The sequence below is a fragment of the Peromyscus californicus genome, unplaced genomic scaffold (genome assembly GCF_007827085.1).
Source record: "Peromyscus californicus insignis strain IS unplaced genomic scaffold, ASM782708v3 Scaffold_19__1_contigs__length_69161282, whole genome shotgun sequence".
Classification (NCBI taxonomy): Eukaryota; Metazoa; Chordata; class Mammalia; order Rodentia; family Cricetidae; genus Peromyscus; species Peromyscus californicus.
In genome coordinates this window covers 522,894-594,982 of record NW_026294491.1, presented here as the reverse complement: position 1 = coordinate 594,982, position 72,089 = coordinate 522,894, and the positions used below count along the sequence as shown (strand labels likewise).

Below are 72,089 nucleotides of genomic sequence, written 5' to 3'. Positions count from 1 at the left end.
TTTTTGGATCAATGTTCATGAGGGAAATTGGTCTGTAATTTGTTGCATCTTTGTGTGGTTTGGGTATCAGGGTAACTGTAAGCTCATAAATAGAATTTGGCAATATTCCTTTAGTTTCTATTGTGTGGAACAATTTGAGGAGTATTGGTGGTATTAGCTCTTCTGTGAAATTCTGGTAGAATTCTGCACAGGTTTTTGAAGTATGACTTAATGATTTTTTGGATTTTCTCAGTGTCTATTGTTATGTCCCCATTTTCATCTCTGATTTTGTTAATTTGGATATTCTCTCTCTGCCTTTGGTTTGGATAAGAGTTTGTCTGTCTTGTTGCTTTTCTCAAAGAACAAACTCTTTGATTCATCGATTCTTTGTATTGTTCTCTTTGTTTCTTTTTCATTGATTCCAGTCCTCAGTTTGATTATTTCTTGCTGTCTGCTCCTCTTGCTTGTGTTTGCTTCTTGTAGAGATTTAAGGTGTGCTGTTAAGTTGCTGGTATGAGAACTCTTCAATTTCTTTATGAAGGCACTTGATGCTATGAAGTTGCCCCTTAGCACAGCTCTCATTGTGTCCCATAGGTTTGGCATGTTGTGCATTCATTTTTATTGAATTCTGGGAAGGCTCTAATTTCCTTCCTTCTTTCTGCCTTGATCCAGTAGTCATTCAGTAGAGAGTTGACCAGTTTGTAGACTTTCTGTTGTTGTTGAAATCCATCTTTAATCTGTGGTGGTCTGATAGGATACAGGGGTTTATTTCAATTTTCTTGTATCTGTTGAGACTTGCTTTGTGTCAGAATATGTGATCAGTTTTGGAGGAAGTTCCATGAGGTGTTGAGAAAAAGTTCTATTCTTTTGTGTTTGGCTGAAATGCTCTGTAGATATTTATTAGGTCCATTTGTTTCATAATATCTGTTAACTCCCTTATTTCTCCATTTACTTTTTTTCTGGACGTCCTTTCCACTGGTGAGACAGGACATTTAAGATTCCCTTATGTGTGGGGTTCATTGTGTGATTTAAGCTTTAGTCATGTTGTTTTTACATGTGTGGGTGCCCTTGCATTTGGCAATATTGTTCAGAATTGAGACATCATTTTGGTGGGTTTTTCTTTGATGAGTATGAAATGCCTTTCCACATTTTTTGATTAATTTTGTTTGGAAGTCTGTAGCATTGATTATTAGAAGGTCTTATTAAAAAAAATCAAACCTGAAGCCAGGTATTGGAGTGAATGCTGGAAGATCAGAGAAGCAGAACAAGCCACAGCTTCCTCATCTTGCCATTTCCTCAGCTAATCCTGTTTCCTCAGACTGGAAGCTTCTGTGTCCTCATCTAAATGGATCTCAGCTGAACTGTGCTGCTCAAAAGCCTAAAAGCTTAACAAAGGCTCTAGTTCCTGGTTTTCATGCCTCATATACCTTTCTGCTCCTGCCATCACTTCCTGAGATTAAAGGCATGTGTCACCATGCCTGGCTGTTTCCAGTGTGGCTTTGAACTCACAGAGAATCATGTGGATCTCTGCCTTTGGAATGCTAGGATTAAAGGCTTGTGCTACCACTGCCTAACCTCTATGTTTAATATTGTAGCTGTTCTGTTCTCTGACCCCAGATAAGTTTATTAGGGTGCACAATATTTTAGGGAACACAATATCACCACAGAAGTCCATTTTCTAAGATATTACAATAGCTGTTTCAGCTTGCTTCTTGGGACCATTTGCTTGGAAAATCTTTTCCCAACCCTTTACTCTGAAGTAATGTCTACCTTCGATGTTGAGGTGTGTTTCTTGGATGAAATCTGTTTTTGAATCCATTCTGGTAGCCTGTGTTTTTTTTAATTGGGGTATTGAGTCAATTGATATTGAGAGATAGTCATGACTAATGAATGTTATATTGCTGTTGTTGGTAGTGTGTGTATGTGTGTGTGTGTGTGTGTGTGTGTGTTGTTCCTTTCTTTTGGTTTTGCTGGTGCGAGATTATTTATTCCCTGCATATTCATGGATGTAGCTAGCCTCCTTGTTATGGAGTTTTTCTTCTAGTACCTTCTGTAGGGCTGGATTTGTGGATAGATATTGTTTAAATATGACTTTCTCAAGGACTATCTTGCTTTTTTTCCATATATGGTGATTAAAAGTTTTACTGGGTATACTAGTCTGGGTTGGCATCTGTGGCCTCTTAGAGTCTGCAAGACATCTGTCCAGCCCTTCTAGCTTTTAGTCTACATTGAGAAGTTGTGTGTAATTCTAAGAGGTCTGCCTTTATATGTTACTTGGCATTTCCACCTTGTAGCCTCTAACATTCTTTCTTTGTTCTGTATGTTTAGTATTTTGATTATTATGTGCTGGGGTGGGGCTTTATTTTCTGATCCAATCTATTTGGTGTTCTGTAAGCTTCTTGTACCTTTATAGGCATGTCCTTTTTAAGGTTAAGACAATTTTCTTTTATAATTTTATTAAAAGTATTTTCTGGATCTGTGAGCTGGGATTCTTCTCTTTCTTTGATTTCTATTATTCTTAGATTGGGTATTTTCATAGTTTCTCAGATTTCCTAGATGTTTTGTGAAAGATTTTTTTTAGATTTAACATTTTCTTTGGCCAGTGTATCAATTTCTTCTATTGTATCTTCTATGCCTGAGATTCTCTCTTCCATCTCTTGAAGTATGCTGGTGATAATTACATCTCTTGTTCCCATTTTCTTACTTAGATTTTCCATTTCCAGAACTCTATCAGTTTGTGTTTTCTTTGTATCTTCTCTTTGCATTTTCAGGTCTTGAACAGGTTTATTCAATTCCTTCATCTGTTTGTCTGTTTGGCTTTCTTTAAGGATTTTCAATTTACTCTAATTGTTTGTGTTTTTCCTTTATTTTTTTAAAAGGAATCTATTCATTTCTTCCTTAGGGAGCTCTATCATCTTCATAAAGTTGGTTTTAAGGATTTTTTTCTTGTGGTTCAGCTGTGTTGACCTATTCAGAGATTGCTGGAATAGGATAACTGGGCTCTGGTGGTGACATATTGGCCTGGCTCTTGTTGATTGTGTTCTCATGCTGGCTTCTAGGCATCTGAGTTTGGGGCAATTGGACATTTAGGTGCTGTGTTATTCAGGGTTCTCTAGAGTCACAGAACTTATAAAATTTATCACTCTCTTTATATATACATATATGATATATACATATATATACATACACACACACACATATATATATTATTTATGGGAATTTATTGAAGTGACTTATAGGCTTCAGTCCAACAATGGCTAGGTGTGAATGGAACATCTAAGAATCTAGTAGTTTCTGAGTCCCATAAGACTGGCTGTCTCAGCTGGTCTTCTGTAAATGCTGAAGTACTGAAGAAGTAGGCTGCATTGCCAGTGAAGGAATGGGTGTAAAGACAAGGTGAGGGCAAGCAGGAGAAGAATGAATCATCCCTTCCTTCTTCCACTGTTCTTACATGAGCTTCCAGCAGAAGGTGTGGCTCAGATTAAAGGTGTGCCTTCCCACCTCAAGATCTGGATTAAAGGCATGTGTCATCTTGCCTCAAGATCTGGATCAAAAGCCTGTGCCTTCCAGCCTCAAGATCCAGATCGAAGGCATGTCGTCTTCCCTCTTCAAGATCTGGATCACAAGTGTGCCCTCCATTTCTGGATTTTAGTTCATTCCAGGTACAGTCAAGTTGACAACCAAGAATAGCTATCACAATCTAGATGTTAATTTTTATACATATATAGTGGCAAATATTTTTCTCCTGTTCTACAAGCTGTATCTTTATTCAAGTAATTGATTCCTTTGCTGTAATTTCATTAGGTCCCATTTGCCAATTATTGATCATATTTTTTGAGGAACTGGAGTCCTACCGAGAAAGTCCTCACCTATGCCTATAATCGTTAGTGTTGACAACTTGACAGCATCTAGAAATCAGTGGAGGGATGGACCTCTTTGGGGGTATGCCTTTGGGGTCTTAGGATAATTAGGTTAATTGACATGGAAAGACTCTTCCACTGTGGGCCATCCCTTTCCAGGGATCTTTGACTGTATAGAAAGCATAAAATGAGATGAACATAGGCATTCATCTTTCTCTGCTTCCTGACTATGGACACAGTGAGACTGTCTTGTTTCATGCTCCTGCTATGTTGACTACCCTCCAAGGATTGACCATACCCTTGAACTGTGAGCCAGTATAAACCATTTATCCTCTAAGTTATTTTTGATATTTTTAAATATCAAAATACAATTTTAAATACCCCATATTATTAAGTTATTTTAAGTTATGTTATTACAGAAACAGGAAACAAAAGTAAGACAACTTGTATCTTAAAGTGTGTCCCCTATTCTTTTCTCTAATTCTTTCAAAGTTTCACATCTTACATTGAGGTCTTTGTTGAAATTTTTTTGAAGGGTAAGAAATATTATGTAGTTTTATTTTGCATATGGATACCTTGTTTTCCAAACACTATTTTTGTCCAATGTGAAGTTTTGACATGCTTGTAAAAAAATCAGTGGGTTTACATCAGGATCTTTTATTTTATACCACTGAATTATCTGTTTCTGTGTCAGTATTTGCTATTTTTTTTCCTATGGCTCTGTAGTATAACTTGAAATCAAGTATGGTAATATGTTCAGCACTGTTATTTTTTCATAGAATTGCTTTGTCCGTGGGTCTTTTGTGGTTTCATATTCTTTTTAAGACTTTTTTTCTATTTATGTGAATAAAGGTTTTGGAACTTTGATTTGGATTACATGGGATATTTGCTTTTGGTAAGATAGCCATTTTTACAGTATTAATTCTTCCAATCCATTTACATGGTTAATCTTTCCAGTTCCTAGTGTTTTTCTCAAATTCTTTCTTCAGTATTTTAGAGTTTAATTATAGGGCTCTTTCACATTTTTGGTTAGGTTTACTCAAAGATACTTTTTTGAGGCAATTATTAATGATGTTGTTTCAGTTTCTTTTTCTCAGCATGTTTGCTATTAGTATACAGGAAAGGTGTTTTTTTATTGTTAATGTTGTATCCTTCTACTTTGCTGAAAATGTTTGTCAGCTCCAACAGCATTCTAATGGAGCATTTATGCTATCATTTATTTGAACCTTATCATCTGAAGATAAGCATATGTTCTTATTGGTACCTCTTTAATTTGCAAAGGAGACATTTTAATCAAGTGACCAGGCAGTCTACCAAATGGGAGAAAGATCTTTGCTAGCTGTACATTGACAAAAACTGAATAATAATAAGCCAGTCATTCAATCCAGTCAATAAAAACGAGCAGACAGTTCTCAGTAAATGGCATACAAATAGTCACTAAACATACAGTGAAGTATTCGGTTTCACTTGCCATTAAGGGAATGCAAATTAGAGCTACACCGAGATTCCATCTCACCCAAGTCAGGATGGCAATCATTAAAAAAAAACAGCACAATATGCTGGTGAGGACAAATAAGAACCATTATAAACTGCTGCTAGGAAAGTAAACTTGTTAAGAATTGGTTTTTATCATAGAAAAGAAATTCACACTTAACTATAATGGATTGGTGACCCTGTCTTCATGAATTATGCCAAGTGCATTAGATTTGTAAATGACACAAACTGCAATTTTAGGACTGTCTATCCTTTTTACATCTTGTCCTACTCTCAGAGATCAAGAAGGAATATGACTAACTCTACTACAATGACTGAACTTTTTCTCATGGGCCTTTTCAGAAAACCTGATATAGGCATAGTATGTAGTGCACTTTTCTTGGCTTTAGATTTGGTGGCTTCAATTGGCAATATCTTCATTATTGCTGTTATTTCTATGGACTACAGTCTCTGTTTACTTATGTATTTCTTCTTGAAACCTCTCCTACTTGAATCTCTGCTACATTTCTGTGATGGTGCCAAAGTCCGTTCATGCACAGCTCATTCATGCACAGTGCCTGCATTTCCCTGTGGGAGTGAACACTGCAGGGTTTTGCATTCATAATCTGTAGTTGTACTGCACTGGCCATACTCACAGTTATTTCCTATGATTGTTAGGTAGCTGTGTGCTATGAAGTCATCATAAATGTCAGCATGTTCATACATGGGGTATTAGTTGTCTGGGCCAGTCATACACACAGCTGTGACATTCTCCATTTTGCTATGGGCCCAATATCATTCACCAGTTCTGTGTTTTCCTCCAGGTTTCAAAACTTTCTGGTTCCAGTGATTATATAGCATATATGGCACATATTCTTTACTGTGCTAAGTATAACATCAGTGGAAAGCAGCACCAGATTCACCTTTAGCAATGGAATACTTAGATTAACATTCCTCCAATCTCAGAAATGAACCATAAACCAATTCATGTTTCTGTGAATAATGTTATTAGACACTTTAAAAAACAGTCACCAACCATTCAGGCTGTACAAAAATAGGACAAAATAACTGTAAAACTCTCAGAGATACTAATAACCCTACCCTTAAAATGGTTAACTGACAAACCTGACTGGGTTGGACAATGACCTATGACATCAGAGAACCTACAGGCCTTAGAACAGCTGATTTAGGAGCAACTAAATGCTCAACATATTGAAGAATCAACCAGCTCTCAGAATTCTCTATATTTGTTATTAAAAAGAAATCTGGAAAAAGAAGAATGCTGACAGATCTGAGAGCCATAAATAAAATGATATAGCCAATGGGCTCTCTACAACTTGGAATGCCTCTACCTTCTCTATTACCTAAAGAATGGCTTATTATAGTTATTGACTTAAAAAGCTGTTTCCTCACTATAACTCTACAAGCAAAGAATAGGGAAAAATTTTGCCTTCAGGGAACCTACTTGTAATAATTCTTAGCCTGTTAAGAGATACCAATGGAAAGTTCTCCCACAAGGAATGTTAAATAGTCCCACCCTGTGCCAATATTTTGTTTAAAAACAATTGGAAACAATTAATGTACAGTTTCCACAATCTATAATTTACCATTATATAGGTGATATCTTATTAGCTGATTCAAAGGTAGATACTTTAGAAAAGATGTTTGAGGAAGTAAAAAGTTTTGCCTCACTGGGGATTACAAATTGCTCCTGAAAAAAATACAGAGGAGATTAATTACTTAGGATATAAAATAGGCCTACAAAAAATTAGACCCCAAAAGGTAAACATCTGGAGGGATCAATTGTGGACTATTAATGACTTTCAAAGATTGCTAGGAGACATTTCCAACTTACAGCTCACAACTGGGGCAAGTCCTGATGAACTGAATAATTTGCTCAATACCTTAGACAGGGACAAGGACTTAAATAGTACAAGAAAATCATCAACTGAAGCTGAGACAGAATTGGCTTTGGTGAAAAAGAAATTACAGAATGCACATGTGGATTGTGTGAATCCAGAGCTTAACTGCATTCTGGTTATATTATCTTCTAAGCAATCCCCTTAAGGGATTTTGATGCAGATGAAAGATATTATATTGGAATGGACATTGATACCACATAGACAGAATAAGAAATTAAAGACATATATGGAAAATATTTCTGACTTGATTTTAAAAGAAAAATTAAGACTTCATCAATTGACAGGAATGGACCCAGCAGAAATTATAATACCTTTTACTAACGAGGAAATTTCCTCTTTATGAAAAGATAATAAATATTGGCAAAGAGCTTACAATAATTTTTGGGGAGAGATTAATAACACTTATCCCAAAAGCAAGAGAATTAAATTAACAAAAAGAACCAGTTGGGTCCTTCCTCACATTGTATGGAGATCACCAATATCTGGAGTCCCTACATTCTTAACCATGCAAATAAATCAGGAAAGGCAGGATATAAATTAAAAAACTTAAACAAAATGTTTCAAAGCACTTACATTTTTGTACAAAAGTCAGAATTGTATACCATTCTTATGGTACTAATGGATGTCACAGAACCTCTCACTATAGTTACTGACTCAATATGCAAAAAGAGCTGTTTTGCACATTGAAACCATTGAATCTATTCCTGATAAAACAGAATTAACTTTGCTATTTATACAATTACAGGAAATAGTCAGGAATAGGGATCATTGTAGTTGGAAGTTTTTTTGTTTCCTAGCCAGTCAGTGGTCAGGACAAATCTCTCCCATTCACAACCCCAAGTAAACACACAGAGGTTTGTATTAATTATAACTGCATATATATATATATATATATATATATATATATATATATATATATATATATATATATATGGTGATATTTTATTTGTTGCTCTTATTGGTTGATAAATAAAATGCTGGTTGGCTAGTAGCCAGACAGAAAGTATAGGTGGGGCATATATATAATCATATTGGTCTGCCAGGTCCTCTAGCACAAGGTAATGATGAATTGATTGGTTATAAATAGAAAACATGTTGGAGGCTTCAGAATTTCATAAAAAACACCATGTCAATAGCAAAGGTTTAAAAAAGGATTCTCCATCACTTGGCAACAAGCCAAGGAAATTGTTAAAAATATGTCATACTTGTTCCTTCTATAACCAAACTTAAAGAAGGAAATGCCTATGAAGATACAAGAAGCCTATAGAACACCAAACAGACTAGACCTGCCCAAAAAAGTCCCCTCGCCACATAATAATCAAACAACTAAACGTACAGAATAAAGAAAGAATATGAAGAGCAGCAAAGGAAAAAGGCCAAGTGACTTATAAAGGCAGACCCATCAGAATAACACATGATTTCTTAATGGAGACTTTGAAAGCCAGAAGGACCTGGACAGATGTAATGCAGACACTAAGAGACCATGGATGCCAGCCTAGACTTCAAGCTCTACTATAGAGCTACAGTAATAAAAACAGCTTGGTACTGGCATAAAAACCAACATGTGGACCAATGGAATCAAACTGAAGACCCTGACATTAATCCGAACACCTATGGACATATAATTTTTGACAAAGAAGCCAAAAGTGCACAATGGAAAAAAGAAAGCATCTTCAACAAATGGTGCTGGCATAACTGGATATCAACGTGTAGAAGGCTGCAAATAGATCCATATCTGTCACCGTGCACAAAACTGAAGTCCAAGTGGATCAAAGACCTCAACATAAATCCAGCTACTCTGAACCTGATAGAAGAGAAAGTAGGAAGTAATCTTGAATGCATTGGCATAAGAGATCACTTCCTAAATAGAACACCAGTAGCACAGACACTGAGAGAAACAATCAATCAATGGGACCTCTTGAAACTGAGAAGCTTTTGTAGAGCAAAGAATACAGTCAACAAGGCAAAGCAACAGCCTACAGAATGGGAAAAGGTCTTCACCAACCCCACATCTGACAGAGGACTGATATCCAGAATATATAAGGAACTCAAGAAATTAGACATCAAAATGCCCAACAGTCCAATTAAGAAATGGGCTATAGAACTAAACAGAGAATTCTCAACAGAGGAAACTCAAATGGCCGAAAGACATTTAAGGAATTGCTCAACATCCCTAATCATCAGGGAAATGCAAATCAAAACAACTCTGAGATACCACCTTACGCCTGTCAGAATGGCTAAGATCAAAAACACTGAAGACACCTTATGCTGGAGAGGATGTGGAGCAAGGGGAACTCTCCTCCACTGCTGGTGGGAATGCAAGCTTGTACAACCACTTTGGAAATCAATATGGCGCTTTCTTAGAAAATTGGGAATCAATCTCCCCCAAGATCCAGCTATATCACTCTTGGGCATATACCTAATCATACCACAAGGGCACTTGCTCAGCTATGTTCATATCAGCATTGTTTGTAATAGCCAGAACCTGGAAACAACCTAGATGCCCTTCAACTGAAGAATGGATAAATAAAATGTGGTACATATACACAATGGAATACTACTCAGCAGAGAAAAACAATGACATCATGAGGTTTGCAGGCAAATGGATGGAACTAGAAAAAAATCATCCTGAGTGAGGTAACCCAGACTCAGAAAGACAAACATGGTATGCACTCACTCATAGGAGGATACCAGATGTAAAACAAAGATGACTAGACTGCTACTCACAACTCCAGGGAGGCTACCTAGAAAACAGGACCCCAAGAAAGACACAGGGATTGCCCAATGACAGAGAAATGGATGAGATCTACATGAACAACCTGGACGTGAGTGGGGGTAATGAAGGGTGAGGGTTGAGGGAAAGAGAGCTTAGGGGAGTGGGAGATCCCAACTGGATCAAGAACAGAGAGGGAGAACAAGGAATAAGATACCATGATAAATGAAGACCACATGAGAATAGGAAGAAGCAAAATGCTAGAGAGGCCCACAGAAATCCATAAAGATACTCCCACAATAGACTGCTGGCAATGGTCGAGAGACAGCCCGAACTGACCTACTCTGGTGATAGGATGGCCAAACACCCTAATTGTCGTGCTAGAAACCCCATCCAATGACTGAGGGAACCGGATGCAGAGATCCATGGCCAGGCCACAGGTGGAACTCCAGGAGTCCAATGGCGAGAAAGAGGAGGGTTTATATGAGCAAGAATTGTTGAGACCAAGGTTGGATAAAGCACAGGGACAAATAACCAAACGAATGGAAACACATGAACTGTGAACCAATAGTTGAGGAGCCCCCAACTACATCAGGCCCTCTGAATAAGTGAGACAGTTGATTACCTTGATCTGTCTGGGAGGCATCCAGGCAGTGGGATTGGGTCCTGTACTCAGTGCATGCATGAGTTGGCTGTTTGAAACCTGGGGCTTATGCAGGAATGCTTGGCTCAGCCTGGGAGGAGGGGACTGGACCTGCCTGGACTGAATCTACCAGGTTTATCTCAATCCTCAGGGGAGTCTTTGCCCTGGAGGAGATAGGAATGGGGGCTGGGCTGGGGGAAAGGGGAGGCAGGAGGGGGGAGAACAAGGAATCTGTGGCTGATATGTAAAATTAAATTAAATTTATAAAATACAAAAAAAAAATTTAAAAAATCCTTGTTTCTTTTGGGCTGTATAATCAGCCAGGTAAGAGAATGCATTAGCAGTAAACTTGAAAGTTTCCTGTATTTTCTGTTCTTTAGGGGGTAGTTTGTCTGTTTACAACATTAAACATCACCAGGGGTTCAGAGTTAGTTCCCTGTCTTGAGATGGACTCTTTTCTGTGTGTGAGGATTGTGAAGGTTCTTTGGTTTTTGCACAGAATTACCACATCTCATCTCAAGTCACCATCGTGGTTACTTTAATACCCTAAAGTCAACCTGAAATCCCCAAATATTGAAAGTGCTGAACAAAATCACTGGTGTTCACTATTCCAAATGCTATTTTTCCTTAAAAATTAGGTAAATAGGTTTTTTGATATATAATTTTAGAACTGTTTTGTTTTTTGGTCCAAAGACTCATAAGTAATCTTGGTCATATGGGTTGAATTTTTAACAAGAATGTCTGCTGTGTTTATAAACAGACAAAATAATCGACTGTCAAAGAAACTGCCCCGAGTTGTTTGAAGGCAACTGTTCATAGACTTACACTAATGATTACATCATTTCTCAGACTCTTCCAACTATAAAGTTTAGAATCCCTTGGGGCCCTTTCAGGTTTTCTCCAGGTCATTAATTTTCTTTCTTTAGATGAACAAATTGTTTACTTCACCCAATGATTTCTTACACCTTGAGTGGTTCACTTTTTGTAGGAATCACCCCAGTGTCAGCCTCTGTCCAAGTCCAGTGCAGCTTGGGGATTCTCTCAGTGTCTCCCAGCAACATGGGCCTTCCACACGCTGATTCTGATTCTTCTCTTCTGTACACAGAGTGAACCCATCGTTAAATGAAAGGAACCAGAGGAAGTTACTTCTCATAGCTATGTCTGCTCTGACCAGTGTACCTCAGGGAGGTAATTCAGGTACTTTCCTAACATTGAGGAGAAAAGCAATTTTAAAAAGTTACTTGTCTTTTAGTAAGTGATGATTGTACAATTAGATATGAAATCTTTGCAATCAACTTATTCATAATTTTTCAAAAATTTTGACATTTATTGAAAAATACTGTTATTTTGATTATGTGAGTAAAATGAAAAGTATTCATTTATTTAGGAGAAAATAAGACTTTATTTGGTAGGAAGGAATGCCAGAAATTAATTTCATAGAGAGGAATCAGTTTTAAAATGAAGAGAGCTGAACATTTTTGGTAACTTTGGAGTAGGTTGATTTCAGGATCATAAAATGCAAGAGAGTTACTTACCAAGGTCCCATTAGTGGAGCTAGAAGAGAGGCAAGTGAACCTCCTCAATATTTAAATAATGAGTTTAAATAGATACTAGAGAAGACAAGATTTCAAAGAGACTAAAGCCATAGGTATTGGCAGTTCCTCCTGATGAAATAACAGAGGGACTGCTGGGTCCACAGAGACAGAGGTTTTCTTATTCAAATACTTTGAGATCTGGAAAAGGTTTTCTTTAGTCGGGATAACCAGGAGAATACAAATGCCATGAAGTGCAAATTATAATGCAAAAAGTTCCTTTGGTCAGCATGGCAGTATGACTATAATTCCAGCACTCAAGAACCTAAGGCAGGAGACTGTTTTGAGTCACTGTGGTCTTCATTTGGAGACTTTGTCTCAAAAAACATCTTAGAATCTATTTCTAAAGTTCTTAATGGCTCAGATTATTGGACGACACTAAGCCCATCATCTGCTACAGCATTGAAAAATGTTATGCACTTATCTGGTCAGACTCTTGAGATTAATATGGTCATGTTTCTTACCTCATCTGGCTCGATGATGTTCCTTACATCTTCTGGCTTGATCATGAATAAGAAACAAATCAATACAAAGATGTTTCTGCCCCTTATACATTCTTAAGATGAGGTGGAGTTATTATGTTTTGATAAAGCTGTCTATACTTTCTGTAAACTCTGTGGTTGAAACAAATTCATCCCTGCCTGTTTTCTTCATGTTAAAGCTCTTCAAGAGTGTCCTTACTTCTCAGAGGCTGTCTGCCTTGTAGGGTATTTTAAAAGCTGCTCCATGTTAGAGACAACTTAAGGGATGAAAAGAAAGTTGGATCAAAATGTAAATGCTCACAGCTGGAGAAACTGGTAGGATGGTACCTGCTCTGAATCTTCAATAAAAAGACATAATTAATGAAAAATATAATAAATGAAAAGATGTTTGAATAGGAATATACAACAGAAACATAGATTTAATATTTATTGGGCTGATGGGCAAATATTATATAAGATCTTCACAAGATCTTTGTGTGGTTATAGAAAACAACTTTCATAGACTATGTTTGTGTTGGCAAGAAAATTACTGCCTAGAAAGAATGATGGGCATGAAGGTTAGTGTTCCACAAACTATCCTATCTTTTCTTTTAAGTGTTATTGAATCAAACCTTAGTCACTGAATTTCTCCTCTTGGGAGTGACAGACATACAAGAATTGAACCCTATTCTCTTTGCCATATTCCTTACCATGTACTTTGTCAATGTGGCTGGAAATGGAGCCATCCTGATGATTGTCATCTTGGATTCAAGACTCCACTCTCCTATGTATTTCTTCCTGGGAAACCTAGCATGTCTAGATGTCTGCTACTCTACTGTGACAGTGCCGAAGATGCTGGAGAACTTCCTCTCCACAAGCAAAGCAATTTCCTTTCTGGGATGCATAACACAGCTTCATTTATTCCACTTCCGGGGTAGCACAGAGGCCTTGCTGCTGACAGTAATGGCATTTGATCACTTCATGGCTATCTGCAAACCACTCCACTACCCTTTCATCATGAATCGTCAAGTGTGTATCCAGATGACTGTCACCATTTGGGCCATTCCTTTTCTTCATGTCCTGCTTCACTCCATAATGACATCTCGTTTGAGCTTTTGTGGTTCCAACCATATTCATCATTTCTTCTGTGATGTTAAGCCATTATTGAAGTTGGCCTGTGGTAACACTGAACTCAACAGGTGGCTGCTTAATTCTCTCACAGGTACCATTGCTATTGGCCTCTTCTTTTTGACACTTCTCTCCTATTTCTACATTATCACTCATCTGTTTCTCAAGACTCGTTCTTGCAGCATGCTCCACAAGGCACTGTCCACTTGTGCCCCTCACTTCATGGTTGCTATTATTTTCTATGCCCCGTTCTCTACATCTATATCAGTCCAGCTTCAGGGAGCTCTCTGGAAGAGGACAGGATCATTGCTGTCATGTATACTGTGGTTACTCCTGCACTCAATCCACTTATATATACTCTAAGGAACAAGGAAGAGAGAGGTGCTTTTAATAGAAAAATCAGAATACAGCTTTGACTTGAAGAAATATAGTAAATTCTTCTGAAATACAATCAATTAATGTAAACACTGAAGTGTGAAATTAGTTGATTCTGCAGTTGTTTATGACATATATGTATATATATATATATGTATATCTATAACAGAAATGACCAGGTAAAAGAATATATATATGAGAAAATATGGCTCAATTGTATTTAAAATCACAAACTATATAAAAACAGAAATTGGAACAAACCAGTTACTTAATGCTGAATTTGTTTGGGAGATAACAATTGATGAAAATGACTTGGTATCCTTTCATATATATTGTATATAAAATCAAGTGTGCAAATATATCTGTATTGCCTATGTCTTGAATAGATGGATATGAATAGGTTCACCATGCTATGCCTGTGCTTTATTACTGAACTATCTCCCTAGCCCTCTTTTCTGTGCTTTTCTCTCTCTTTTTTCCTTTTCTTTCTTTCTTTCTTTTCTTTTTTTTTTTTTGAGACAGGGTTTCACAAAAATTTCCAGGCTGGCCTGGAACTGACTGTGGCCTAGGAAGACTTTGAATATGCTGTTTTCCTGGTCAGCCTCTCAAGTTGATAGAGATACAGTCCTTGTCATTGGACCTATCTATGATCAAGAAAATTATAATTTTTGGAACTGGATGGGGCAAAGAAGAACAAAGTATAATGATATATGCATATGAAGAAATCACAATAAAACCATTACTTGTACACTCTAAAATATGATAACATTATAATGATTTTACATTTTGAAGATTTTAATGTAAAGACATTGCTGTTCAACTAGAAATATAAAGTTCAATTTGACATAGGAGTTAAGGGTTAATTTAAAAAGTATGTCCTAATTTCATATTTTTGAAATGGGAAGGCAATTAAGAATTGAGATAAGTGGCAGAGTTTCCTGAGAGGTGAATGTGGATTCAGATTTGAAATTTGAATTTTTTTAACTTAATTTATTTGAATTTCTGCAACTGTCCACCTGCCCTCAGTCCATTTTGGGTCATTTCTAAATATAAACCTGTCAATTTTAAATTTCTTCTTCAATTTTCATTATGCGTTGTGAGTTTTTGTCCTTAAAATTAATTTTTTTTTAATTTTAATTCTTAATTTTTTAATGTTTCATGACTTTAGAGAGTCTGTAGCTGGGCCACAAACCACATATAATGTGAAATTTGGGGATTTGTATTTCCTGGTGTTCTCCCACCAGCAATATCCACAGCCTCAGCCTCGCCTTGTCCATATCAGGCCAAAACATTTTTTAAAAAAAAGAAAAAGAAATTAAAAATTTCAAGTTACATCAAGAATTTTGGCATTCTATGGTGGAGATGTGTAAAGTGAAAAGTATTATTTCATACATGATGGCTGAGATTGTCTTATTTCTTCACAGAGAGAAATTCTAGAGTCTTATAGAGTTGTATGAAAAATATAGTGAATATCTATGAAAATGTGAAAAAAATGAGATTTTAAATGGAGAAAAATATTTTATTATTTTTTTTGTTTCTTGGGCTTCTATTGATGCAGGGTGCCAACAACCTGGAGATTTATAATGTTGCAGAATTCTAGGTTTCATTTCAATTTAATTTTTGCCTTAAGCGAGGGTAGAAGCTGTATGTGGCTGGACACATATGTATAAAGTTTTCAGCATCATTTTTAATAATAAAATATCATGGTATTTTCTATGTTGAAAAAGAAGAATTGAAATAGGTGACAGAGAGAACTGTAAATGGTAGATGTTAAGTAATTCTGGGCATATTCACAAATCTGAGGCAAAGCATCAAGTGTTAGCCCTCAGGAAGAGGTGGACATGGTACAAAGGCTTGGGAGCACAGAAGTGAACAGTAGGCAAATAGAGAGAGCAGAGAGCAAATAGATCCAGAAATGTTGAACTCAAGGTCTGTAAAAGAAACAACAGACCCCAACATAGGATGCTAATCAAAATGATGGGAAAGGGCACGTTTCTCTTCAAAAGTGGGATTTTAAGCAAAAGACAAAAGAAAAGCCTCTGTAGGTTCCACAGGTACACTCCGACACTTTAAAAACACAGTTAAAGATCTATTCGGCAAGAATATGCAATAGAGCAGGACGTTGGCCCTTCCTAGCTTGCTCACTGGTGTTATAGTGGTGTTCACTTTGAGAAGTCTCACAGTAAAAGCCTTTGCCCAGGGAGAGCAAAAGCCTCTATATTTTTACATCTCCAAGCTCCAAAGACCTCCAGAGGATTTTGGAGTCTCTACTCACTAAGTGATAGCTCTGAAAGTCAGTGTGAGCCCAGGAAACTGTCTGCAATGTGGCTTAGATTCACGGATAAATTCTATGTGGTTGGAAGTGCAGGCTATGCTGCAGAGGGAAGCTGAGGGTAGTCACATTTGGCAACAGTAGATCAACTTCTGGGAGGAGGAGAAAGAGCCGCTGTGAGGTACTATTTGTGTGGTGTGCAGGGTGATGACAGAGACAAGCACTGAGTGATTGTGAATTCCCTGCTGATGCCTATAAAACTTCTAAAGACTAACCTTCACAATCCATCCCTTGTAAACTTGACACAAGACACATCATTTATACCATAACATTCCACCCTAGCCCCTGAAATCTCACATTCATCATGCAAAAGCACCATTTTGGAGCCTTTGAGTTTCAAAAATGAGGTCACTGGCATGAATACATGATTTTCAGGCAATGGCACTGTTTTGAGAGGCTGTGGAAACTTTGGGAGGTAGAATGTAGCTTGAGAAAGTAAGTTTCTAGAGATGTGCCTTTGATAGTCACTCCAGTTCCCAGTCTCCCCCCTTTTTGCCTTCTGTGACCATGAGGAAAAAATTTCTTCCACCACTCTCCTACTGTCACAATATTTTGCCGAAATGACAGAATCAAGAAACTATGTCCTGAATCCTCTGAAACTGTGAACCAAATTAAATTCTTCTTCTTCTTCCTCCTCCTCCTCTTCCTCTTCCTCCTCCTCCTCTTCCTCTTCCTCCTCCTCCTCCTCCTCCTCCTCCTCCTCCTCCTCCTCCTCCTCCTCCTCCTCCTCCTTTAACCAGCTCAGGATACTAACTAACTTTCATTGACTCCAGGCTGAATAATTCCCCTAGGTTATCACAGACCCTGTTTAGCATCAGAGGAATAGATCTGTCTGGGGCATGGAAAGAAGAATCCTAAATCCACATGCCAGTGGAGAGGAGAGAACTAGAAAGTGGATTGGTTTAATATTTCCAGAATATTTGATGAACTGACAGATATAAGTAAATAAATGTGTAATATTCCTTTATACTATGTGACTATATGTTGCTGTGATTGGTTTAATAAAGAAGCTGACTAGCCAATAGCTGGACAGAGGTTAGGTGGGGCTGGCAGACAAAAACAGAGTGTGAAGAAGAAGAGGAGGAGTCTCGGGAGTCTCAAGGAGATGGAGAGGAATCAGGAGATGAACTTGCCATACTGAGAAAAAGTACCAAGCCACATGGCAGAGCATAGATAAGAAACATGGGTTAGTTTAGGTTGTAACACTTAGCTAGTAACAAGCTTGAGCTATTGGCTAAACATTTATAATTAATTATAAAAGTCTCTGTGTGCATATTTGGGAATTGGCTGGTGGGACAGAAAAGTCCATCTACTGTAAAGCAAAGGATAACCAGGCTACAATCAACAACCTCAGAGAAGCTAGGAAACAAGTAGGACCTTAAAAGAAACATACATGGATCCTCCCTAGGAAGGGGAAATAGATAAGATCTCTTAAGTAAACTGGGAGTGTGTGGGGTGAGGGGGAGAGGAAGAGGGGAGGGAAGACAGGAACAAGAGGGAACAGGATGGTCGGCTTGGGGGACGGACAGAGAGGGAGAGCAAGGAAAGAGATATCTTGAAAGAGGGAGCCACTATGGGGTTAAGGAGAAACATGATGCTAGGGAAAGTCTCAGGAATCCACAAGGATGACCCCAGCTAAGACTCCAAGCAATAGCAGAGAGGGTGTCTGAACTGGCCTTTCTCTGTAATCAGATCGATGACTACCTTAATTGTCATCATAGAACCTTCATCCAGTAACTGATGGAAGCAGATGCAGAGATCCACAGCCAAGCACTGGGCTGAACTCCTAGAGTCCAGTCAAAGAGAGGGAGGAGGGATTAAGTGAGCAAGGGGGTCAAGATCATGATGGGGAAACCCACAGAGACAGCTGACCCGAGCTAGTGGGAGTTCAAGGACTATGAACTGACAGCTAGGGAACCTGCATAGGACCGAACTAGGCCCTCTGAATGTGGGTGCCAGTTGTGTGGTTTGGGCAGTTTGGGGACTCCTAGCAGTGGGACTAGAATTTATCCCTTGTGTACAAACTGGCTTTTTGGAGCCCTTTCCCTATGGAGGGATACCTTGATCAGCCTCAATGCTGTAGGGAAGGGCTTGGTCCTGCCTCAATTTGATATGTCAGACTTTGTTGACTCCCATGGGAGGCCTTACCCTCTCTGAAGAGTGGATGGGGGTAGAGTCAGGGGAGCGGGAGGAAGGGAGGGAGGGGGAAATGTGGTTGGTATGTAAAATAAAAAAAACTTAAAAAGAAGAAAAAAGAAAAGTCCATCTACAATAAATAATAACTAAGCCTAAGTTATCTAAAGTGAATTATGCTGCCCTTCTCATGATTCATTCCTCATTTTATCTACACATAGAAAAGATGGAACTTCATTGACTTGTAGCACATCTAATTTAGACTGTCTAATTTATTACAGTTGTAAAAGCTTCTCTATCATGGCCAAACCTTGTCCATTCATAAAAGAATCATTCACAGATTCTGTTAAAATAACTTATCTTTCATGACCTGGACCAGAAGACCCATCTTAGGGATTGTTTCCTGAGGGTGAGGACCAGGGATGAGGAAAATAAAGAAGATAAGAAAGTTGAGGTTAAGAGATTTTTCATGAGCTGATGGATCAGGCCAAGTAAGTTTATGAAGAATTATAACATTTTATACTTGCAAGGTAAAAATGGGACAGAGTCAGAAGAAAGTCATCACATAATAAGATGAAGTCAGCCAGAGCTAATTAAGCAATGTTGCACAATGAAAACAGGGGCTATCTCAAGTACATCACAGACCAAAAGTACAGCATCCTTGGGACTAGTAGCCACAGCTCTTCCTGGGGGAAAATATCAGGTTTCCAGTAACTGAACCCTAACTCCTTCAAGGCCCTGACCCAAGTCCCAGACTGCACCTTGTCAAGTCCATCCCTAGGCAAGAACCAGTATTCCCTTTGTCCTTTCATCAGGGCCTCTGAGAAAACTTTGGATTGGCTTGGCTTTTGACATGTTAAACTCTGCATATAATTCAGTAGCTTATACACAGCTCGTTTCTTCCCCCTTTCCAACCTAGTATCTAAGTAGCTGACTCATTGCTTCCATGGTTCACTGTTTCCTCAGGATGCCTCCCATGCCATGCTAAATGTGCATCAAATAAGATTTACACATTCTCGTCCTGTTAATCTGATCAGATCAATTTGATTCTTGAACTCAGTCATTTTTGTAAGAGGATGGAAGAAGTACGATAATTACAGGAACTTCATGGTTCCAGCAGGTGCTAGTATGTGCTCAGAAGACACAGGAGATCATGGTCTTGGGAATGCACTAGCTCTTTTCTATGCTACCAACCGCTGGGTATTTTTCTTTTTCTCTCTCTTCCTCTCTTCCTCTCTCTCTCTCTCTCTCTCTTGATTTTTTTGAGACAGGGTTTCTTTGTGTGTAACAGCCCTGGCTGTCCTGGAACTCAATCTGTTGACCAGGCTGGCCTTGAACTCACAGAGATCCACTTACCTCTGCCTCCTGAGTGTTGTGACTAAAGGCATGCACCACTACTGCCCATCTGGATATCTTTATTAGAGAGAAAAAGGACTTTTACTCATTTCACATATTGTCTTGGTAGTCCCTAATAGTTAAATATGATTCCTAGCTGACATCAATTAATGGTACACTGTAGAGCTATTTATGAATTGTGAAATTCATCATCAAATATTGTAAAAATTGCATGAAAAGTAATTTGAAGAATGGACCAAGAATTCTCATTTAGATAGAATTAGGTTTGCAATACTGTCAGAATCTAAGGGTAGGTGATTAGTGAGTAGGACAAATGTTTGAATCTGTATTTATTTAGAAAAGTGCAACTTAAAACTCATTCATCAGTCAGAGCGGTTCTTTTTTGAAACCAGGAAATATTATGCTCACATGTACACTATTCAAGTTTTCCATAGTCAAGGAGGTAGATCAATGACTAGAAAAAGACCATGAGTTTCAAATATCTTTCTGATTTCACATCTGAATCATGGTCAATATTTTACCGCTGTTTAATTAGTGACTTTATTCTTCAAATACATCAACAGACAAATTTCTTATTGGAAATTTATTACAGATTTTCCACTAATGAGTAACTCTGGGAACTGGCTCTCAAAGGCCAAGAAAGATTTATTCTATAGGCGAACCTTTTCTGATCCCAAGAGGCATAATACAAATAATGCTAGGTTTCCAGACTTCATCATCTCTGCTTTCATATATGGTCTCAGCAATGTAGGCAAAGGGCAGGATGCTCTTAAGTCTAAGAACATTGGGTAGAGTGGATGTTCCCAAGTTCATTATTTATTGGTGGACATTAGAGATATCAGAAGGTAAGTGAGAAATGTGGTATTTTATGAAGTAAAATGAGCTCATGTTTCAGACAGGAACATAGAAAGTGTAGTATAGGACATCATTCTGTTTGTATGTTAGTTTCCAAAGTTGTGTGTAAATAACTTCACCTAAAAGAAAATATCTTTCACAGTAAAATTGCTCCTACAAAGATATATATATATATATATATATATATATATATATATATACACATATATATCTTTATACACACACATATATACAAAGATATATATATACACACATGTATATATATACATATACATATATATGATAGACACACTAATCTATCTGTCTGTCTGTCTATCTATCTATCTATCTATCTATCTATCATCTATCTATCTATCAATCATCTGTCTATCTATCTATCTATCTATCTATCTATCTATCTATCTATCTATCCAATCTAGAGTTGAGGAAAGAAGCTAGAATTGAAAACTTGAACAGAGTGATTTGCTTACAGATATGTGAAGCATGAAACTGGAAATAGAAAAGAGTTACAACAATGAATTTAAAAGAAATTTAAAACAGGAAGAGAAACCAGACAAGGAGACTGAGGATGAGTCAGAGAGATCACCAGAAACCAGGAGAGTTTTGTAGGTAACTTGGAAGTCAGACAAAGAAAGAGTCTAAAGTAAGGTAAAGAGGATTTTCAATTGAGCTGTCTTTTTAAGAAATTAATAACTTAAGGACTGAAATTTAAAACTGACACTGCTGAAAGTTGTTTTGGGAAATATAAGTGTAAGTATTTGCTTTAAGAGGGTTCAAGAAAGCATGAACGTAAAACTATTGAATTAGAAAATAACTAGTGATTGAGATGGGAGTTTTCAGATGAATAAGATAAGGAGTAGAAAAACAAGGCAATAGTTCTACAAGCCAAGGGACTCATCCCATATTACCATGTAGCCCATCTGAAGCTACGTCTTTAGACACAACCATAGATGCTGAACCAGTTTTCAGATAATCTCAGTACTGAATCTCAGTTGCTCTGAGAGCTGACATGATCTATATATTTTAATAATACAGCAGTGAGAGTATTTAACATGGGGGAGTGACAGCATGAGAGGCATGTCATTGCCTGATGGAGGGGAGGATTTTCCCTAAGAAATGAGAGTGTAAGAGTAGACTTCCAGTGCTAGAGAGGCCCACAGAAATCCACAAAGATACCCACACAACAGACTGCTGGCAATGGTCGAGAGACAGCCCAAACTGACCTACTCTGGTGATGGGATGGCCAAACACCCTAATTGTTGTGCTAGAAACCTCATCCAACTACTGAGGGATCTGGATGCAGAGATCCATGACTAGACCCTGGGTGGATCTCTGGGAGTCCAATTAGCGAGAATGAGGAGGGTTTATATGAGCGAAAATTGTTGAGACCAAGGTTGGATAAAGCACAGGGACAAATAGCCAAATGAATGGAAACACATGAACTATGAACCAATGGCTGAGGGGTCCCCACTGGATCAGGCCCTCCGAATGGGTGAGACAGTTGATTGGCTTGATCTGTTTGGGAGGCATCCAGGCAGTGGGACCGGGTCCTGTGCTCATTGCATGAATTGGCTGTTTGAAACCTGGGGCCTATGCAGGATTGCTTGGCTCGGCCTGGGAGGAGGGGACTAGACCTACCTGGACTGAGTCTACCAGGTTGACCTCAGTCTGTGGGGAAGGCTTTGCCCTGGAGGAGATGGGAATGGAGGGGGGGTCTGGGGGGAAGGTGAGAGGGACGGGAGGGGGGAGAACAAGGGAATCTGTGGCTGATATGTAGAACTGAATGGTATTGCAAAAAAAAAAAAGCTTATTAAATCAAAGAGATATTTTAAACACACACACAAAAAAAGAGTAGACTTCATCTTGTAAGAGAATAACCTCCTCATTCCCAGTACAAAGGGGAAATGGGATAGATGGGAAAGTGAGTAACGCAGGTGTGACTGACAGAACAGTGCGTATTTCAAAATTCAATATAGCTAACTTGCAGCATCAGCATGTTGGAAATACAGATTCTCATATCTCGGCCCTGGTCTCCTCTGTCAGAATCTCTGGGGTGGAGTGTGATGCCTGTGACTTAACAGCATCTCCAGATGAGTGTCAGCTTTGTGAAAGTTTGAAGTTCTGTGTTTTCATTTAAAAGCATATTCAAGGAAAAACTAATGCCTCCTTACTCTAAAACATTTGTCCATTAGGACATCTACATATTGTGAGCAGCTAGAAGTTAATTAACATAGAAATGAAGAAAGAAAAATGCAAAAAGAATACTGTGGTCATATCTACATGGATCTTTTGTCTTTCAGATATAGCTTATCATTTCCAGTTAGCATAACATGACTCAGCTGCTTTTAAAAGTTTAATTCTTAACTTACATGCCTTTACTGTACAGCACGAAGTTACAACCAGAAACAACTAAAATTACATCTTCCAACTAGGACTCAATTCCCCACATTTTTTTGAGTGAAGAATATGTGCTCCTAAAGTACCACAAAACAGTCATTCTCTCTTTCTCTTTAAAAAAAATTCTGCTTGGGTCCTCTTTATAGTATTTAAGGCTTTATCTACATTTACACTAATTTAAACACTTACATATGTACATTACAAGCTAGAATCTACATTTGAGGAAGAATTGAGGCTTCAGCTTTTCTGAGCTCATACCACTTCATTTAATATAATAATTTTCAGAACCATTACTTCCTTGAACATTTTATCTCATTATTATTTATAGTGATTACAATCTCATTATGCACATGTGCCATATTTTCTTTCTTTATTGAAAATAGATCCTTCTTTCATACAATACATCCCGACCACAGTTTCCACTCCCTCCAGTCTTACCTTCTCTCCTCCCCACTTCAGAAAGGAGCAGGCCTACAAGATACAATAACCACACAGGACAAAACAAGATACAACAAGACAAGGCAAAAGCCCTCCTATCGAAGCTGGACAAGGCAACCAAATAGAAGGAGAAGAGTCCCAAGAGCAGGCAAAAGAGCTAGACACATACGCACTCCTACTGTTAGTCCCACAAAACATTAAGCTAACAACTATAACATAGAGAGGACCTGGTACAGACCCATGCAGGTCCTGTACTTGCTGTTTCATTCTGTGAGTTCATGTGAGCCCTGCTTAGTTGATTCAGTTGGCCATGTTCTCTTGTGTCCTCTATCCCTTATGAATCCTAAAATTTTTCATCTCCTCTACCATGGGTTCCCCAAGCTCCAAGGGGAGGGATTAGAGGGAGACCTCCAATTTAGATTCTCTCTCTGCATAATGTCTGGCTGTGGGTTTCTGCATCCACTCCTGTGTGCTTCAGGAGAAAGCATCTCTGATGATGACTGGACAAGGCACCCATCTATGTGTATGGTAGAATATCATTAGGAATCATTTCACTGATTTTTTGTTTTTGTTTTTGGCAATTCATGTTTGGTTCTACCCTTGGTCTCTGGGCTATCCAGTCTCTGGTTCCTGGCCATCCAGGCAGTGTTGGGCATGTACTCCCTTTTATGATGTGGGCCTCAAGTTAAAGCAGACATTGGTTGGCCACTCCCATAAGTTCTGTGCCACTGTTGTCCTGGCACATCTTGCAGGCAGAACAGATTGTAGGTCGAAGGTTTTGTGGCTGAGTTGGTGTCCACATTTTTCTTTCAGTAGCCTGCAGAATATCTTCCTGCATCGAAGAGACTGAAACATAGGGATGAAAGTTTCATGCACATATCAGCTTAACCTCTCTACTTTCAATGAGATGTGTGGATCTTGTCCTTGCCAGTGGGACCCTGCTGTCAGTTTTCTGAGAGTGACCCTCTGTCTTGGCGTCAGCCTGGGTTGTTTGGGGAGTCTCCTCCAGGCCCCCTTGGCCAACAACTCAATCCCAGGCTTCCACTGGAAGCCTTGCCTGGCTACAAAAGATGGCTAGTTCAGACTCCATATCCTTCCTTACTAGGAAGAAAGAGTAAAAACACAATTAAGTAGAAAATACAGTAAAGCAAAAACACTGCTGAGGTGTGAAAAGAAGGGGAAACACACAAAAAAAGAAAGGAAGGAAGGAAGAAAGAAAAAACAAAGAAAAAGAAAAAATGATAAAATAGATAAAAAATAAAAAAGATAAAATGGGACAAAGTGTTGGAGCAGCCTCTCTGTCAGCTTACTTCTCAGTAGTGCATGATATATTTCCCCACACTTTAAAGGTACCCTTTCATTTCCTTGGTGGGTTTTCAAAGCCATTATTTTCTTTGGAACAGAATAACATTTTTCTTATTCTGACTTTCCTTGACAAGACCATATGGAGGCAACTTCCAGACTGACATCTTATCCTGAAGACCAGTAATACTCCATACAAAAGGCATGCACTCATTGACTTTAAAGAAAAAGAAATTATGGTTTTTATTTTCAGGAAATTCACAATTTAACTGAAAAGAGAAAACTTTTATGTTACAGACTATATCAACATAAGCACCAGATCATCCTGTCTATATATTTAAGAAGAGATAAGATAATAAAAGATTAAGTATTAAATAGTGATTTAATCATGGCGAAGAAGATAAAATTATAACATAGTCTTGAAGCCCTGGTAAATTTTGACCGAAGATAAAGAATTATCAGGTGAGAAGAATAATGAGTTCAGGTTAACAAGAGTGCATGATGTCAGGAATGACAATTAGTGAAACGATGGGTGACCAGCCAGAAAAATACTGCCTCACTCGTGGTGGAACAGGTAGGCAGTGGAAGAGTTAGGCAGAGGCACACATAGGGGTTTCTGGTAACCAGACACAACAGGTATATGCAATTAATAGGAAAGAAGAGATGCTAGAGGTATTTGAGCAATAGAAAATCAAGGCAAAAATAGGAAGTACATAATTCTGTAAAACGTTTGCAGCTTGAGTTATAGTAATCTGAGTACAATGAGTGTAGCCAGTATACTGTTGGTGTAATAAGCTTTGAGTGAATTAATGAGAAAATATCCAGTTAAGGTAAGAAAAGAAAAGGTGAGCAAGGGACTTAAATGAGGAAAATTTTATAACACTGAAATGTTATAACATCGGAGAACAATGTTATAATACTGTCTAGATACGAGAGAATGAAAGAAATAGATGCACCAATGTTTTCAAGTCATGTTAGCAGGACAATGCCTAGAAGAAAGGTGATTCTTTCCTGAAAAACTAAAATAAAATGAACCACAGAAGAGGACAGTGAAATGCCTACTTCTGCCTCTAATCTCTGTTAGCCAATTTATCCATTTCTTGGTAAGTATTTTTTTTTTATAACAAGCATTTTTTTTTAATAACAAGCACTTTGAAGAGGCAAATAAGATTTTGCTCTTTAATCATAATATACCTCATTTCCTTAGGAAGGAGACACATACTAACTTAAAACTTACTAAATATTTAAACAAAATATATATGGTGACTTTCTCCCTATCACACTTGTGGTAATCTGTGGGGGTGCATAAGAAGACATCCCAGGAAAGAAACTGAGCTTGTAAGGATGAGCCTATGGTTTGAAACCAGGTGTTCTCTCTCAAAGTCATCTAAAAGCTCAGTGAGGTACTGAGATGGTGGAAACTGAGTCTGACTGTGGTAGAACTTTTGGTTGTCTCTTGGATTAGGTAAACACACCATGATTAAATAGTAATGGCTTAAGAAGAGCTACCAGAAGTCTCACACATGCACACATGCATACACACACACACACACACACACACACACACACACACACACACACACATACACACACACACACACACACACACACACACGCTTCCCACATCTTGCTGTGTGTTGCTCTCTGCTGTCTCAGACTCCACCAAAATGGGTTCTCCTATCTTTTTCCTTGACCTATGATTCAAAGTAAATCTTTTTTGTTACTTAGTTTGCAGCATTTCACTAGCAACAGAAACTGACCAAAACTGGTAATGAGAGTTGTAGTTAGAGTTTTTTGTCTGGCCCACGGTCAGGACAAATCTCTCTCACCTGCCAGTCCTGCAGCTGCTCAGACCCAACCAAGTAAATACATAGAGACTTATACTACTTATAAACTGTATGGCCGTGACAGGCTTTTAGCTAGCTGTTTTTATATCTAAAATTCAATCTATTTTTATTAATCTATAAGTTGTCACATAGCTCGTGGCTTACTGGTATCTTAACATTTTTTTATGGTGGCAGCTGGCAGCGTCTCTTTGTCTCAGTCTTTTAATTTTTAGAATTTTTTTTCCTTGTCCCGTTTATATTTTTTTTTGCCTGACTACTGGCCAATCAGTGTTTTATTTATTAACCAATCAGAGCAACACATTTAACGTACAGAACATCTCACAGCAGAGAGTTGTGACTTGCTGATGACACATTGAATGTAGACAGTGAGGTATGATAGATTTGATAAGACATCCCCAATTCAAAACACTGAGACCCTTAGAAGTCACACAAAGACTAATACAGTCTCCTAAAAAGTATATTTACCCAGGTAACTGCTTGTAAGCAAGTAAGTTATGTGATTCTATTTTTTGAAGGAACTGTCTTGGCAGCACTGTGAACAACACGTTAGATGAGGCAACTGTGGTCACAGCAAATCACTCAGGAAAATAGCAGTACTCTCCCTAATCAGCTGGAGCTGCAACCAGAGTGATGACTCTGTGGATGGACACTGCGTGCAAAGCACTAAGTTAAGTACTAAGATGCAGCCTCTGCCTTCAATGGAATCAGAGTAAGAAAGATTCATAGGAAAGTAGTTATTCTATCATGTAACACACAGTTTAAAAAGCACAGCTTTCACCTAGAGAATTCCAGGAAACCGCTGCCCATCCACAAATTGTCTTATGTCTCCCTAGGGAGCCATTTTTAATGAACTCCAAGTCATGTCCTTGCTTGCTATTCTAGTTTCCACTGCTCAATTGGTGCTGTGAGAGAGACCCATTACCAAGAGACCAGGTCTGGGTTGATGTCCATTCTTGCCCGCAGTGAGTGAATTGTCTTCATACCAATTTTTTCATGAAACACAAGACTCAGTATGAACTGCAGTCAGGCTCCTGGCTTTGTCCTCTTAGGACTGTCCAGAGACCGAGAGAGATGGAAGCCTCTCTTTAGCATCTTCCTAGCTCTCTACTTGCTGGGCCTCTTAGGGAACCTGCTACTTCTGTTAGCTATTGGTGCTGATGTCCACCTCCACACCCCTATGTATTTCTTCCTCAGTCAGCTCTCCATCATTGATCTTTGTTTCATTACTACCACAACCCCCAAAATGCTGGAGACTTTGTGGACTGGAGATGGATCAATCTCATTCTCTGGATGTCTGACTCAGTTGTACTTCTTTGCTGTTTTTGCGGACATGGATAACCTACTTCTGGCAGTCATGGCTATCGACCGCTATGCTGCCATCTGCCACCCACTGCACTACCCACTTCTAATGACTTCCTGCAGATGTGGGGTTCTGGCTAGTGGGTCATGGGGAGTAGCTCATTGTGTGTCTCTGGTCCATACCTTGTTGATCTCCCAGTTATCTTTTCATAACAACCAAGAGATTCCTCACTTTTTCTGTGATTTTGGCCCTCTTTTATGGCTTTCCTGCTCTAATACCCACCTCAATGAGTCCCTGATGATGGCTTTGGCTGGGGTTTTAGGACTAGGTGCACTTTTCTGCATTGTAAGTTCTTACGGTTGTATTTTCTATGCTGTGGCTAGGGTTTCATCAGCACAGGGGAAAAGGAAAGCCCTGGCCACATGCAGTTCCCACCTCTCTATGGTCCTCCTCTTCTACAGCACAGTCTTTGCCACATACCTGAAGCCCCCATCTAGTTCTCACTCATCTGGGGAGGTGGTAGCTGCTGTCATGTATACCCTAGTAACTCCCACTCTGAACCCCTTCATTTATAGTCTGAGAAATAAGGATGTTAAGAATTCATTGAGAAAGATTCTTAACATGGAGAAGTCTCCGGGCTAAGGATCATCACTCAGGGAGGATCACACCCCACATCACTACCACACAAGCAAAGTGAGTCAGTTAACACAATGGCTCATGGGAGAATTATATGATTGCTATGGCTAATCTTCAGTGTTAACTTGACTAGATTTGTAATCATCTAGAACATACATATCTGGGCATGTCTGTGAGGGTTCTCTGGAGGGATTTCACTGAGGAGAGAAGACTCATCCTGAATGTGGGTGGCATCACTTGTTCCATAGAATGGTCCTGGACTTATTATAAAGAGCAAATGGAAAAACCTACCTTAATGTCATTATATTCATCTCTCTTTGCTCGTTGACCACAGACGTGACCTGCCATCCCATTCTCCTGCTGCCAGGCCTTCCTCATCCTGATGTACTGTATTCTTCAAACCATGAATAAAATGAAACTTTCAATCTTAAATCGCTTCTGCCAGGTATTTTGTCACAGCAACAAGAAAAGTAACAAATCAATGATCTATTGGAAATAACACTATGTTGTGTTTGCCATTCTTTGTCTTACACTCATGTTCTTGAAGCACGAATATCCACTGCAACCAGTACAATCATTTGATAATTATTAGAATTTCTACCAGTGCTTTAGTAACAACAGCTCCCTGATATCCTTATTGTCCTGAAATTGGATGCCACTGACAAATCATGTTAAAGGGAGCTGTAGAGTTCACAGAAGTTAAATCACAAGTAAGAGGCCAGGAAGCTGGTGAGGCTGACCATAACCTAGGTCAATATTGGAGAATATATTACAGGATTCCTTTTAAGATAATTTATTATTGTTGTTGTTGTAATCATTGTAATCATGTTACATCAAATGTTGATGTAACATTTTGTGGAAAAGCAAATTGCAAATTCCATCATCAAATTTGCATGCTCAAACCCAAATACACACAATAGGAAAGAACACTTCAAATGTCATACTACAATAATATAAATAAGCATTGCTCTAGATTTGTTTCTGTATTGGTGTTTTGTTTCTGTAATTTTCCTTTCACTAATCATTAGTAGCAGTACTGCATATAGCAACAGGCTACAGAGTGACAATTTAGTACATGTCTGCACTAATGATTGAATCAGTGTACTATTTATGGTGTATCCAATAAACAACTCACAGTAGTTTACATAATTTTTTAAATTAACATTTGAAAATTGTTGAACTATTATCTTTCTCTTGGGCATAATTCAGAAGACCTAAAGGGAAATTCTGGGAAAGAACGAAGTACGCATCCCCAGCCCATTGTGGGAGACTTTTCAAGCAAGACTCTGAAAGTCCCATAGAAAATCTTCACCTAAGCTCTCCTTAGGTCACATTTCAGTTGCTTTGCAGTAGAGAAGCCTTCCTAGTGCCTGATGTACCTCCTGGTTCCTCAAGGTACAGATGACAGGGTTGAAGATGGGAGTGACCACTGTGTAGAGCAGGACAACAACCTTGGTGAGGAGCTGGGAGTGGACAACAATGGGCACAATATGAAAGACCATGAGTGTTCTATAGACTATGGACACCATAGTCAGATGGGAGGAGCATGTAGAGAAAGCCTTTGTTCTTCTGGCTCCAGAGCAGCCAGACTTTCTTTGGACCACCAGCTCCCAAATAATGACACAGAGACTTCTTATTAAGTATGAAAACTTGGCCTTAGCTTAGGCTTGTTCCCAACTAGCTCTTATAACTTAAATTAAACCATTTATATTAATGTACATTCTGCCACTTGACTCATTACCTTTCCTCAATACAGCATATGTCTGACTTTCACCGAGTCTCACTGCCAAGTCTCTTACACCAGATTCTTCCCCCAAGTTCCTCTCCCTCCCCAGAAGTCCCACCTATCCTTTCCTGCTTAGCTATTGGCTGTTCAGCTCTTTATTAAACCAATCAGAAGGTGCCTTGGCAGAGACACATCTTTACAGTGTACAAAAAGATTATCCCACAACACAGCACAGTCACTACAATCTGAGCATAGGATATCAGAACCTGCCCAAAGGGGATAGTCAGGAAGACAACAGAAAGAACAAATGTAGTCACCTGGGCCACTCCAGTATCTGAGCAGGCCAGGACCATCAAAGGTGAGAAATCACATAAAAGTGGTCAACTTGGTTGGGGCCACAGAACCTCAGGGGGACCACCATAGCAACAATCAGTCCTACCATGAAGCCAGACAGCCAGACTATGAGCACCAACCCCAGACACCATTGAGGCCCATCAGGAGTGGGTATTGTAGGGTAGTGATCATATCCCACAGACAGAAGAAAACACTCATCTGTAGCCTGAAAGCCAAAGATGAAGAACTGGAATAAGCAGCCAGTCACAAAGATGGCAGACTCCTGTAGGAAGCCCTCCAACATTTTGGGCACCACTGTGGAGAGCTAAAGGATCTCAAAGGACAGGCTCACCAGAAAGAAATAAATGGGGGTGTGAATCCTCTGGGAACTGTCTACCAACGCTACAAAGAGCATGTTCCCTGTGATGGACGCAAGATGATAATGAACACACAAACCAGAGGGTCTTCATGGAAGTCAAGGGATATAAACTCAGTGATAGTTTAGTTTCCTGTGGAGACATTTTCCATGGAGTCATTCAGTTTTCTGCTTGATAGTAACTGGAGAAATTTTAGTGTATTTCTGCTTTCCATTGCAATCCTACAACTGATAGGGCTACAAGATGATGCAGCGAATGTGCAAAATGAGGATGGCTTAACTTACCTTGCATCTATTCCTGTTCTTTCTTTCTTCTTTAATTTTTTCCTTTTATTTTATGTACAAGAGGTTGTTGTTTTTTTTTTTTTTCCGTTTTGGCCTGCATATATGTCTGTACATCATGTGCATGCCTAGTGCCTGGAGACTAGGAGAGGGTGTCTGGAGTTACAGATGGTTGTGAGCTGCTGCATGAGTGCTGGTAATCCAAACTGCTTCCTCTAGAAGAGCAGTCAGTGTTCTTAACTGTTGAGCCATCTCTCCAGCCCCACATCCTTAAAAAAAAATTACTGCTTCCCTAGCTTTCATCCTTCCTCAAACTCTTTCATTGTATAAACTTCTTGTTTAACCAAACTCATAATTCTGGTATTTCCAGACCTTTAAATACAATTCTAACACCATAATCTGTATCGTCAATCACAGTTTCCTTCATGTATAACTTGTAACATCTTCCAAATGCCCACTAAATGTATCTCTCAACCACAAACTTTCACCTTCCAAAAACCACCCCCAAATGTTACAAGTGAATTAGAAATTCTGCTGAGATATCATGGTCACTGTTTCTTAGTCATCTTTACCTCAACAACTTCTGTGGACTCCATGTTGTAGTTGCTGAAGTCTCATCAACTCCCTTGACAATGTCTTTTGTCTTTTTCTTTTAAAATAGGTTTTTAATTGAAATAGAACTACATCACTTTCTTTTGTCCTCTTCCTTTCTTCCAATGGTTCTCAACCTGTGGGTCATAACATGACCCCCCTGGGGGTTGCATATCAGATATCCTGCATATCAGATATTTACATTATCATTCATTACAGTAAAAAATTACAGTTATGAAGTAACAACAAAATAATTTTTAAAAATAAATTTATTTTACATCCCTGTCAGTTTCCCCTCCTTCCTGTCCTCAATCCCTTGCCCCACAACCCACCCCCCCTTTTCCCACACCTCAATCCACTCCTCTGTTTCTGTTTAGGAAAGGGCAGGTCCCCCATGATAATCAACAAAATATGGCATATCAAGTTGCAATAAGACTAAGCACCCTGCCATGTATTAAGGCTGGGCAAGGCAACCTAGTATGAGGAGTAGGGTCCCTAAAGCCAGTAAAAGAGTTGGAAACGGCCCATGTTCCCACTGCAACAAAATAATTTTATAGTTGTGGCTCGCCATATTAGGAGCTGTATTAAAGAGTCACAGTATTAGAAAGGTTGAGAACCACTGCTTCAGCCATTCCAGTTTACCCTCCCTTGAACTCTCCTGAATCCCTTCTCGGCGCTCAACTTGATAGCCACTTTTTCTTTGATTATTGTTGTTAAAATACTATGTATGTATATGTTTATACATACACATATGAAATCTTCCAAGTTCATGTTTGTTGTTTATGTATATGAGGTTTCAGGGCTGACCACTCTGCATTGGATGACCAATGAGTGGATTCATCTGCTTAGTTACTTTTCTATTGTCATACAAAAATACCATGACAAAGTCAATGTATAAAAGAAAACAATTAATTGGGGGCTCACAGTTGCAAAGTGTTAGAGCCATGGTTACCATTTTGTGGAGCATGGCAGGAGGCAGGTTGGGATGGTTCTGGAGCAGTAGCTGAAGCTTACATCTGGAGACACAGTCAGGAGGCAGGAAAAGCTAACTAGGAATAGTGTGGACATTTTAACCCTCAAAACCCAGCCCCAGTGACACACCTCTTCCAATAAGGCCATACCTCTTAATCCTTCTCAAACAGTTCCACCACCTGGGGACAAAATATTCAAATACTTGAGCCTATGGGGGCCATTCTTATTCAAACCACCACATTCCATTCCATGAAGCCCATAGGCTTGTGGCCATATCATATGCAAAATGTGTTTAGTCCAATTTCAAAAGGCCCCATAGTTTTTCACAGTCTCTATGCAGTTTAAGATGTGTAAGTCCAAAGTTTCTTCTGAGACTCAAGGAGATTTCTTCTTTGGAATCCTCTTTAAAATCAAAAGCAAAAAGCAAATTACATACTTCTTATATACAATGTCACAGAATTTACTCTACCATTCCAGTGGAGGAAATGGGGCATAGTGAAATCCTGAAGCATTAAAATTACTAGGGTAAAAAAATCCATGAAAGTTATAACTCATCACTGTATTTTAGATAACTGCCAATATAAAAGCTCTGTACAGACAATAATCAAGATCTAATGAGATTGCTAGTACCAGAGCCTCAGGGCTCAGTCCTTGTTCCCTTTCTCATCTTAGTCATTCCCTAGGTGGCTTCATCAATGCTCTAGACATTAAATGTGTTACATGGCATCACCTGCCAAATCTATTTCATTTTACTGAGGGTCAAAGGCAGAGTAGATGACTGCATCCACGCCCACATATGCAGCACTGACAAAATCCAGCCACACTCTGCTCTCCAGACTTCTCCTGCACACCTATAACAGATTCAATATATTAAACACATGGGTTTGGGAAGTTTTCAGGTTTATTTCCTGTCAGTTTTGCAAATCCTCTCTTAATGAACCAACAAACCACACCCAGAAGTTAAAAACAATAAAGCTATATCTACACCCTTACTTTCAGTAGGGAAATAAGAAGCCACAGCTTAGAGAAACCTGAAGTTCCATGAGGGATGAAGAAGTCCCAGCTCTGCCTGTGGTAAAACAGGCGAGACTGGGGATGAGACACAGGTATGGGGAAGAGACTCAGTCTTCAGAGTTGGTGTCAGCTGCTCACTTCATCACATTGTGCTGACAGGAGACATAGTGAGATGCCAATTATAGAAAGAGAAATTGGGAGACTCCTGGAGTCATAGTAGAGAAGGAGAGATCTGAACACATCTTATAAGACTCAGAACCACACAAGGCAGCACTTTCATACTGTAGAAAAAAACAGGAAGAAATTCAGACTATTCTCTGGGAATTGTGACACTCTGAAGAGCTCAACTCAAAATGTCCCAGTTTTTAGAGTTATAACCCAGGAGTCTATGTTCTGTCCCACTACATGTCACAGGTTAGTCCCTGCAAGATCTTACCTTTCTAAATGGTGACAGAAGCCTCAGAGCCTTCAGCACTGTTCCTTCCTGGGGCAGAACAAATGGGACTTGATCAGAGCCCACAGAAGGTGGGGATAAAGAAGAGTTATGGGCTGGCTGTGCTCCCCCATAGACTCCTGTCTACTCTGTCCCATATCAGGGATTATATCCCACCATACTTACTTGCAGTCTGAGTATAACTGATGCTTCTTTCACCTGTGGAAAGAAAACAGTGAGTGAGAGGCCAGGAAAGCAGCAGGGCCACAAAGATCTATTGAAAAAGGTTACTCATAACCCAAGGGAAGCTACTAGAACTAGGACTGCAGACCCAGGGAAGGGTGTGGAAACATGGTGAGAGATGAAGGAAGAGCAGTAAACTCTTCTGGAGGATCCATTCTCAACAGGGACCTTCTGCTCTGACTTTTGACCCTGGAAAAAGAATATGGCCTTTATTTCCCACACACTTTTCAGTAGATTGCCAGCACAGAGACTTAGGCAAGGTATTTATTTGTGATGCTGCTTCCTAGTCTGTGTTGCTCAGTGTGACTTTCATTAGTGTATCTGAGGGATTGTGCATGCAAACATGTAAGCTATTGCCTGTTTTATGGGATACAGTGGCCTCTGTTCTGTAATACTTTTATGTACCTTAAGTAAAAACCTCTTAAAAACGTAAGTAAATGTCTTGAAAAAATATTTTCCAAGAAATGTAATTTTGATCTTTTGAGATTTAAATAATTGGGATTTAGATATAAATTGTTTAAATTGTGTATTTTGAGTCTGCATGTGGTTGGTTTGCATCTGTAATCCCAGTACTAGGGAGGCAGAAATTGGTGAGGTCCCATCTCAAAAAAGACAGAAAGGATAGAGGAAGATACACAGTATACCTCTGGCTTACACACACACACACACACACACACACACACACACACACACACACACACGCTGCACTGAATAACTACACTATACACACAAGCACCCACATCATACACTCATAGACAGACAATAAAATACAATGAATTATGTTATTTGAGAAGGTGGGCCAAAGGCTTTCCCAGAGAGGAGGCAAGGAAAATTCTACCTAAGACCTGGAGTCCCCAGGTGTGAAAGAAGACTCAGCCTACCCCTTTGCCTACCTGAGCCCCTCCTCTTGCACACCACAGCAGTAGTGACCACAGTTCCAAGGAGAACCAGACCAGCAATGATGATGATGAGGAGGATAGAAGATTGAGAAGATCTCTCTGGGAAAGGAGTTGAAAGTCAGGGTCATGATCCCCAGTTCTCAGCCCTGATCTTGATCTGGGCTCTTACTTTCCCTGACTCTGTTGCCCTTACCCATCCTTACCCCATCTCAGGGTGAGGGACTCAGTCAGGCCCTCATGGTGCACATGGCACGTGTATCTCTGCTCCTCTCCAGAAGGCACCACCACAGCTGCCCACTTCTGGAAGGTCCCATATCCTGAAGGCCTTGTCTCCACAAGCTCCATATCCTGAGTCCAGTCTTCCCCATCCCACTGCCAGGTCAGGGAGATCTCAGCAGGGTAGAAGCCCAAGGCCCAGCACCTCAGGGTGATGTCACCTTCAGATCCAGGGTGATAGGCCACATGTGCCTTTGGTGGGTCTGAGGGGAAGAGTTGGAAAATTCAAGCATTTGCACTTTTTTGGATGGGGGGGACTCGTCAGGGCTCATTCTGGAACAGACAGAATTAGGGTGAGGGAGGGGTGCAAGCACTATATGGGAGCCTAGATTCAGATATCTAGCATAAACTATTTCTTGGAATGTTCTAGACTCAGGGTGAGTATGCTGGATAGTTTTGAGTCAACTCGATATAAGCTAAAGTCATCTGAGAGTAGGAAATCTCAATTAAGAAAACGTCTCAATAAGATCGGTCTGTAGGCAAGCATATAAGTTACTTCTTAATTGGTGACTGATGTGGGAGGGCCCAGCCCACTGTAGGTGGTGTCATCCTGGGTAAGTGGTCCTGGGTTCTATAAGAATGTAGGCTGAGAAGCCATGAGGAGCAAGCCAGTAAGCAGCACCCCTCCATGGCTTCTGCATCAGCTCTTGCCCTGTTTGAGTTCCTATCCTGAGTTCCTGAGATGATCAACAGTGCTGAAGTGTAAGACAAATAAACCCTTTCCTCCCCAACTTGCTTTTGGTTATGGTGTTTCTTTGTAGCAGTAGAAACCCTAACTAAGAAGGTGAGACAGTACCAAGTAGGAGACTCCAGATTTCTCGCTTCTGGTCCTGATTGGGTTGGGCTGAGAGACTCGGCATTGGTGGAGCTTGACCACCAAAGACATTAGGGTGGGCAGAGAACCAGGCCTGGGAGAGGACATGGTTCACAATGGGCTGCAGATTGAATCGAATTGCTTGGTTGCTTATTTCAGGGATGTTTTCTTCTTCCATTCTGGGGCAGATTCAACTGTTCTCAAAGAAGGGTGAGCCCTGGGGAGAGTTACTCTCTGATGTGGGATCAGGAAAGTCAGGAGCACTCTTTCTCCTCCAGATGCAAGAGGCAGTATTCCAGCTGATGCTGCCCTTCCTTCCTCCCCAGACAACTAGGGCCTCACTCCTAGGGCTGAGGGGATATCGTTGCTCGCTAAAAGTGGTTCCTAGTTGTTCTTCATACCAGCTCGCTGCAGAGTCTCCTTCCCATTCTGCAGGAATCTGTAGCAGCTCCAGGCACTCCCCCTCCACATAGGCCCTGAAGTACTCTGCAGCACCATCGGACTCCAACTTGTGCCTTGAGATCTGAGCCACCATGTCCCCGGAGGTCTAGGAGCTCAGGTCCTCGGCGGTCTAGGAGCTCAGGTCCTCGTTCAGGGTGATGTAATCCCGGCCATCACAGGCACACTGATAGTATGCACCAAGAAGGCGCATATCCGACCCCACATCGCAGCTAACCATCCACTGCAGGATGTAAGAACCTGGCAACAACAGGGCTGTCAGCCTGGGTTGCCCGGCCCACTCCACCCATTTGCAAGATTTGGATCTAAACTGAAAGTGAAACCGGGTTCAGGGTTTCTGACGGCTCTGAAGCCTACTTTCATACCTCAAACCTGGAACCCAGGGAGACTCGGGCTCCTCTGTGGGGACATGTAGGAGTTGTGACCTCTGACCCACACCTGGGATCACTCACCGTCTTTACTCTGGTTGTAGTAGCGGAGCAGGGTCCGAAGGGTCGCTCTGGCCTCTTGTGCAATGTTCTTCACTTTGTGTTTCAGCTCTTCCCAATACTCTGGTCCTTCCCGCTCCATCCACGGCGCACGTGGCTCCATTCTCGGGATCTCCTCATTGCTATCGCACCGCTGGAACTGCGTGTCGTCCACGTAGCCGACAGAGATGTACTGGGGCTCCCCAGGGCCCGGTCGTGACAGGGCGGTGTGGAAATAGTGCAGAGAGTGGGAGCCTGGGGGCAGCTCAGGGTGAGACTACGACCCTCCTCTGAGAACCCGGGCACGTTAGCGCTGGCGCGGAGATGGGGATCCGGGGAGCTCAGGCCCGGTGGAGAAGGGAGCAGGAGGGTCTGACCCCCGATGCGGTTGCTCCTCCCCTTAGAGGTTGTTTCCCCCCTGACCCCTGAACTCACCGGCACCAGAATGGGTAACAGCCAGAGCGACCACCAACAGGAGGAGGGTCCCGTGGTCTGAAGTCACCATCCTTCCCGGGTATCCCGCGGACACTTTAAATTCCGGAATTGGGGTAACGCTGATTGGATTCTCTTGGCACCCGCTACCCAATTGCAATGAGAATTGGGGAAGTGTCATCAGTGTCCATGCAAAAGTATAGGACAAAGGTTGAGTTATGAAGAAGTGAAAACTCGAGGAAGTGGGGGACTCTTCAATGCTGGGTTTTCCCCTTCTTTGACCCACTCTCTCTCCAAGTAGAGTCAAATGCGGCTACCTGGGTTCTACCTTGGCTGCTGTTCTCCTGCACTGAGTACTTGCCATATTTCCTGGAACCCTTCTAATATTTCAGGATCTCTGTATGCTCTTAAGAAACAAACAAACAAAAAACCAAAACAGTTTTTTGTTTTATGTGTACCAATGTTTTCATATATATGTCTGTGCTTTATGTGAGTGCCCAGTGCCAGCAGAGGCTAGAATAGAGGGCATTGGATCCCCTGGAATTGGAGTTACAGACCCTGTGAATTGCGATGTGAGGGCAGACTCCACAGATAACTTATATGGGTTAGATCTATCAATAATAGTCACATTTGGAAGTTAAAACTGTTAAGGCCATATTTGGAGGCACACACCTGAAAACCCAACCCCAGGAGGTAGAGACAGGGGCCTTGGAAGGAATTCAAGGTTGTCTCCAGTTACATAAGGAGTTCAATACCTGTTGTGGAGTATTTGTTTAAATAGGCAAAGATGTGTTACATTTGTTTATGTTGTGGAATATTACTTTAATGATGTGAAGATGTGTTACATTTGTTTATGTTGCATTTGTTTAATTATGTAAAGATGTGTTGCCTGCCTGAGGTACCTGATAGGTCTAGTAAAGAGCTGAACAGCCAATAGCTAGGCAGAGAAGGGATGGGCAGGGCTGGCAGACAGAAAGAATAAATAGGAAGAATCTAGGCTTGGGAGAAGAGAAGAAAAGGAGAAAGAGAGGAAGACACCAGCCAGACAGGGAAGTAATATATACAGAAGGAAAGAAAGGTAAAAAGCCCCAAGGCAAGACATAGATAAAGAGAAACAGGTTAATTTAGGTTAGAGAAGCTGGCTGGGGTCAGGTCTGAGCTAAGGCCCAGCATTTGTAACTAAGAATAAGTCTTTACATCTTATTTGGGAGCTGGGTGGCAGCCCCAAAAGAAAGCCTACTACAAATACCCTAGTGGGCTATATGAGATGAGAAGAGAGGGAAGCACAGAGGGGAAAAAGAGAGGGAGGGAGGGAAGTAGAACGGAAGGGAGAGAGAGAGAGAGACAGAGACAGAGAGAGACAGAGAGACAGAGAGAGACAGAGACAGAGACAGAGAGAGACAGAGAGAGAGACATGGGGGAGAAAGAGAGCAGAACTCTGACATCTCTAACATCATGCACCAGACAAAGAAAATGTGTAAGGGAGAAAGTCTTAGCTAACAGAGAAAAGGAAACCTTGTTGATTCCACCAGCAGAGCCTTCAACTCTGCAAATCATAGTTTTAAGATGGGAGGTCTGCAATCTGATCAGTAAACACACTGGAAAGGAGGACCTCTGTTTCTCTAGCATGTTCATTGGTAGTCAAACCTTTTGGTTATCAAAAGTAGAAGCCCCTGAGTTTTTCATATCTGTAAGCTCTAAAGTCCTCCCTTTCCACTGGCGATCCAAGTGAGAGTCCCTGGAGTCAATGCGGGGACAGGAAACTGACTTGAATACAGATTCATTAACACCATTGGCAAGCTTGGCTGCACTGCAGGGAAAACAGTGCTGGGAGGCAGAGAAAACAAGGATAGCATTAAAACGAATCTAAAGTTGATTTTAGTGATGTTTGATGAATTGACACAAATTATATTATTACTCCATTTACAATCAGAAATGATATTAATCACAATGTCACAAATGAATTTATTAGATGGCTTGCAGTATTTCAGTAGGTCCACTTGTCACTTCTGCCAAGTGTCTATATAAACACCAATCCCCACAAGCAAGTTAGCCAAACACTCCCATTGCTCAGTCTTCTGTGTTTGACTGTAAATGTGTTTGACTGCAAATGATCAACAGTGTTTGCAGAACTCAGTTTAAAGTGTGTAATTTTAATTTGCAGTATATTACTCTAAGTTTCATGACTTTTTGCATTCACTAGTTGTTAGATTTCACAGGGAATGTGGCGGTACCACCTCATCTTTGATGTTATTGCCATTCTTTTCTCCGTCATAATTGGCAAAGCATTTTACCAAAATTTCATTACTTTTAACATCAATGGAACTGTTTGACTAGAACAAAAAGAAAAGGAATAAATTAATACTTATGGGAAAAGGAATTTGGACAGAATGAATCCTTGGAGAGACGACCCCAAGATATTAATGCCCAAGACACTGCTGGGGAAGTATGAGAGGGTTCATCCTGGTTTTCCCTGTCAGAATAAAAGGTGAGGTCTGCTGAGATTTAGTACTGTTTTCATAAATAAGTTCTTATATCCATTCTAAAGTAGGTACAGCAGCTTGGACTAATGGGCAAATGTAATATTGGCAGAAACATTCTTTCGTTCCTTCTTCTTTCTATTTCTCTCTCTTTTCCTCCTCCCCTCCCTCCTTCCCTCTCTCCCTTCCTTTCTCAGACAAGTTGTCATATAGCACAAGCTTGTCTGAAAACCACTATGTAGCCCAGATGAACTCTTTGAACTCTTGATCCTCTACCTCCTGAGAGCTTGACTTATGGGGAATGTGCCTTCATATGGACTGTTAGGGTCATTTTTTTTCTTTCTGATGAAAGAAAGTTCAGATCACAGCAATGGGTGAGTAAGGGTAACTGGGGGTCAGCTTTTACTACAGTTTGTGAAAATTTCAGTATAAACTGAGTAGGTTCACTGTACAAGTCAGTATCTGGAAGTCTTTTATTTTTCTAATTTGTTTATAGTTTTGTTTTTGGCATACACATATGGTGGGGGTGGGGGTGTTTAGATCTCAGGGTAGGCTTTGTGATCAAGCATATGATATGTTGTAAATATATGTCAGTGTGTGTGACTTTAGTGGATCTGGTGATGGAAGTGGGCATGTGTGTTCATGTAAGAATGAGAGAGGAGATAGGGAGAGAGAGCAAAGACTTAGAGGATTAATCTCTTAGTGTCTGTCAACATCGGTGCTCATCAGAGAAGCAGGTTCCATTTCAGTGTTGGTAACAAGTTAGGTTGTATTTGGTGTTAAATAAACACATGACTGTAGGAGTGTTTTTAGTGGAAGAGGGATGATTCTATTTCAGGAAAAATGAAAATAATTTGTGAACTATAGTAGGATGTACTTCTTACATGATTTCATGTATGTAGCCCCAAAATCCTTGACCATGTGTGTCACTTATTATGTCCTTCTGCTCTGTACATGATTCTTGAAATTCCCCGCCATCAACAGTTACATTTAGAATATTTCTCCTATGTATGTGTCCATGGAAGGCATCTCCTCGCTGCCTGTGTTGACTCACTTATCATGTAATGAAATTTTCATACTGCTTCTGATGTTAACTAATCCGAACAGGTCAGCCAGACATCGAAATGCAAAAACAACTGTCCTTCTCTTGATAAAGCTATTTACTTAATCCAAGACATAAATCACTCATACTCTGGTGTGTTGTTCTGATGTGTTCCAAATTAGCATAACAGTTACGGGAATCCATCGATAAAGTGCAGATGCAAGCTGTTACAAAAAGTAAATATGACCTAATGAGGTTTGTCAACGAACACTGAATAGTTAATATTAAGCTATTAGTGAACCTGCTAAGTGCACAGAGGGCAGGTAAAATGTTAGGTATTGTTATGGATGCCAGGGTTACAGTACTAAAGAAAGGAGAAAACATTTCGTTTCTTTCTAGAACTTGCGTTTAAGTTGAAGATAAGAAGTAAGATGAAATACATCATTAAGATACATTCCATTTATCAACAGAGCAGGGAAAGGCAATGATGTGCGTGTGTGTGTGTGTGTGTGTGTGTGTGTGTGTGTGTGTGTGTGTTTGTATTTGTGTGTCTCTGTGTGTATTCACATGAGGTAGCATGAAAAACACAGTTTAAGACGAAGACCTAGAAGAGATGAGGGAATTATCCATGTAGATTTATCAAGTGTAAGAATATTCACCCCAGTGAAGAACTGGTGCTGACTTGGAGGTCAGTGTTGTTGAGACAGGAAGTTGAAGAGCAGACAGAGATGCACAAGTCAAGAGGAGGAAGGTGGTGCAGGGTCTTCTAGGTCATCATGATGAGTTTCATAGGAATGGAAAAATATTCTATGACTCCATATGTATTTTATATTTACTAGTAAATGCATTAGGAACATTGTTTGCTCTAATAGTCACTTATGACAGCAATTAGTGACTAAAAAGATTGACTAATTTAATTCCACTCAATTTTTTTTTTTTTTTTGGTTTTTTTGAGACAGGGTTTCTCTGTGTAGCTTTGCGCCTTTCCTGGGACTCACTTGGTAGCCCAGGCTGGCCTCAAACTCACAGAGATCCGCCTGGCTCTGCCTCCCAAGTGCTGGGATTAAAGGCGTGCGCCACCACCGCCCGGCTTCCACTCAATTTTTATATGGTGTAGGAATTGCAAAAATTTGAAAGAATATACTATAACTAAAATCTTCAATGATGTTATGGTGTGGTAAAGGAGACAAATATGAATCTATATTTATAAGAATAACTGACTGCAGAATTGGTGAAATTAATACTTTATGCCTGTTGGTTTATTGCTTTTGAGAGAAAAGGTGTGCAGAAATTATCTCTCTTTCATAGATTGCCAAGTATAGACCATGACTCATTCCAAATCTCAAAGTTCTTGAATGGAGTAAGTGAACTAAAAATTGTGTGTTCTCAGTCTACTTCTCTACTTTACCACTCTAGTCTTGAACAATTTCCCCTTCCTATTTTTAAACAAATTATTTTATTTATATTTTGAATATACTGTGTATTAATATTTAACAAAAGAAAAAAAAGGTTCCAAAAGGAGTGCATTCCCTGTACTTTTGTCCACTTGCTATCAAGGCCCTTTTCCAAGAGACCATGACTATTATTGGCTTCTTCTGGTATGTCCAGAGGGACTGACTATCCACAAAAGAAGATTCAATGAGAAATCTCAGCACATTGATCACTTTGTACTGAATCTTGATTTTTGTCATTCAACAAATCATCCTGGAATTCAGGATGTATGTCCCTATGTGTGCATCTGTATGCATACGTACCTGGAAGTATATATGGATATGGATATATCTATATCTATATCTATATCTATATCTATATCTATATATATATATATATATATATATATATATATGATTTTTAAATTTTTCTGAGTTAAGTTTTTCTGGCAGTTAAGTTTTATTTTTGAGCCTATTTATATACACATATGTGTTTAAATTCTGCATACTAAATTTCCTTTTATAAATGTAATAATTTGGTCATAGTTTAAGGTATTTGGATTCTTTCCATTCACTTGTGTTTAAAATGGTCAAATGAACATAATGGTATAATATATAATTTTTAACATGTTGAGGGACATGTGCAGCTAAATTGTAAAAATAATGTATTTGATTAAAAATTTCAATTCTGATAGAATTGAAAGTTTATCTTCATATAACTAGTACAAAATTTCACCATGACAAATCCCTATTTAAACATCCTCAAAAAATAAATTTGTTTGTAAATATTTTGATGTTGTCAAACATGTGAGCTACAATCCTAACTGTAATCTTTATACCATGCAGTTATGACTTTAAACAACACAGAAATGCTCTGTTCCAATTCTAGAGGTAACCAATTAAAACAGAGGGTCATAGCTAGGTTGTTGAGCTATTGCAATTCCTCAGTCCAGTGATCACCCAGCCGTCTTTGTACTCATCCATTCTGTGTTTGTGTTTACTCCTTCAAAATTTTACTGTGTGTCCCCAGAATAATGTCCTCACTATGGGGACCAGTTATTATTCTTTTTATGTTCACAGTCACACATCTGCCCCTTCTTACACTTCATTCTACAAAGTTGGGAACTACTTATCTGTTCTCTGTTTCTAAATATTACCCACTTAAAAACATGCTACATAAACACAAAACCAGAGTGTAAAACCTCTTGGGAGAGTCTAACATTAAGAGATTTCATTGAACTGTTCATTCTTTCCTTGTAATTGTTTTTGGCTTTAGAAGACAGTTTCACTATGTAGCCCAGACTGGACTGGAACTTACGGCAGTCCTCCTTTCCTGCCTCTCAAGTGCTGGGGCTGCAAACACGAGGCATCACATCTAGTTTGTTCATTCCTGTTATGCAGAATTGTTTTCTCTGGTATATACAGTTTGCTTTGCTATTCATTCATTGGAGGACTTTTGTCCTCTGAGTTTTTGTTTTTTATAAATGAATATTCTATAAACGTTAATGTGTTAGATTTTATGTGAATATGTTATACATCTTCATTTTACTGAGGAAAAAGCTGGAGTTTGGAAGGGACTACAGTGCAACTGTGGCCGTAAATTCTTTTTTTTTTTTTAACATGACACTGTGTTTGTTGATATTTGATTGATTTGTTTTCCATATTAACATTGATCATATCTGCAGAGACTGTCTTTTAAGTTGGTAACATACATCTGGTGGAGTTCATCATTTCCATAGCCTTTAAAAATAAATGTTATCTTTGTTGAATTTTCTCTGTTGTTCATTTTTTTATTGTAAAATTTCTGTTATTTTTATTATTTCCATCTTATTTTTTCAGGTTTAACCTGACTTATTTTATTTCAAGTTTCTAGCATTCACTCATTTACTTATTAGCTTTAGGAAGTGAAAATTTAGATAGTTAAAATTTTTGTTTTGTTTTTATTAAGGCATAATTGTGCATATTCGTGAGTGCAATGTGAGATTTCTTTTTTGAGGTAGGGCCTGACTATGTTGTGGGCTGGAACTTGTTATGTAGACCAGGCTGGGCTTGAATTCACAGAGACCCACCTGCCTCTGCTTCCTAAATGCTGGAATTAAAGGCGTGCTCCACCACACCCAGCCCCAGCCCCAATGTGATGTTTTGATATGTATGTTATTTTATAATGATCCAGACATGGTAATTAGCATGTCCATCACCTCTAATGTTTATTATTTCTCTGTGGTTTTTCAGTATTTATCTCTTTCTTATATAAGAATTAAAGGTTTACTGTTTTCACTATGTAATAAAAATTTGATATGTCTCATTTTCCTAATCACCAAACGTATTTTCTAGTTTCTATTTGGGTTTCTCCTTTTATAGATGGATTATTTAAGTGATGTTGCTTAGTTTGAAGCGTTTTGTAAGCTTTTTAGATCTCCTTTCTTATAATTTTCTGATTCTGATGGAGTTCATCATTTTCATAATCTTTTTAAATAGTATATTAATTTTTGTTGAATTTTCTATATTGTATGTTTGCTTTTTATTGTAAAATTCCTATTTATTATTTCCATCTTATTTTCTTCAGTTTCAAAGCAGTGTTTGAATAGTTCAGCTTTCTGAAATATAAACAACCAAGATAGCTTGGTTTAAACCTCCAGCTTTAAGATAGACTCAGTCTATGCTTGACTCAGTAAATGTTCAATGTGCCCGAGCAATAACATGACTTACTTTTGAGCTCAGTGCTTTACATGTATTAAACAAATGTGGAAGTTATGTTGTTCAGATTTTCATGTCTAGTTATGTAATCAGTTGTATAGAGAGGTATATTAGAACATCTCCTGATTGTAGATTTGACTACTTATTCTTCATTCTTTTAGTATTTAAAGCTATTTACTGGGAGTTGTGGTGGTATTGTGTTCCCCAAAATATTGTGCACCCTAATAAATTTATCTGGGGTCAGAGAACAGACAGCCACTAGATACAAAGGCCAGAAAATGGTGGCACTCACACCTTTAATCCTAGCACTCCAGAGGTTGAAATCCTTCTGGATCTCTGTGAGTTCAAGACCACATTGGAAACGGCCAGGCATGGTGACACACGCCTTTAATCCCAGGGAGCGATGGCAAAAACAGAAAGATATATAAGGTGTGGAGACCAGAAACTAGAAGCATTTGGTTGGTTAAGCATTTGGCTGGTTAAACATTCAGGCTTTTGAGCAGCAATTCAGCTGAGACCCATTCTGGATGAGGACTCAGAGGCCTCCAGTCTGAGGAGACAAGACCAGCTGAGGATCCGGCGAGGTAAGGTAGCTGTGCCTTGTTCTGTCTCTCTGATCTACCAGCATTGACCCCAATAACTGGCCTTGGGTTTGATTTAATTAATAAGACCTTTTAAGATTTCTGCTACAGGGAGTCTGTATTGCATTCTGATATTCTGGATCACTAACTATCAGAGACTCTTCCTATGGTGCCAGATTCCTTTCCCAATGCCTCAACTCCATCCGAGGGCTCCTCCTTCTGTTTGTTGAGTCTGTGTGGTTGTTTTCTTTCTCAAATGGCAGTTTCCTTTGTTCTTAATTTACTCTGCCCTTCTCTTCACTCTTAGTGTTCAATGTTGTACTTTGTCTTCTTCGTGCTAGCTCCCCTCCTCTCAACAAAATCTCACTGTGGGGTACTCTCCTGGGCTGAAAATGGTGTGTTGCCATACTGCTAGAATCTTAGTATTTGGAGGTTTTCTCAGCTACACTCAGAGCCCTACTGCTGTGCTGCAATCCTATGATGCAAATTACTCTGCTTTTCCTTTACTTACATGATATTTGAAGTTTGTGGGCTCTCTCTTCCTCTCCCTGTCCCTATAATTTCTGTCACCTTGTCCCTTTCTATTTCTTTTTCTCTCCCCCTCTCTTGAAACATGGTCTCACATTGTAGCCCAGGCTGGCCTCAAACTCACAATCCTCCTTTTATCTCACTGAAGATTTAGGTGGTCAGAGGGGATATAGAGATCCCTTGTTGAGTGTTTGGGTTTCAGAAGAAGTGGAGAAATTTCCACTGGGCCATGTCTGTATGATTGTCAGAACCTAAACCATAAGATAAACAAGTACACCCTTAGTCTGTGTGCTTTCAACAGGTCTAAGCCTTGATTATGATACAATGTATGGGGTTATGGTCGGATCCTGTAAAAAGTGCCCCTATCTATATCTGGTTTAGTCCTAACATGCTTCTCTTATTAGTCACACACATTTTCACAGGTTCAGAATTTATCATATATACTGATCTCTAACTTTGTTGTAAGTAAATGAATCATGACTCCTAAATATTCTTTTCACAGTAACTCACCCTAGGTTCCTCCATAGAGTCAGCTTATTTTTCACACTTAGTCCCTACAGAGTAATATTTTAAATTCAGAAAATACAACACATTGCTTTCCTTATATTTTCCCTTAGTGATGGAGAATGCCACTTCAGTGGATGAATTCCTCTTGCTAGGTCTGACCAGTGTTCAAGAGCTGCAGCCCATCTTTTTTGTGATGTTCTTAATCATTTACTTGCTGAATTTGGTTGGAAATGGAGTGATATTAATGATCATCATTTTGGAGAGAAGACTTCACTCCCCTATGTACTTCTTCCTAGGAAACCTTTCCTGCCTGGATATTTGTTACTCTTCGGTGACTCTTCCCAAGGTTCTCATCAACCTCGTCTCCAGGCACAGAACCATATCTTTCCTTGGCTGCATCACCCAGCTACATTTCTTCCACTTTCTGGGAAGCACAGAGGCCATCTTGCTGGCTGTGATGGCCTTTGACCGTTTTGTGGCTATCTGCAGCCCGCTCCGATACACTGCTATCATGAATCCTCAGTTGTGCATCCTGTTGGCAGCTATGGCCTGGATCACCAGCTTCTTCTACGCTCTGATGCACTCTGTCATGACTGCTCACTTGAACTTTTGCCACTCTCACAGACTCAGTCACTTCTTCTGTGATGTCAAGCCCCTCTTAGAAGTGGCCTGTGGCAACACAGTGCTGAATCAGTGGCTTCTTTCTGTTGTTACAGGCAGCATATCCATGGGGGCCTTCCTCCTTACACTCCTCTCCTATTTCTACATCATTGTCTTTCTTCTTTTTAAGAACCAGTCCTGCAGAACGCTAAGGAAGGCTCTATCCACTTGCACCTCCCACTTTATGGTGGTTTGTCTTTTCTATGGACCTGTTGGCTTCACATATATCCGCCCTGCCTCTGCATCAGCCTCCTCCATGAGTGAGGATCGGATGGTGGCCATCATCTACAGTGCAGTCACCCCAGTGCTGAACCCACTGATATATACCCTTAGGAACAAGGAGGTGATGCTGGCTCTGAAGAAGAGCTTTGGGAAGAAGCTGTTTAAAGACCACCAGGTACATGGAAAAGACCAATGTACATGAAGATATTTCACTCTAATAAATGGGGAGTTAACTTTTTTCCCTCTCTCAGGAGTTTTGAGGATTTCAGGCAAAATAGGAAGTTCAAATCACATGGGAATAAACAGAACAATTTATAATATATTAAAATAAGAATTTTAATGTGTCAAGGGGGTTTCACAATATCCATAGCACATATACCAGAGTAATTAAGTGATGTGGAAATCTAAATGAAAGCAGGAGGGATGGAGAGAGATGAGACCAGGTTATTGACATATATTAGACAACTTGTCTGGTCTTTGCCCTAGGTTCCCAGAAGATAGCTGCAAAAACCTTAAGTGTCTTAGTAATTCATGGGCCATCTGGCTCACGCCTGAGTTTATGTTCACAATAGGTTTTATGATAGGCTCCAAGCAAACCTCAAATGGGAGGTTGTTTATGACAGAAAGATTATATGATTAGGAATCTGGGGGTTTGGTGACAATAGCTTGATTCTTTAGTGAGGAAGTTTAGAGATTAAGTTCAGCTATGAGGCAAAAAAAAAAGTGAAGCTATGTAAGGAAGTGTTAGTAGGGACTCAATACAAAGGTAAAGTCCACATGTTTGAACATCAGTGTTTGGAAGGGTTGTACACCTTGAGGACCTCACAGAACTTTCCTTCGGTCCTTTTCACCAGCTCTAAGTGTATCCTTGTCTATGATAAACTAAAATCATGAGTATAGCACTTTTCTGAGTTCATGAGTCTTCCCTGAAACAAAGGAAAACTATTCAACTGCACAAAGGAAGAAATCTATCACTGTATCAACAGAGGCAGAGCTGGAAACTAATGTTAAATGACATATGCTGAGCATACCAAGCAGGGTGGTACTGTAAGAATGGAATCTACTTGTGGGGAGAGGCATCTCCTACCTTGCTCCCTTAAGGGTTAGTCCAGTGGGGCTGATTAAGAACCTGGCTAGGGACTAACCCTAGGAAGGTGAAAAGATGATGTGCTTTTCCTTCTCAGAATTCCTGCTCACTAGTGTAGTCCCTAGAGCCTAGCCTAGCCCTCCATGAGATTGGACTCAGACTGTTCACCTTTCTGACTGCTGGTTCAGAAAGGTGTAAGGTCCAGGTGATACAATGCTATTCTCTCCACAAACACTGCAGACTCATTGTGCACATTAACTCACACAGGCATGTGCACATGCACACACAAACACCACACACACACACAAAGTAAAATATATAAATGTTTTGTATTAGAGTTTGTGGTATTCAGTGGTGTCTTTCAGAATTATGTTCAGCTCTGACTTGGATGTAAAGTCCACACCATATGCATGTGCAAACTTGATCTTGTGTGCAGACAATCTATCATAAATAACATAGAAAGATACAGGACAGATTTATCACCATGTATATTGTGGGCCTGATTCCCAGATGCCAGAGGTCAGAGAAGGTCCCTTTGATGGCAGACTACAGGAGGGCAGCTGCACATTACTCCACTTGCTTCTTCATTCTTCTCTGGATCTGCAGTCAGAATTCTGAAATTCCCTGGTGTCAGGACTAGGATTTTTTTCTACATCCTCAAGAAAAAACCTAAAGAGGAGAAAAAGAAATCGCTCTGTATAAATAAAACACTGATTGGCCAGTGGCTAGGCAGGAAGTATAGGCAGGACAAGGAGAGAGGAGAATTCTGGGAAGTGGAAGGCTGAGTCGGGGGAGACAATGCCAGCCGCCACCATGACAAGCAGCATGTGAAGATGCTGGTAAGCCATGAGCCACGTGGCAAGGTATAGATTTACAGAAATGGATTAATTTAAGATGTAAGAACTAGATAGCTAGAAGCCTGAGCCATTAGGCCAAACAGTTTAAATAATATGTGTCTGTGTGTTTATTTTATAAGTGGGCTGTTGGACTGCCAGAGTTTGGCGGGATCCGGAGAGAAAACTCTCCAGCTACATATGTGTCTGAAGGAGCAGGTCTGTGGTTGGTTGGCAAACAAATGTGTGCATAGAAGATGTACTGGCTATTTTTTATGTCAGCTTGACACAAGTTAGAGTCATAGGAGAGGAGAAAACTTCAATTGAGAAAATGCTTTACAAAGTCTAGCTGTAGGGCATTTTCTTAAATACTGATTGATAGGGGATGGTCCAGTCCATTGTGGGTGGTGTCACCCCTGGGCTGGTGGTCTTAGGTGCCATAAGAAAGCTGGCTGAGCAAGCCAGTAAGCAGCACTTATGCATCATCTCTTACCTGCCCTGTTTGAGTTCTTGCCCTAACTGCTTTTGATGATGAACTGTTATATAAAAGTTTGAGTGATGCCGGGCGGTGGTGGCGCATGCCTTTAATCCCAGCACTCGGGAGGCAGAGGCAGGCGGATCTCTGTGAGTTCGAGGCCAGCCTGGGCTACCAAGTGAGTTCCAGGAAAGGCGCAAAGCTACACAGAGAAACCCTGTCTCGAAAAACCAAAAAAAAAAAAAAAAAAAAAAAAAAGTTTGAGTGAAATAAACCCATTCCTCCCCAAGTTGCTTTTGGTCATGGTGGTTCATCATGGCAATAGAAACCCTAACTAAAGCAAAGGATAAGAAAGAACATGCAGAATAACCCTTCCCCCACCCTAGGCTCTTTATGCCAACTTGTGGCCTATGTATGCATGCAGAACAGCCTTCTACATATGTAGAATTGTGGCATAGCAGACTGGTAACTATAACAGGGAATGCTCAGCTCAGGGTCTATCAATCATACAAGCACTTGAAACTGAGAAGGACCACATGGAAGTAAATGTGAACATATTCTCTAAGGATAGCCAGATCAAAGAAGAAAAAGCTGCTTTTCATTACTGTTGGCATGCCCCATGACTAAGTCTTTGAGGATCAAAGGATATTGGAAAGACCTATGTGGGGAACGAGGGGACTTCAGGTATTTGCACTTTTCATTTTTATCATCAAAGCAAGCAAAACATGATGTGATGTTTACAGTTAGCTTAAGCAAATACAAGTACAACGAGGGAAAACATCTAGTGTTATGACTTGTCATCTTTGACCATGTGAAAAGAGACAAGAATATTCCTCCCAGGCCTTTGCCTTTCCCACAGAGATAATGTGGACATGCCAGGGCATTTTATTCATGTCTTGCTTTGAAGGGCATTCCCTTATCATATTTTATGCAATTCTTTCTAGAAGACCACTTTGTTGGAAAAAAATTCTGCATTCTGTCTGCCCCATCCATAGTTCACAGTAAGTTCACAGCTATTTTACACAGACTTCCACACATTATGATTCAATTCTTCGAAGTATAATTGATAATCGCTAAAGCTCTATGGATTGTATCCATGAACTGTTACTGATCTAACCCTGTGATACATTTTTTTCCACATCAAGTTTAGTTGTTTTAGTTTTATTTAAAAACCTCAGGATTAAATTAAAAAATATTCTGTATTCCATTCGTACAGCAATTCTAACAATGGAGGTTTAATTGTATAAAGGTTTTCTAAGGTCTCTCATTCAGTTTATATATTTGGCAAAACTGAGTCTGTGAAGATGCATCACAGTGTGGAGTTTGTGAGCATGGTATAAGTATGCAAGACTGAAATATCTTCAGTAAGTGGAGGCATCCTTTTTGTCCATCTGCATTGGTATAAGATAAAATTTATCAAGATCTTGGATCTTTTGGTGACTGAATATTGGTGATACTCCACTGTGGGTTTTGATTAATGTTCTAGAAGACTTATATTGTCTGTCCCAGTATTTCAGACAACTGCAGGTGTACTGCTCCTTACATACAACTGACAACCATAGGGATATACGTTTACAAACATTCTGTCTTTGTGAATATGGTTTATCTGCTCACAATGATACATCAATGTGACTTTTATGAGTGTATCTGAAACTATACACATGCAAATGTATATGCTATTACTGATTATATTGAGTAAAGTGGTCCCTGTTCTATCATGCTTTTATGTTTTTCATTTGTTTGTTTATTTTTTTAGTAAATATCTTTTAAAATGTAACTTATTGTTTTTAGCTAAATTAAAATTAAAGACAAAAATGGTCTTTTGAGATTTGTGGTTATGGCATTCAGAATTGTGCCTTTGGGAAGTAATGGGCCACACCCCTTCCTATCAAGGCGGCAGAGAAAACTATCTGGGTCTTGGAGTCCCCCAGTTGGAAAGAAAGCCCAGGCTGCCCATTTCCCTACCTGAGCTCTTCTTCCACATTACAACAACAGCCACTGAAGCTCCCAGGAGAACCAGGCCGAGGACAACTACTATGATGGGGGTGAAAGACTGGGGAGGCCTGCCTGGAAAGAAATGAAAAATGTAGGATCCTGACTCCAAATCTCAACCTTGACCCTGCTCAAGGTCTCCAGAAGGACTTCTGCTTTCCCTGACAACAGATTACGTGCCCACACCCTACTTACTCCATCTCAGGGTGAGGGGCTCAGGCAGCCCCTCATGTTGCACAAGGCATGTGTATTTCTGTTCCTCTCCAGAAGACACCACCACAGCTGCCCACTTCTGGAAGGTTCCATCTCCTGAAGGCCTGGTCTCCACCAGCTCCATGTCCTGAATCAGATCCTCCCCATCCCGCTGCCAGGTCAGGGAGATCTCAGCAGGGTAGAAGCTCAGGGCCCAGCACCTCAGGGTGATGTCCCCTTCAGGTCTGGGATGATGAGTTACATATGCTTTTGGGGGATCTGAGGGAGAAGAGTGAGAAAATTTGCACATGTACATTTTTTGGGGGGGCAGTGCTCAGTGGTATTCTTGTGACCATTTTGGGAATAGTCAGTAGAATAGGATAGGAGGGGTGTGCAATCCCACACAGCACCCTGTACTCAGGCATCTGGAATAATAGATAACTTGTTTTCAAATCAAGGTGAATCAGCCTAGGGTAGGAGACTAGGTTATCATGGAAAAATTACCTCTTGTCCTGACTGAGTGGGGCTGAGAAACTCTATATCACTGAAACCATATTATACCACTGAGTGAGAGCAGAAAATCTAACCTGAGAGAGGCTATGGTTCACAATGGACTGCAGATTGAAGGGAAAGGCAATTAATTTTAGGAATCTCCTCTTCTGTCCTGAGACAGAGAAGAGTGAGCCCTCGGGAGAATCATTCTCTGATGTTGGATGAGGAAACCCAGGATCATGCCTCCCCCCCCCACCCCCCGTGTGTGTGTGTGTGTGTGTGTGTGTGTGTGTGTGTGTGTGTGTGTGTGTAAGGCAGAGACAGAGAGATATAGAGACAGAGACAAAAAGACAGAGTCACACACACACACACACACACACACACACACACACACACACACACAGAGAGAGAGAAAATTACAGCTGATGCCATTTTCCTCCCTTCTCAGAAGGTGTGAGCTCAAGTTCATTAGGATAAGTATCTTTGCCCCAGTACCTGTGCGCAGAAGAGTCTCATTTCCCATCTTCAGGTATTTAAGGAGCCACACCATGCAAGACCCCTGCAAGTAGACCCTCCAGCGCTCAGCCTCATTAGTTGCCTCCCACTCTTGCTTGGTGATTAGAGCTGCCTTGTCTGCCGCGGTCCAGGTGCTCAGACCCTTATTCAGGGTGAGGTAATCTTGCCCATCATAGCCAAACTGACGGTATGCATGAAGTAGGTGCCCGTCTGGTCCAATGTAGCAGCCAGTCATCCTTTGGATGGTGTGAGAACCTGGCCCAGTCCCTCAAGTCAGTCTCACCCACTTGGCCCAGGTCTTTCATCCTCACTGCCCACCCAACCAGATTTGGCCCTAAACTGAGAATCATAAAGGGCTCATAGTCCCCTCAGCTCTTCCAGGACAAGGCTCTGTGTGGTCTCATAGCCTCAGGCTGAACCTCGGACCTGGTGACACGAGGATGTGAAAGGGGCTTGGCCACCACCTGGGCCCAGGGTCACACTCACTTTTCTCACTCTGGTTGTAGTAGCCTTTCAGTTTCCGAAAGTATGCTCTAATCTGCAGTTCTGCTGCTTTGCCAATGTGTGTCTGGTCATCCCAGTAATCCTGTCCCACCTGCTCCATCCAGGGCACCGGAGGCTCGAACCTTGGATTCAATGCCCCACTGTTGAAGTGCACGAACTCTGTGTCGTCCACATAGCCAATGGTCATGTAGAGGGTTTCCTCTAAACCAGGTCTTGATATTGCGATGTCGAAGTACCGCAAAGAGTGGGAACCTGGGGGAAGTGAGAGGCTGATGTCTGGCTTGACCCTCCTTCTATGGGGACCCAGGGCAAACCGTAGAAGGGGAGCAGGAGGTGCAGGGCTCAAGGGAGTGGGGTATGGGCAGCCCGGCTGGGAGGGTCTGGCTGGGCAGGCTTTCCAGGTGTTCTCCCTGTAAAAGACTTCCCCTCAAGACCTGAACTCACCTTTAAAGGTCTGGGTCAGGGCAAGGGAAGCCCCCAGCAGCAGGTGGAGAGTGCGGAGTAACGAAGTCTCCATTCTCTGGATTTGGAGAGAGTCAAGTTCCTGTGGGTTCACAGTGACTATATAATCAGAACTACAACAGCAGAGCGCTAGGAACCTGATAGCCAATAGGAATGAGAAATGGAGCTTAGTCATCAGTATCCCTGCAGAAGGTGTTCTTTTCGCTTACAAGAGAAGAAGGGAAACTGCAGAGTTGTGAGGAATGCCTTTGCTTGGCTACCCAAGGAGACTCCGGGAGCCTCTCTCTGTGTACCCTGGCCTTTGCCCGGACCCCTGACCTGCACCCAGTGCTCATTGCTACATTATTTCTAAGGTTTTAGTGTCTCTGTATGGCTTTAAGAATTAGGATGAATTCCTAATTGTGGTTCGTCTCTTTCAGTATTTATCACATTAGAAATAAAACCTTAAAAATAATTCACTTAAGTGATTTTACTAACCTATTATAGGAGTATTGTTTTATGAAAGACAACTATTTTCCAAAATATACTGAGACGAGTGTTTTTTTTCTTTTATCACACACTACAATTCTGCATGCCTTTTACTGCTGGATTTTCTTATCTACTTCTGCTTTTAACCTGTTACATTGGTTGAGTATATGAAAAAAATCAGCCTGAAAACAGTATGTGTGGAGAATTGTTTTCAGTAATGTGAATGTCCATCTTTGTTGTGACAGTGAAAGGACACCAGTGTTAGCTTCTTCAAGGCTATTTGCAACTCAGAGTCTCAAATTTACTACCCTGTGAATCCATCCAGGAAAGGTGGTGGCTCACAGACACCTGGAGTCTGAAACAGAATGTGAGGTGTGCATGAATAGTGTGGAAATGTAGGGAAGGAAGCAGTGAAAAGGAGGAAGGAAGTGAAATCCAGATATACTGCCCTTAGATTTGTAAAAGAAATTAATGTACCTTGACACCAGGCACTAGGCAAAAGCATTAGAGAAGAGGAAGGTACCCTTTGGAGAGTCAAAGAGAAAGGGAAAATGTTTCTAAACTCCACAGATACAATATTTGGGACTCTGCAAAAATACGGTTTAAGATCTGGGCAGCAAGCAGACACTGGCAAGGGACTCTCTGCAACTCCTAGCATGTGCACAGGTGGGAATTATTTTCAAAGACGATTATAAAGTCAACCCTTTTGGCCATCAAGAGCAGAAGCCCACACATTTTTATGTCTTGAACCATAAATGCCTCCCCTCTTCAGTCAATAAGCAAGTGAGCACCCCTCCCCCAAGAAGCATGTGTCCACTGATTTGGACACAGATTCACAGACACATTGGGGGAGTAGGCGGTGCTGCGGCTGAAGCTAAGGATGCGGCCATATGGGAAAGACTGCGATACCCTGGGAAACAATTACTAGCTGTATTTGAAGAGTGACAGAGGCAGTTTCAGGCACGTAAATTCAGAGTTTATACTTTGTGAACCAGGAGAGATTACCTTGGTTTCATTGCTTTCTGTACTCTCAGAGTCCTAGAAAAATATTTAGTGGAAATGTACCACTGTTGGGGAATTTCCCAAGCCCACACTCTTAATGTCATGTTCCTCTTAGTATGTGGGGGTGGAAAGTGGGTGATTCATGGGAGAAGAGGGAGGGTGACTTCTGAAGTTGTAGCATTGCTGAAGGAGGAATTTAACCCAATAATAGTAACCTGTCACCTGCATCAGACAGTACACTAGGCAGGAAAGTGGGAAAAATGCCCCCAGAGCCCTTTCTGATCCAACCTGTTAAGTCATCAGAGGGAAAATAACTCCACGTTTCCCCTCCTGCTCCTGTAAAAGTAAGCTATAATAAAGGTTACACATGACAAATGTATAGCCAACATTATACTAAATGAGAAAAAATGAAAGCATTTCTTCTAAAATCGAGGACAAGACAAGGTATCCCCCTATGTTTATTTGACATAGAACTTGAGGTTGTAGCTAGGTCAATAAGGCAAGAGAAAAGAAGGAATTACAAATAGGAAAAGAAGTCAAATTATCGTAATTTGTAGATGACATGAGCCTATACATAGACGATCCTAACAACTTTGCCAGAATACTCTTATAAATGCTTTTTAAAAAAGTAGCAGAACGAAAATGAACTCGCTGACAAATAAATCATGGAAAATATCTCATTTACACTGGTTTCCTAAAGCTGAAACATGTAGGAATGAACCCAATGAAAGAAGGGAAAGACGTTTACAAAGAAAAATTTAACATACTAAAGTGAGAAACTGAAGGAGATGCTAGGAAATAGAATGCTCGTAGTTTGGCAAAATTAATGTAGTAAAATGAACATATTACCAAAATTGTAATGATGTTTTTAACCAAACTATAAAAACATTCCCAAGGTTCATATGGAAACGCTAAATACTCAGAGAGCCAAAGGAATTCTAAGCAGAAAGACAATACTGGAGGCATTACAACACTTGATCTCAGTTTATATTACAGAGCCATAATTGCAGACACAAAACGGAACTAGCAAAAACGCATTTGGAACATGAAATAGAACTGAGGATCCAGAAGTTTACCTACACATAGCTAGAGTCATATAATTTTTCACAAAAGTATAAAATATATAAAAACATATTGAAGAAAACTTTTTAATATATGAACTATAGCAAGTTGGATTTCTTCACATAAAAACTACAAAATCCATATCTCATATTCTTGATGAAAATCATTTCAGAATGGAACAATGATCTTAATATAAGATCTGAAACTTTGAAACTGGTAGAGGAAAAAAGCAGGAAAAAAAGCTCCAAGTTTTCTGAAAAAGACTGTACTATTACAGAAAGAAATCCCAAGAATTGACAAATGCAATTGCATGAAATAATAGAGCTTCAGTATAGCAATAGTAACTATCACAGAATGAAGAAACAGCCTATAAAATGGAAACTTTTATCAACTCTGTATTAGATAATGATTCATAGCATATATAAGGAACTGCAAAGAAAACACCATTCCCTTCTAATTGTGCAATCAATAAACAAGCTAGTGAGCTGAAAGAAGAAATAAAAGTGAATTGGCCAACAATACTTGAAATAGCATTTCACATCCGTATCCTGGGAAATTACCAGTTAGAATTGTTTTGAGATTCCATTTTGCCCCAGTCAGAATAGTTATCATAAAATATACAACAACAAATGCTAGTGGTATTGTAAGCTGGTGCAGACACTATGGAAATTGTTATAAAACTTTCTCAAAAAACCCAAAAACAGAACTACTATATGACCCAACCATATGTCTCTTAGGTATATGTCAGAAGAATTTAAGGTGTTATACCAGATATTTGCATCTTTTGTTTGTCTTTTTGCTACACTTTAAAAAAAAAAGCCATGAAACAGAAACAGCTTTAATTCCATCAACAGATGAATGAGTAGTGTAAATGTGGACTTTTTACTTGAAAAAGAAATGAGATCACAGCATTTGTAGAAATGTGGTTAGAACCAGAAATCACCATGTTAAGTGGAATCAGACAGACTCAAAAAAACAAATGTTTTATCTGATATGCAAAATCTCTCTCCATATTTTGTATGTATGTATGTATGTATGTATGTATGTATGTATGCATGCATGTATGTATTGTGTGGCCATAGATACACATGGGTCATGAGACTAGAAATGAGACCATGAGAAACAAGAACATTTTCTTAAAGGAGTAGGAAAGGAGTGGGGAAGGACAGGAGAGTTGGTAAGTTGGTAATGGATTGCATGTGATATAAATATGGAAGGTGGGACTATTTTGTGGAGAGGAAGTAGATCAGCAGGCTTTGGGTGATAGGAGGGATGATAAGGTGGAACAAATGTGATATATATGTCTCAAAATTGTAGGAATGCATAAATCATTTTCCATGCTATCATAAAACATTAATAAAAAAGAACAAAATAAAAAAAGGGTCAATAGGGAGACCAAAGGGGGAAAAAGAAAAGAAAAATTAAGGAAATAGAGAACCTTCTTTCTAGGTCTCTAACATTGGTATTTACCTGGTAGCTTCAGTAGTAAAGGGTCACATTTGGACTGTACTGTGCTCCCTCTACTCTCATTATACAGTGAATGCTGTTTGAAGGCTGAGGGTAGATGGTCAAGAGCATGTTAGTGTCAGGACTGCATTTTCTTTAGAAGTTTCTCTTGTATACCAAGGACTACCACTTGTTACAAGTGGGTTTTGTGCCCACAGGTTAGGCAAATTTTCACCTGTTCCAAGGTCCCCCCCCCCCCCCCCCCGCTACACACCCAGTGGGAACAAATGTCAAACCAAGGCTAAATAAAATAGGAGATCTTTTATGTATGTATTTTAGGGGGATAAAACTGGAACACTGAACTCAGCATTGGATGGTGAGATATAAAAGATCTGGGCACTATGTTAAATTTTATATATCTTGTAAATTAATCCTTTAACCATACTTTAAATGTAAACAAACCCATACCCATATCTTTATTTTCAACGAGGAATTTGAAGCTCAGAGAATGCTAAAATTTCATCAGAGTGGAAGCTAGGAAAGAGGAAAAGGGAAATGTGGGGAGGGGGATCAGTGCTCAGTGTTGGCCTGGTTTTCTCACTTTCTCACATTGTACTGAAAAGACACACATACTGGACACAGTCAAGATATCAGTTTCAGAAAGAGAAGTCAGGAGCTCTTGAAGTCACAGTAAGGAATAAAGAACTAGAACAAATTCTGTGCAGCTCAGCTCCACATAAGGCAACTGCCTCATCCTGTGGAAGAGAATAGGAAAAACAAAACAAAAGCAGGTTGTGAGCTCTTCTGTGTCTGGAGGGCGCTGTCATATGAACTGGCCTGCAGAGACTGGGGCTGCTCTTGACACTCTAGGACTCTCTAGGGATATTACTCTGCACTCTTAAAAGCACTTCTACACCATCTCTTGGAGTCTGTGTGGTGACCCCTGCTGAGTGCTTTTGATCACAGCTAAGTAAGTAGTTTTTATTTGCTTAGTTATAACTCCATTACTCTCAGAGTTAGACTTTTTTGCCTTGATCTTTTGATGAAAGACTGAGTCTTGGGAGAGGAAAGTGTAAGGACCATAGGGCTTCTAAGGTGAAGAATCCAAACTTTCTGTCCCAGGATGAGAGGGGCTGGAGTGGGTTGAGTGTGCAAACTAGGGAGATTCTTTAATGTTGGTTAATTTCTATGTAATGGGTCTTTGCTGGCCTGCTGATTCCTTATTCAATAAAGGGCACTAAACTACTGACTGAATTGCAGAGAATAGTCAGGAAGATACTTTGAGTTTCTTACAAGAATCATCTAATACTGTTGTATCTAGCTCTTATTGATTGTTGGGCTTTTGTATGACAATTTTATATGATTGTTATATGCTTTCAATTATAAGTAACAGATGATACACTTCCCCCCCCCCCCAGTGCTCTGCAGAAGATATAGTTTTGATGATCTGTGCTATATAAAGATTCTGCATTTCTAAGGTTGTTTTCTTGAGTACACTCTATAAAGAGAGATACTAGATCCCTTAGAAATGAAAGTTCCTAGAGAGGCTGTTTTTTTCCCCATGAATATTTTTTAAAAACTGTCCCCGTAGGTGCTTAGAAACCATTCTTGAGTTCTTAGCATGTAAGATTCCTAAAAAAAAAATTCTGTTTTTTTCTTGTGTTATATTGTTTCCTAGTTTTGCAAGAGAAATAGGTCATTTCCCACGTATCTCTGAGTGAATATTTGCTCTTTGATTTATTGAGCACAGATTGCTTGATGGTGAGCTAACCTACTTCATTTGGGACCACTTACAGGATTTGGTACTATTTGAAAATGGAAAGACTGTTTTTCTGGTTTTAGTGTGAATTTGTTAATTGTGTGATCTTAGTACTTCTTTATAATAATAAATTTCTTAACTCCTTTGATTTTTATGAGAATAGTGTTATGTTTGTTAGGAACTTTTCCCTAAGTGCTTCAGCATTCTGACCATGTATAAGAGAAGATCAGGAACAAACGTACAAGTTGAGTGTCTATAAATACTAAACTTAGGAAGCCTACCCTGGGAAAACTTTATTCTTATTTCAAGGCAAGTAACCCTAGAGAGAAACATTCATGGTTTCAGTTATTCTATACAGCTACTTTACCACCTGAGAGCTGATGGACTGGAACAAAGAAGGATAGGAGAAAAGATCTCAGGGCACAGGAGTCTTGGGTGTTTTCCTAGGAGTCAAAATATGTGCCTTGGGGCCTTACTTGGAGAAAGCAGTTTGTTCTTGAGTGTGAAGCTGACACTGAAGTGGGAGGTGGAACTGTGACCCAGTTGCTTTCTTTGTCACTCATTTGTAGGTAGATTGCTGATGTCATGTCATCAAGCCTGTCTATGAAGGGACATTCATCAGCAGGAAAAGCACCTCATGAGAAACAGTCAAGAGAGATAACTAGGACTTTTCCTGTATTTGCAAATAGCTTCTGTGTACCAGGCTTTATACTCCAGCTTCGATTCAGTGCTTCCCTGGATTTCTTCATTCGATTATTTTTTCTTTGTCAGTCTTTTTGTTTACTTAATCAGTGTGGCAAATTAATCGAGTCCTTAAAAAATGTTCAACCCCATGTTACTTTTTTCTCTACTCATCCTCTCCCATGCACATGCATGTTGGTGTATCACAATTTATCTCTCCAGTACATACATTTCTTCTGAAGTTCAAGTACCAATTCTTTCAAGAAATATTTTCATGGATATCTTAAAGATGCCTCCAGTTTAACATGGCCACAACTGAACCATGATCTATCCCATCTCTAGAATGCTTCCTGATGTCTTTGTTTCAGTGAGCAATTCCACAGACCATTTGTAAAACCAAGAGCACAGTACACTCATTATGGCTTCAAACTGATGAAATGCACCCCTCAATATTGTCATTTTTATCAGTATCATTTTAAGAAATTATTTAATCCCTGTGATTTATTTAACTTTTTTCTTTTAACCTGGCAGATCCTTTTATATTTACTTTTTTTGTTTTTGTTTTTGTGTTTGTCAGAATGAGATGCCATGAGACTCATCACATGACTCTTTTAAAAAGTATTTAACAGCCCTTTTGGAACAATCGTGAGTACCCTTCCTTGCCCCAGACCCCATCCCTGGGCACCAGCCACTCCAGGGAAGACCTGCCCAACTCGGCCCCAGGTTCTGGCCACCGGGCAGGTTCCCTGCTAGCCCCACCGGGAAGGATCCCCTTCTCCAAGACCCCTGGCAGACCCTGCAGTCTCCACGCCCTGCCCCCACGCCCATCCGCCTGAGCCCCAAGCCTCTTCCTGAGACTCAGAGGCCGGCCCCCAGCTCCCATCTTGCTCCGGACGTCCCTTTTGGAATACTGGTGAGTACCCTTCCTTGCCCCAGGCCCCATCCCTGGGCACCAGCCACTCCAGGGAAGACCTGCCCAACTCGGCCCCAGGTTCTGGCCACCGGGCAGGTTCCCTGCTAGCCCCACCGGGAAGGATCCCCTTCTCCAAGACCCCTGGCAGACCCTGCAGTCTCCACGCCCTGCCCCCACGCCCATCCGCCTGAGCCCCAAGCCTCTTCCTGAGACTTAGAGGCCGGCCCCCAGCTCCCATCTTGCTCCGTACTTCCCTTTTACAACACTGGTGAGTGCCCGTCCTTGCCCCAGGCCCCATCCCTGGGCACCAGCCACTCCAGGAAAGACCTGCCCAACTCGGCCCCAGGTTCTGGCCACCGGACAGGTTCCCTGCTAGCCCCACCGGGAAGGATCCCCTTCTCCAAGACCCCTGGCAGACCCTGCAGTCTCCACGCCCTGCCCCCACGCCCATCCGCCTGAGCCCCAAGCCTCTTCCTGAGACTTAGAGGCTGGCCCCCAGCTCCCATCTTGCTCCGGACGTCCCTTTTGGAACAGTCGTGAGTACCCTTCCTTGCCCCAGACCCCATCCCTGGGCACCAGCCACTCCAGGGAAGACCTGCCCAACTCGGCCCCAGGTTCTGGCCACCGGGCAGGTTCCCTGCTAGCCCCACCGGGAAGGATCCCCTTCTCCAAGACCCCTGGCAGACCCTGCAGTCTCCACGCCCTGCCCCCACACCCATCCGCCTGAGCCCCAAGCCTCTTCCTGAGACTTAGAGGCCGGCCCCCAGCTCCCATCTTGCTCCGGACGTCCCTTTTGGAACAATCGTGAGTACCCTTCCTTGCCCCAGACCCCATCCCTGGGCACCAGCCACTCCAGGGAAGACCTGCCCAACTCGGCCCCAGGTTCTGGCCACCGGGCAGGTTCCCTGCTAGCCCCACCGGGAAGGATCCCCTTCTCCAAGACCCCTGGCAGACCCTGCAGTCTCCACGCCCTGCCACCACGCCCATCCGCCTGAGCCCCAAGCCTCTTCCTGAGACTTAGAGGCCGGCCCCCAGCTCCCATCTTGCTCCAGACTTCCCTTTTGGAACACTGACTTCCCTTTTGGAACACTGGTCTGTCTGAACCAAGTGTGCGGATAAGGCCAAGAACGAACCACAAGGAGATGGGCAGACGTCAAGGCAGAAACATATACAACAAAATGAATAGCAATACAGCATCACCAGGCCCTAGCCCTCCTCCAACACCTAGACCTGAACATCAGAAATTGGAAGAAGCAGAAGAAAACAGCCTTATGAATGACATCATGAAGAAGCTAGAGGCTTGCGTAGAGGAAAAGACAAAAAAATGTGAAGAACGCTGTAAACAACTAGAGGAAAGGGCAAACAAATTAGAAGAAATCAATAAAGTCCTGGAAGAAAACAATAAAATACTGAGAGAAAATCAAGAAAAATCAATGAAACAAATGAAGGAAACAGTCCAAGACCTGAAAAGGGAAATAGAAAAAATGAAGAAGACACAAACAGAGGGAATGCTGGAAATAGAAAATCTGAGAAAACGATTGGGAACTTCAGATGCAAGTATAATCAACAGAATGCAAGAGATGGAAGAGAGGATCTCTAGCGTTGAAGATACAGTAGAAGAAATACATTCATCAGTCAAAGAAAACACTAAAACCAACAAAGTCATGAACCAAAATGTCCAAGAAATTTGGGACACCATGAAAAGACCAAACCTAAGAATAATAGGGGTCGAAGAAGGAGAAGAATACCAACTCAAGGGCACAGAAAATATATTCAACAAGATCATAGAAGAAAACTTTCCCAACTTAAAGAAGGAAATGCCTATGAAGATACAAGAAGCTTATAGAACACCAAACAGACTAGACCCCCAAAAAAAGTCCCCTCGCCACATAATAGTTAAACAACTAAACGTACAGAATAAAGAAAGAATACTAAGAGCAGCAAAGGAAAAAGGCCAAGTGACATATAAAGGCAAACCCATCAGAATAACACCCGATTTCTCAATGGAGACTTTGAAAGCCAGAAGAACCTGGACAGATGTAATGCAGACACTAAGAGACCATGGATGTCAACCTAGACTAATATACCCAGCAAAACTTTCAATCACCATAGATGGAGTAAACAAGACATTCCATGACAAAGCCAGATTTAAACAATACTTATCCACAAACCCAGCCCTACAGAAAGCACTAGAAGGAAAATTCCAACCTAAGGAAGTCAGATACACCCTCGAAAACACAGGCAACAGATAAAGCCACAGCAGTAAACCCCAACGTATAGAAGTACCCACACATCACCACCAAAAAATAACAGGAATGAACAATCACTGGTCATTAATTTCCCTCAATATCAATGGACTTAATTCACCTATAAAAAGACATAGGCTTACAGAATGGATACGAAAGCAGGACCCATCTTTCTGCTGCATACAAGAAACACATCTCAAATTCGAAGATAGACACTACCTAAAAATAAAAGGCTGGGAAAAGACTTTCCAATCAAACGGTCTTAAGAAACAAGCGGGTGTAGCCATCCTGATATCCAGCAAAATAGACTTCAAACTAAAATCAATCAAAAGAGATCAAGAAGGGCATTACATACTCATCACAGGAAAGATCCACCAAGATGAAGTCTCAATTCTGAATATTTATGCCCCAAACACAAGGGCACCCACATATGTAAAAGAAACATTACTAAAGCTTAAATCACATATAAAACCCCACACGTTAATAGTGGGAGACCTCAACACCCCACTTTCACCACTGGACAGATCTCCCAAATTGAAACTTAACAGAGAAATAAAGGACTTAACTGATGTCATGACTCAAATGGACTTAATCGATATATACAGAACATTCCATCCTAACAAAAAAGAATATACCTTCTTCTCAGCACCCCATGGAACCTTCTCTAAAATTGACCACATACTTGGCCACAAAACAAATCTAAACAGATACAAAACAATTGGAATAACCTCCTGTGTTCTATCAGACCACCATGGTCTAAAGTTGGATTTCAACAACAACAAAAACTACAGAAAACCTGCAATCTCATGGAAACTGAATAATACCCTACTGAATCACCAATGGGTTAAGGAAGAAATAAAGAAAGAAATTAAAGACTTCCTAGAGATCAATGAAAATGAAGACACCACATATCCAAATTTATGGGACACTATGAAAGCAGTACTAAGAGGGAAATTCATAGCACTAAATGCCCACATAAATAAGTTGGAGAAATCTCACACTAGAGACTTAACAGCATACCTGAAAGCTCTAGAACAAGAAGAAGCACAGTCTCCCAGGAAAAATAGACGCCAGGAAATTATCAAAGTGAGAGCTGAAATCAATAAAATAGAAACAAAGAGAACAATACAAAAAATTAATGAAACAAAGAGTTGGTTCTTTGAGAAAATCAACAAGATAGACAAGCCCTTATCCAAACTAACCAAAAGACAGAGAGAGAGCATCCAAATCAACAAAATCAGAAATGAAAAGGGGGACATAACAACAGACATTGAGGAAATCCAGAGAATCATCAGGTCATACTTCAAAAACCTCTATTCGACAAAACTGGAAAACCTAAAAGAAATGGATAACTTTCTGGATAGGTACCACATACCTAAGTTAAATCAAGACCAGATAAACTATTTAAATAGTCCAATAACCCCTAACGAAATAGAAACAGTCATTAAAAGTCTCCCAACCAAAAAAAGCCCAGGACCAGATGGTTTCAGCGCAGAATTCTACCAGATCTTCAAAGAAGAGTTAATACCAATACTCTCTAAATTGTTCCACACAATAGAAACAGAAGGAACATTACCAAACTCCTTCTACGAGGCTACAATTACCCTAATTCCTAAACCAAACAAGGATACAACAAAGAAAGAGAACTACAGACCGATCTCCCTCATGAACATTGATGCAAAAATACTCAATAAAATACTGGCAAACAGACTCCAAGAACACATCAAAGCAATTATCCACCATGATCAAGTAGGATTCATTCCAGGGATGCAAGGGTGGTTCAACATACGAAAGTCCGTCAATGTAATACACCATATAAACAAACTCAAAGAAAAAAACCATATGATCATCTCACTGGATGCAGAAAAGGCATTTGACAAAATCCAACACCCCTTCATGATAAAGGTATTGGAGCGATCAGGAATACAGGGAACATACCTAAACATAATAAAGGCAATTTACAGCAAGCCAACAGCCAACATCAAATTAAATGGAGAGAAACTCAAAGCAATTCCACTAAAATCAGGAACGAGGCAAGGCTGTCCACTCTCCCCATACTTATTCAATATAGTACTTGAAGTTCTAGCCAGAGCAATAAGACAACATAAGGAGATTAAGGGGATACAAATTGGAAAGGAAGAAGTCAAGCTTTCCCTATTTGCAGATGACATGATAGTATACTTGAGCGACCCCAAAGATTCCACCAAGGAACTGATACAGCTTATAAACACCTTCAGCAACATAGCAGGATACAAGATCAACTCAAAAAAATCAGTAGCCCTCCTATATACAATGGACAAAGAAGCGGAGAAGGAAATCAGAGATACATCACCCTTTACTATAGCCACAAACGACATAAAATACCTTGGGGTAACACTAACCAAGCAAGTGAAGGACCTATATGACAAGAACTTTAAGTCCCTGAAAAAAGAAATTGAAGAAGATGTCAGAAAATGGAAAGATCTCCCATGCTCATGGATAGGCAGGACTAACATAGTAAAAATGGCAATCTTACCAAAAGCAATCTACAGATTCAATGCAATCCCCATCAAAATACCAACACAATTCTTCACAGACCTGGAAAAAATAATACTCAACTTCATATGGAAAAACAAAAAACCCAGGATAGCCAAAGGAATCCTGTACAATAACACAACTTCTGGAGGCATCACGATCCCTGACTTCAAGCTCTACTATAGAGCTACAGTAATAAAAACAGCTTGGTACTGGCATAAAAACCGACATGTGGACCAATGGAATCGAATTGAAGACCCTGACATTAATCCGCACACCTATGAACATATAATTTTTGACAAAGAAGCCAAAAGCACACAATGGAAAAAAGAAAGCATCTTCAACAAATGGTGCTGGCAAAACTGGATATCAACATGTAGAAGGCTGCAAATAGATCCATATCTATCACCGTGCACAAAACTTAAGTCCAAGTGGATCAAGGACCTCAACATAAATCCAGCTACTCTGAACCTGCTAGAAGAGAAAGTAGGAAGTAGTCTTGAATGCATTGGCATAGGAGACTACTTCCTAAATAGAACACCAGTAGCACAGACTCTGAGACAAACAATCAATCAATGGGACCTCTTGAAACTGAGAAGCTTTTGTAGAGCAAAGGATACGGTCAACAAGGCAAAGCGACAGCCTACAGAATGGGAAAAGATCTTCACCAACCCCACATCTGACAGAGGACTGATATCCAGAATATATAGGGAACTCAAGAAATTAGACATCAAAATGCCCAACAGTCCAATTAAGAAATGGGCTATAGAACTAAACAGAGAATTCTCAACAGAGGAAACTCAAATGGCCGAAAGACATTTAAGGAACTGCTCAACATCCCTAATCATCAGGGAAATGCAAATCAAAACAACTCTGAGATACCACCTTACGCCTGTCAGAATGGCTAAGATCAAAAACACTGAAGACACCTTATGCTGGAGAGGATGTGGAGCTAGGGGAACTCTCCTCCACTGCTGGTGGGAATGCAAGCTTGTACAACCACTTTGGAAATCAATATGGCGCTTTCTTAGAAAATTGGGAATCAATCTCCCCCAAGATCCAGCTATACCACTCTTGGGCATATACCCAAGAAATGCTCAACCACACCATAAGAGCACTTGTTCAGTTATGTTCATATCAGCATTGTTTGTAATAGCCAGAACATGGAAACAACCCAGATGCCCTTCAACTGAAGAATGGATAAACAAAATGTGGTACATATACACAATGGAATACTACTCAGCAGAGAAAAACAATGGCATCATGAGGTTTGCAGACAAATGGATGGATCTAGAAAAAATCATCCTGAGTGAGGTAACCCAGACTCAGAAAGACAAACATGGTATGTACTCACTCATAGCAGGATACTAGACATGAAACAAGGATGACTTGTCTGCTACTCACATCACCAGGGAGGCTACCTGGAAAACAGGACCCCAAGAAAGACACAGGGATCACCCAATGACAGAGAAATGGAATGAGATCTACATGAACAGCCTGGACATGAGTGGGGGTAATGAAAGGCGAGGGTTGAGGGAAAGAGAGCTTGGGGGAGCGGGAGATCCCAGCTGGATCAACAACAGAGAGGGAGAACAAGGAATAGGAGACCATGGTAAATAAAGACCACATGAGAATAGGAAGAAGCAAAGTGCTAGAGAGGCCCACAGAAATCCACAAAGATACCCACACAACAGACTGCTGGCAGAGGTCGAGAGACAGCCTGAACTGACCTACTCTGGTGATGGGATGGCCAAACACCCTAATTGTTGTGCTAGAAACCCCATCCAACTACTGAGGGATCTGGATGCAGAGATCCATGACTAGGCCCCGGGTGGATCTCTGGGAGTCCAATTAGCGAGAATGAGGAGGGTTTATATGAGCGAGAGTTGTTGAGACCAAGGTTGGATAAAGCACAGGGACAAATGGCCAAATGAATGGAAACACATGAACTATGAACCAATGGCTGAGGGGTCCCCACTGGATCAGGCCCTCTGAATGGATGAGACAGTTGATTGGCTTGATCTGTTTGGGAGGCACCCAGGCAGTGGGACCAGATCTTGTGCTCATTGCATGAGTTGGCTGTTTGAAACCTGGGGCCTATGCAGGATTGTTTGGCTCGGCCTGGGAGGAGGGGACTAGACCTACCTGGACTGAGTCTACCAGGTTGACCTCAGTCTGTGGGGAAGGCTTTGCCCTGGAGGAGATGGGAATGGGGGGGGGGTGTTGAGGGGAAGGTGAGGGGGACGGGAGGGGGGAGAACAAGGGAATCCGTGGCTGATATGTAGAACTGAATTGTATTGCAAAATAAATTAATAAAAAAAAAAAAAGAAATGAAAGTTAGTAGTTAGACATTACAATAGAAGTTGTAGTCATATTAGATATGTTTTAAAAATTGAGCAGATATATTTTAGACAGGTCATCTTCAAACCCTTCAGAGATCTACAGAATATGGCATTTAAAATGTTTTAATAACTTAGAAAATTTTTCTTTTTTGTTATGATTATGAGACATGTCGGCTCCTGGCAGTACCAATCTACTTCAGAGAAAATATGGGCATTGAAGAAACTGCATATGGAGTTAACTTTCATTGTGGCAAAAGTTAGCCACTGGACAACAAAGTATCCTTGAATCAACTGCTGACAAAATGGACAGACAGGACTTGAAACAAAGGACTACTGATTCTTGCCAAAACGAGTGTGGTTATGGCTTTATCAAAAGGCATCTTCTGAGGCCAGGACAATATGGCACCATCCCTGAAGTGGCCTTCGCAATTTGGAAAAGGTACAGTGCCCTTTTCTTCGAAGGCAGCTGAATAGGCAGTGGGCCGATGGCTTCTGATGTGCAATGGAACAGCAGCTGAAACAGTTATTCTTGAAGAGTAACTAAGCTCACGCCTCGCAATAGTAAACTGGCATTTGACAGAGGGATGTGGAGAAGAACGGGATGTTAAGATGAAGCCATATATACACAGCCAAGAATGGACAGCTGAATTAAAAAATCAACAACAATTTCCAGAATTTAAAATCCTGAATCATGACATGACACTAGTGGAATTCAGGTGTTTCTGGTACGTGGACTGCTCTCACCCAATGTGAGGTTGAACTGTCGACCTTGTGTACATCCTACTTCACAAATGAGTCTGTCAGATATGCTAAGCCTATAGGCTGAAGATGATGCCCCAACACTGTGGAGAAACCTCAGGTGACTGTCCAGGCAGCTGGCTGTTTCTGTCAACTCACAAATTTTTTGGAAGTTGCTTGCATGCACTTTCTGTTTTTATTTTTGTTAGCTAATATTATTTCCTTCTTGGGTCTCTGAGGGAGTTGAAGATTAGTTAGTTATAGTTGAAGGTTAGTTAGTTATAGTTGAAGATTAATTAGGATAGAAAGTGAATTAGATACATTTTGGACTTAACAAAATAGGATAGATAATGAAATTATTTTCTCTGAATTTGTCAAATACAAATGGACTAGACATTGTTTAGACATTTATTACTTGTATATATTGTATATAGTCATTGTACTTTTGTATATAGTTTTTCTTTTGTTAGTTATAACCTTTTTCTTTTTTTTCCTTTTTATTAAAATAGAAAAGGGGAAAAAAAAAAAAAAAAAAAAGAAACAACACAAATGGGGGGGGGCGTTGGGGGGAAGGTGAGGGGGACGGGAGGGGGGAGAACAAGGGAATCCGTGACCAATATGTAGAACTGAATTGTATTGCAAAATAAATTAAAATAAATTAAAAAAAAAAAATAAAAAAAAAAAAAAGTATTTAACATATGTCAGTTATTATCCTAAACTTGTCTTTTTGCTCATTTTGAATTTTAAAAACTGCATCCTCTGATGTCACCCAGCTATTCCATTTCTTTCCAACCCAATTATTTTATGCAAGACAACCTTCAATATACCGTTTTAGTGCATGATAAAATGTTGTCTTAGTTGTCATCTTTAGTAAACATGCCCATATGCAGCAGGCAAAAAGTTATGAAAACATGTTTGCTAAATAAAATGAACAGAAAACATGAACCTGCAGAATTGGCTTAATTTTTCTGTAGAAGTACAAAACCCAGCTCCCTAGGGTAAAGTTCCATGACCCTTTCCTGAATGACTGAAATAGTGAGTCTCACGGGCTCATTATTTGCTTCTGCTCCCTTCATTTCATTGTCCACACACTTACCTTTTGTTTTTTGACAAATATGTAATGGTTTTGTTTTGGAATACTTATGTTTCTCAGAATACAGATATCCCATGTCCTTGAACGTTTTCCTGTTGCTCACAGATGCCAGAGATTCCATCTTTCACAGAAAATTCTCTTGCCCCTGATACCTGAAGTGCAGCCTCTTTGCCTCCACTATGGTCTCACACCTCCCATATACCTGGAGCCTTTGCATGTGTTCTTCTTTTTATGTGAAGAGATTTCCACATCCAGCTTTCCTGATCTACTCATTTCCGGTTTGTTCATAAGGCTCAAATGAATTTTTGTGAGAAGTTTTTGTTAACTAGTCTCCAAACCAGGCTGCCTCCTCTACTGTTGTCCTTTAAAGCAATAATTACAGTTATTAGATATCATGAAATTATTTTATGCAAGACAACCTTCAATATACCGTTTTAGTGCATGATAAAATGTTGTCTTAGTTGTCATCTTTAGTAAACATGCCCATATGCAGCAGGCAAAAAGTTATGAAAACATGTTTGCTAAATAAAATGAACAGAAAATATGAACCTGCAGAATTGGCTAAATTTTTCTGTAGAAGTACAAAAACTTTTTTAAAAATAACTTGAAAGCAGAGGCAGTGATAAGTACTGGGATAAGATATGGACCAGAGAATAGAATTTGGACATTTTTCTGTTGTGGAATGAATCTTGTACTATTGAATTCATTTATTCTGTTGATGAGAGATACTACATTATGAAAATGAAGATCTTTATCCAATTTGCCTTTCCCACCACTGAAAATCTTCACAGTAGTTCACAAGAAGTGAAGGAAACAATTAAAAATATAAACTGCTTTTCAAACTTGTAAAATGTGTAAAACTATGTATAAGTCAGGATAATCAACAAAATACATAGTTTGAATAAATACAAAATATTACCTTTTATTTAAAATGATATAAAATAAAATTACATTTTATTTATCTTATTTATATAATTTATGTAATAAACATCATAGACACACATACATGGTATAATTTGGTAATTGGGTTGTTATGTAATAATTTTCCTTGTAATTAAAAATATTT

The 72,089-nt window shown here is 40.2% G+C and overlaps 4 protein-coding genes and 2 pseudogenes across 4 annotated transcripts; 3 read left to right on the top strand and 3 right to left on the bottom strand.

The window, feature by feature from the left end:
• The first annotated feature begins 11,747 nt into the window (after positions 1-11,747).
• Positions 11,748-14,187, top strand: LOC128114183 (olfactory receptor 12D2-like). The gene is given in 3 exon segments (XM_052744017.1): positions 11,748-11,778; positions 13,260-14,012; positions 14,015-14,187. Coding segments are annotated over 3 exon segments (957 nt in total).
• Positions 14,188-27,818: 13,631 nt separating this feature from the next.
• LOC128114215 (olfactory receptor 1361-like) lies at positions 27,819-28,748 on the top strand. The gene has a single exon (XM_052744040.1). It carries the CDS (start codon positions 27,819-27,821, stop codon positions 28,746-28,748), a length of 930 nt encoding a protein of 309 aa, XP_052600000.1.
• Positions 28,749-30,070: 1,322 nt separating this feature from the next.
• Positions 30,071-31,329, bottom strand: LOC128114216 (olfactory receptor 11A1-like; annotated as a pseudogene).
• Positions 31,330-32,404: 1,075 nt separating this feature from the next.
• Positions 32,405-38,162, bottom strand: LOC128114214 (class I histocompatibility antigen, Gogo-B*0103 alpha chain-like; annotated as a pseudogene).
• A 9,274-nt stretch (positions 38,163-47,436) lies between these two features.
• On the top strand, positions 47,437-48,408 carry LOC128114182 (olfactory receptor 12D3). The gene has a single exon (XM_052744016.1). It carries the CDS (start codon positions 47,437-47,439, stop codon positions 48,406-48,408), a length of 972 nt encoding a protein of 323 aa, XP_052599976.1.
• Positions 48,409-52,507: 4,099 nt separating this feature from the next.
• On the bottom strand, positions 52,508-54,814 carry LOC128114181 (class I histocompatibility antigen, Non-RT1.A alpha-1 chain-like). Its single transcript, XM_052744015.1, has 5 exons — positions 54,742-54,814; positions 54,280-54,549; positions 53,773-54,048; positions 52,789-53,064; positions 52,508-52,668 (listed from the first exon to the last, which is right to left on the bottom strand). The coding sequence occupies exons 1-5, from the start codon at positions 54,812-54,814 to the stop codon at positions 52,508-52,510; spliced, it is 1,056 nt and encodes a 351-aa protein (XP_052599975.1).
• Between the last annotated feature and the right edge of the window lie 17,275 nt (positions 54,815-72,089).

Excerpts from the sequence above, each read along its gene's own strand:
- LOC128114181 (XM_052744015.1), bottom strand. The coding sequence starts at position 54,814 with ATGGAGACTTCGTTACTCCGCACTCTCCACCTGCTGCTGGGGGCTTCC. Across the intron at positions 54,049-54,279 it reads CTACAACCAGAGTGAGAAAA|GTTCTCACACCATCCAAAGG; the intron begins GTGAGTGTGACC and ends GGACTGGGCCAG. Across the intron at positions 52,669-52,788 it reads GCCCCTCACCCTGAGATGGA|GCAGGCCTCCCCAGTCTTTC; the intron begins GTAAGTAGGGTG and ends ATTTCTTTCCAG.
- LOC128114215 (XM_052744040.1), top strand. The coding sequence starts at position 27,819 with ATGAACTGCAGTCAGGCTCCTGGCTTTGTCCTCTTAGGACTGTCCAGA.
- LOC128114182 (XM_052744016.1), top strand. The coding sequence starts at position 47,437 with ATGGAGAATGCCACTTCAGTGGATGAATTCCTCTTGCTAGGTCTGACC.